At 37.4% G+C, this 55,307-nt stretch overlaps 1 protein-coding gene and 1 pseudogene across 1 annotated transcript; both read left to right on the forward strand.

The window, feature by feature from the left end:
* The first annotated feature begins 883 nt into the window (after positions 1–883).
* Positions 884–46,457, forward strand: LOC149256668 (COBRA-like protein 4; annotated as a pseudogene).
* LOC149256669 (uncharacterized) lies at positions 43,210–44,052 on the forward strand. Its single transcript, XM_089460931.1, has one exon. It carries the CDS (start codon positions 43,210–43,212, stop codon positions 44,050–44,052), a length of 843 nt encoding a protein of 280 aa, XP_089317057.1.
* Positions 46,458–55,307: the final 8,850 nt, after the last annotated feature.

Here is a 55,307-nt window from a genome sequence, read left to right on the forward strand (position 1 = left end):
TTAATTCCTGCGCAGCCTCGAAGTTGGTTAGAATTCATTTCGAGCATGGCTGCTCTGCATACACTCTGGCTCAGTGCCATGGATCCGCGCAACGCAATTAATGTCTCAGGGTATTATGAAGCTAAGCCGCTTCAGTTCTGCTGTATTTTCATTTGGGTATGGATGTTTGATTGGTGCTGGAGACGCCCTGAAGTTTTTAGCGCTTTCATTTCTTCTGGTTTGCTCTTTCTCAATTGTTCTCCCTATTTCTCTGCCCTTCTAATCATGTCGCGCAGACGAGGAATCCCGCGTAGGGGAAGTCACTCAGGAAATAGAGGAAGCCTTTCACGACCTGTGCCTCAGATTGTCGCTCCTATTGCCTTAGCTCTGCCCTCTTCTCCGTCGTTGGATCAGGATAGGTTTCCTCCGAACAATTCTTATCAGACCTCCAGGTTTTCTTTCCAGAGTCAGCTCAATAGGCCTATAGTGACAGTCAATTTTACAATATTTGTCTCAGAAGAGGAGGGCAATCCGTCTAGTTCGATTCCTTCCGTTTCCTCACCTTCTCAGGATGACAGTATTCTGCTCGGGGACCTATCAGGACGAGTATATCATGCGGACCATATGCATGAGCACGCCCCTGCTTCGGAAGCACCTCAGCAGCCGGTTCCATTACAAGAAGACGCTTTAGTTTGCGGGCCATCTCAACAAGATATTGGAGTTCTGCACTTGGTTACTCATCCGGATGGCGAGCCAGTTCTGGACGAAGATGGTCTCGTGACTTGGCTGGCCTCTACTAGCCAGGAAAAGGAGGACATGCCAGCTTTGCCAAGACATGCCGATTGAGCACAGCTCCTTCTTGCCGGGTGGCTCTCTAGCTCATATGTTTTGTTATTTTGTTTTTATGGTTTTGAGTCTGAAGTTAGAGGTAGATAACTGGTTTATTCTCAAGCTTCAGGCAGTCACAACTGCAAATCCAGGCTTCATTTTTTGTCTCACAAATGATTATGCCAGGGGCTTTTTTGTGCTTTTAGTCAATGCAGGCCATGAAGATTGTAGGTCTGGTAAATTTAGTCAGTATGTCAGGAACCAAAGCAAAACCTTTGAAGTCTGCATTGTAAATCTGGATGTAGGGCTGAAATGTAATATCCCTATTTTTTTGGCTGAGGACTGGCTTCGGCCTCCTCTAAGGTCCTGACCTCATTGTACATATTTTTTCACTTTTTTAATAGAATTAGCATTTACGGAGAAAAAAAAAGATCAGGTTTGACTTGGGCAGGTGGCAGGAGAAGATATTGTGGCAAGCCTCTTTAGCGAATGGGGAAGAACCAACTAGCAGGTTTCCATTGGTCCCACATATCGCATATCGTAGAAGTAAGACGTCGGGGCTTAAGGAAAATCGTCCCAAGGTGGCAATGCGATCAAATCGTGATCACCCATCGCAATAGGAAAAGATGAAAGAATCGATCCTCGGAGCAAGCCAAGTTGCAATGTGATACATCAAAATCGCAGAGTCGGGTCATAATTTGCGATATGGAAATCGTACATCATGAAAGATTAAGGAATCATCCCCTGGAGCAAGTCAGGTTGCAATGCGATGAATCGAAATCACAGATTGCAACGGGAGCAGTTTCATAGAGTAACACCTCGCCAATTATGATTTGCGATGGGGCTTCCAGACACGATATTTTATACATTATATTAATAATCCTAGTGGGTCCATAGAGCACCTGATGTATGGGTTTGGCCGCCTAATGTATGGGTTTTGGTTTATTCGCCGATTGCTATTTGCAATGGATCTCGGATGCGATATTTATTATACTGCAGTTTATAATTGTTGATGGATTTGCCTTATTACCTTGTGTTCATTGCTTAATGTAAAAGGCACACCTTTTTCCGCTGATTGAAAATAAATGTTGATTCTCTGCTAATGCTGCTGGGTTCAAGGAAGCACCGATTCTTTGTATTGTCCATAGATTTGAGGTTTAAAAAAAATGGTATGTTTGGACTATTCGATGCTGGTTTTTTCTACGTTTTTAATAGTTGTTTCCACACACTATTTAGGGCCCTAAGAACCTCTATTGGAACTTTGACATTTGTTTGGAATTGCCTGGGTATTAAGGGATTTTTTTGCCAGCTTATATAAAGGACCATCCGTGTGAGAGAAAGGTAGAGAGGATTGGCTGATTAATTTAGAATCTATTGTGCAATAGACCCTAACCTTGGCAGCAAGCTGAGACCTTGCCTTAGCAGCAAGAACATTCTCAGAAGTTGTATAACGCCCAATTATCCAAATTGGGTGTTTGGATAGGTGTTTTTGCATGATTTTTCGTTAGGAGTTTAGTAGTACTGTCTATTTCTAAAGCTAGCTCTCCATTCTTCATCCTTCTTCCAGATTGGAGGTATAAGGACATTTTATATAAAAATCTACTTGTACTTCTTTCTTTCCATGCCATTTAATGAATGAAGGCCTCCCAACTATTGCGCAAGGCCCGAAGACATAGACCAAATTGGACTAACTCCGTAATCAAATAATTTTCTCATGGTTTGAAGCTCTTCTCGTTATTTCTGTATTCTTTATGTTCTTTTAAGTTCCATGGTTAATTAGCTCTGTTATATGTAATTCTGATGCATCTATAACTAAAAGATCTTTGATCAGCAGTTGAGTGGAAACCTTCAGAATTACCAGCACAAAATGAAAGTTATTTTTGATAGGAGACCCTGCACCACAAATGAGCTACTCCTCCCTCAACTCGCACTGCCATCCTGAGTGAATATGCCACTGGATGCATTGAATAGGTCCACTTCGGTCAATACCATCCAACCAATTTCTGTCATTTGAAATGCTTCCTCTTCAACATGTTTTGCAGCATCAAACTCTGCTAGTCAATGAACTTCATAGTTGTACTTTAGAAAGAAAGGGATTTTAAGAGTACCAGCCACAAAGTATCGAAAAGGGACTACACATTTCTGGTGTCACATAGATTGGTAAAAAGTATCGAAAATGGCCTAACCATTTATAGTGTCACAAAGATTGTTACCACAGGGATTTGTCAAAACACTATCCCAACAAAGTTCTATACTCGCTATGAAGCTACTACAATCAATCTATGTTTTTTGGTCTTCTTAAATACAATATGAGGTTACTAGTCTCCTAACTGTGCCCAGGGGAGGACATGAGCTCTACTCTCTATAAAATTTCATCTTTTGTGCCTTGACAGTGATTTGGTTGTCACATTAGCCACCGTCAATGTGCAAGAGTTCACTCAATGAATATGGCATTTGGTATGAATGCAGGTTGGCATTTATCACATGAGAGATACGTGGTTGTGTTTATAATGCTGAATGAAAATACTAAGGAGGAAAAAGATCCACGTTGATTATATTATGAAACAACAAATTATGTTCATTACATTGTCCAACCACTTGTTTCATGTGAGGTTAAATAGTAGTGATGCTCAAAACAAGGGCGACACTAACAACTGCCCAAATTGGTGAATAAATGTAGCATGATGCAACATTTGGTGATAATAATAAAAAATCAGTTTTGTTTCCCTATCTATATGACGATTCAGCAAGTCGTGGATACATAGGCATTAATATCGTCACTCAGGGTGGGGCTAAGGTTGGCGCAGATGTGGGATCCACCAATTAGGGACCTATTTGTATGGCTATGCCACTGTGGTGCAAGATTATGCTCTGTCTCGCCCCAAGCTTTAATGAATAGAAAGAATTTTATGTAGTGATCCCACAAAGATAGTAGTTGATATCTTACTAGATATTGTTGGCATCTAGTGCAATCGAGAAGAGTTTGTCATAATAAAATTGTATGAGCGAAAACGTCTTGAAGAATTTTCTTCTACTACTCGCTTTGGATCTCCGAATGGATATGGGGCTCTCGATCAATTGAATTTCACTTGCTACTCGCTACATACTGGTTCCCCACACCACAAAAACGAGAAACACAAAACTCTTCTCAACGACCATTTCTACCCATCCCGGTGAGGACCTCACCTGCCTGAGCATAGCTTAGGACTAGGAGACTTCGATTTATTCTCAACAATGTGAATAGATTCATTCACCCATCATGCTGGCCTTTCAATATTCATTTACCCATGGAATCATGATTTGGAGGAGCAGGGAGGGTGGGCTTGTTTATCGGAGCCTTGAAGTGCATTTTCAAGGCCTCATTGTGTCATAGCAAGGCACGATGGTCTTCATATACCTGCACCATAGTGATGAGTCTTTGTTCTAATGTAGGATAGTTTTATAAGCATCTCTTTGGACCGGAGCACAAAAAACGAAATCATCGATATATCTAATAAGAATTGCATGCTTTTGCACCTCAATGGTAAATGAATGCTTTGTTTCATGTCTCTTGTATTTACCTAGATCTCTGCATAGTTCCGACTAGAATAAGCTTAGCTAGTTTTCCCTAGTACTCACACTTGATATAATCAACCTTAGCTAGATTATGAACACACCCTAAGCTCCAACAATCGAAGCTATCATCATTTGAACCAGGCTATATATTTTCTTCTTGTGCCCCCTTCCTTGAGGCAAGCTTAGTGATCATGCAATCATTTGAAAACTAGGCTTCTTTCGGCAAGGGAAGCAATCCTTTTAACCCACTCATGGTATCTTCTTGTCCATTCTCTTTTCTTTGGATTCAAGTAGGGACACATGAATCCCAATAGGAAAAGCGATCATTTGAACCACGGTCTCCTCTTCGCCATTATTTCGTTTCAAGGCACGAAATAGCTGCCCCACAAACCCCCTTTTTAATACAAATGTTCGATCATGTTAATGTAGTATATTTTAATTTTCCTAATTGAATTAATGACCAAGGTTTTATTTATTTTAAGAATCTCTCACTAAACTTTTATTTTTTATATATAACGATTATTAATCATTAGCTATTAAAATATGTTAAAAGGTATTTATAATTTTTTATTATTTATTTTTAATTAAATAAAAAAATATTAATAATAAACTGCAAATTTGATTAAAATGATAAATAAGTACAGTAATACTTATTATAAATTAATATTTATCAAATTTTATCAATGATTATATTACTAGTTTATTTACTCAATTTAAATTAATAATATACATATAATAAAAAACATCTTATCTATATTAATAGATATTTTTAATAAAAATTAATTAACTTGTAAATATGTGAAATGACATAATTTCCATATATATATATATATATATATATATATATATATATAATGTAAAATAGGAATCACATTGAAATTTATTAAATTCTAAATATGCATCATTACATCTTATAAATGGTTTAATTATAAAAAATAGTTAATAAATTATTGTTTGATTCAAAATGTGAGTGTATGTTGAATTTAATAATTTTGTAATATATTATATTTGTTTTAAGTATAAATTTCAATATTTGTTATGAAACGTTTAGATGTAAAACTGTGAAATGTTTTAGTTTATAAAATTAGTTTAAGTTATTTTTAAATTATATATATATTCAGATTTTATAATATCAAATTGGTGTATGAATTATGTTTATGTTATGGAATTTTTTATTTTTGTTTTTATTTTTTTAATTAAATTTTGATATTATTGTTTATTACGAAGATTCATTTTAATTTTGGATCTACTAAAAGTCTAGAGGGATCAAATTTCTCAAGATGCAAACATTTATTTTAATGTAAAACCTAAGGAAAAGTTTGCGCCTCGAGAGCTTTGATTACTTTTGACTCCTAATAGATCTAGAATTAAGATGGATCTATGCTATTTTTGAGAAAAGCACTACTAAAATGTTTTAAGTATAAGAATTTTTTTATTTCTTCTCATTTTATATAATATATACACAATTGACATTGAAATATTTCATTGATGATTCATATCCTCCACATTAAAATGTTAATACATGCCTCCTCATATTCCAAAATAGAAAACAATCTCTCTCTCTTTGTATATATATGTTTGTTAATTATTAACATTTTTTAAAGTATGACATACATATACAGTATTATTTTTTATATTAATATTTTGTAAATATTATATGTCAACTACATATTAAACATTGAAAGAATATGACATTAAAAAAATTTCGTCAAAATATTTGTTGTTTTATTTGATTTGTGACCCACACTTACATAAATTTTGTTATTAATATTTTTTAGAAATTATATATCAACTCCATATTTTGAATGGAATAAATAATACATCTCTCCAGACTGAAAATATAAGAAAATTTTCAATTACGTCGTAACGAGTTCCCTCTAAGAAGAACTGCCCTCCATGCCACTATGTCTCATTGTGAGCCATTGATCTCATGTGTGAGATGATAGAATTATCATCAAATGTTAGATTGATACTTTCGAAAAAAATGCAGAGCATTGGCAAGAAAAAGTGTAAACGACACACCTATTAATGGCCTAAGTGATCCAAAATGGATCCTAAAACCCTCTAAGTCTTCATATACTTAAAAGTTATCGCAAGGGAAAAACATTAGCACACTATTGCATGGGAAAAACATGAAGAAATGGCGAAAACAAAGTTAAGCAGAGGCTAAAGCAACATTGCACAAGAGCCATCGGATCGGACCGATCTACGGTCCAGATCTAATCGGCATATCACAATCGGAGGTGGCAAGCGAAGTCCATCGGAGGCGGCCTTACAGAAATCGTGATAGCGATCAGTGCGATTAAATGAGGGCCATTGATCAAGCATGCAGAACAACAGTCCAAATCTACTCGCAATATCGTATCGCTAATACGCACATAGAAGAACTTAACCCACGGCCCGAATGCTAGGCAATATGTGATTGCGATATATTGCATCACAATATCACATCACAACGATACAAAGGAGCGGGGTCGATACAATATGCGACTTGCGATAGCCGGACCCGATGGGTTATATGGATGCAATTTAATATATTTTGAGTTCCAGTAAAAAGGGTTTTTCTATGTATTTTCGCATTTTCGTTAAATAAACGAAATACAAAGAAAATGTGCCCTGAGCGATAAAATGGACCCGAAAGGTTTATACATGCAGCCCTATATTATTTGAGTTCTGTAATGAGCGGGATTTCGAAAGGGCCTTAGGCGGTAAGTGGTATTGGACGGGCTTTGCCCGATCCCATACACGGGCTGACATGTGGCTTGGTGCGAGAGAGAGAAATTGCCTCCTCGGGTGGGTAATCCCCATATGCATAAGCCGCCTAAAATGAATATCAACCTTTGGATGAGAGATCACCGAGATCAACGGTGGGCTTGTGATAGCGACCAAAGGTGGACCCGAAAGGATTATAGGGCAGATTTGATGATTTTTTAAGTCCGATCAAAAGAGTTTTTGTGGGTTTTTCAATGTTTTTAGTGCATTTCTCTGTGTAAACAAAGAAACGTGTTCCTGAGGATTTCAACAGCGCCAATGATCCTTTCCATTTAAAAACAGGTGACCACCATACCTGAAGGCATTTCACAATGATTGTTTAACACCTAGAGGGGATTTGAACGAAAAGAGGCCGGAAGCCAGAGAGCTCGAAAGGGGAGACGAACAAACAAGTGCCAATAGGCTTAAAAGCTAGTCAGTGGTAGAGACAAGGCAATAAATGCTGAGATAGAGAGAAAACAAAAGACAGAGAGCGAGAGGGAGAGTGTGTGTACTCAGAAAGACTTGAGGGATTCAAGTAAAACCCTATTTTTTATTCCTGTTGTGTTGAGACTCTATTTGAGCTCAGACTTGTAAAAACTCTGCTCTTGAAGACATAATAGAGAGGTCACCACTAAAAGGTGGACCAGGAGACATAGCCCAAGAGTTTTGGGTGAACTCGATTATTTGTTGTGTTGATGTGTGTTTGTCTATTATGTTTCTCTAACTGCTCATGTCTATATTATTTTCAATCTTTTCGATCCGTTGCACTAAGTAATATAGGCATTCCTGCACATGAGTCTGTAATACCTTAATATTAATCTAAGATCTCATTTTCAAATCAAGTGGTATCAGAGATTTTGGTTTTGGTTTTGGTTTTTGTTAAGGTTAGACAAGCTTGTGTTGGATTTTGAATGCTAACTAGGTCAAAGCTCAAACTAGGAGAAGGATGATTTTTTGAGACTAATCCAGAGATTGGAAGAGTCTATCCTTGGAGGAGAATGGAAACAAAAACTCCATTGGAATCAGAAGCTCAGTTCATGGAAAGTGTTATGGCCAAGCGAACCATGTTGGAAGAGATGTAGTGTGAATTTAAGAAGGGTCAAGGTGAAAGCACTTCAACACCCAAAAAAGACAAAGGAGTAGAGGAACCTTCTCTAGTTGCCCCTCCAGAGGGCAAAGGGAAAGGGGAAAAGCCTCCTCCCTCATCTCCTCCACCATCACCTTCATCATCCTCATCTCCTAGCCCTGATAAGAAAAAGAAGAAAACTTCTTTGATTAAATTAGATGTAAAATTTGATTTGCCAATTTATGATGGAGAACTAAATGCAAAGAAGCTAGATAACTAGATAAGATAGATTGATGTATATTGCAAGATGCAGAACATTGATTTAGAAAGGAGAAAGATTCAGTTGGCTAGCCTTCAACTTGGAGGAACTCCACTAGTGTGGTGGGAAGGTAAAACACAAGCTAATCTGAAGAGACATGGTAAAATCCTTTGTACCTGGAATGAATTTGTTCATGCCATCAAAAAACAATTCTATCATCTAGCTTATATGCAGTAAGCAATGATGAGCTAGCAAACTCTTCACCAATTAAAGGGTCAAAGTGTACAAAGTTATACCTAGGAATTTCGAAAAAGAGCTTTAACTCTAGGCATATCTCTAAACTCACCTGAAACTTTGTTGAAGTATATAGGTGGTCTGCATAGCCATTTGAAGCACACCATTCTCATGTTTAATCCCACTAGCCTAGATGATGTAGCAGTTCAGGCTACACATCTAGAAGCTAGAGGCAAGAATGTGAACCTAGAGGTTGGGGGATCATCTAAACACTCTGCAAGAAAGAACAAGGAAAAGAGGAAGCTAAAATTGAAGGAGAGGAAGACAAACATTGTATAGAAGGACAAACCTTCATGCACTCATTGCAAGAAGGATGGACACGATGATGCACACTGCTGGTCTTTGCATCTGGAGCTGAGACCTAAGAATTTCGGTGGTAAGAAGAAGAAGATTGGTACTGCTATTCATAAAGACTTGAGGTCAGACTCAGGCGATGAAACAACAGTCACAGCCACAAGTATAAAAGTTAAGAATTCTGAAGCATCCATAAGTAATTATGCACAATCCATTGATAATGAAGATAATGAGACGAAAAGGAATGATATTTTTCATATTAGAGTCATTTCCAAGCACCTAAAGATTGATACTTTATTTGATAGTGGATCACAAGTAAACTTGATTTCTGAAACAATTGTAAAGAAGTTGGGATTACTAACAATACCTCACAAGAAGTCATATCCATTAGGTTGGGTATGTGATAAAGCAAAGCTACAAGTAACAAGACAATGTAAACTTAGGTTTGCTATTGGGTCAACATTTGTAGATGAGGTTGAGTTTGATATAGCTCCCTTGGATATATGTGGTATTGTTTTGGGAAGTCCTTACTTGTATGATAGGAAAGCCATTTTCTATAGAGTTGAAAATAAGTATCAACTCACTAAATATGGAATAGAATATATTGTAAGAGCTCATAAACTCAAAAATAACTATTCTCTCATAAACTCAAGGCGGATGAAAAGAATTGTGAATTCATGCAAGCAATTTTTACTAATGGTTGTAAAGGAAAAGAACCCTGATAAAACAAATCTATTTGAAGGTTGTGATGCTAAACAGAAAGATGATTTAGTTAAATTTGTTTCAGAATATGATATCCTATTTCAAGAACCTAAAGGTCCGCCACCCAAAAGGTAAATAGTACATTATATTCATTTACAGCAAGATGCTCCATTACCTAACATCAGAATGTACAGGTTATCCACTTTAGAGAATGCAAAGATAGAGAAGCAAGTACAGGAGCTGCTCGATAAAGGGTTCATAAGGCCAAGCACATCACCATGTGGATCTCCGATTGTACTGGTGAGAAAGAAATATGGTTTGTGGAGGATGTGCATTGATTATAGAGCATTGAATAAAATAACGATTAAGAATCGTTATCCTCTTCCTCATATTGATGATCTATTAGGTCAGTTGAAAGAAGCAGTTTACTTTTCCAAGTTAGACTTGCATAGTGGCTATCATCAGTTCAGAGTTGCAGAACAAGATGCATGGAAGACTGCTTTCAAGACAAAGCAAGGTTTGTATGAATGGCTAGTTATGCCTTTTGGCTTAACTAATGCTCTTGCCACTTTCATGAGAGTTATGAATGATGTACTCAGACCTTTTATTGATGATTTTGTAATTTTATATTTAGATGACATTCTTGTTTTCAGTAAAACAGGGGAAGACCATTTGAAGCATGTAAAGTATACTTTAGATGTTTTAAGAAAAGAAAATCTCTATGTGAAGTTGTCAAAATGTGAATTTGGCAAAACATCTTTAAATTATTTGGGTCATATTGTAGGGGGTGGTGAATTGAAGATAGATCCCTCTAAGGTTGAAGTCTTTGTTAACTGGCCTAAACCCAAATCTGCTACAGAGGTTAGGAGTTTCCTAGGAGCAGCAAAATATTGGAGAAAGTTTATTGCTAACTTTTCTTTGATTGCAGCTCCATTAAATGCTTTAATAGGATTGAAAATGGTGTTTCAGTGGGAAGGCAAACAACAGAAAGCCTTCAACGCCTTAAAAGAAAAAATCGGTACAGCAACAGTACTAGCATTTCCAGATCTTCAACATGCATTTGAGATTGAAACAGATGCCAGTGACTATGCCATGGGAGCAGTGTTAATGCAACACGGTAAACCCATATGCTATCATTCTGAGACATTTAATTTTGCAGTAGTTAATTATCCCACATATGATAAAGAATTGTATGCATTAGTACGGAGTGTGAAAAAGTGGAAACATTACCTAATGGGCAAAGAAACAATCATACATACAGATCATCAACCACTTCAATATTTGCACTCACAAACTAAATTGCAACAATCAAGACATTATAGGTGGATGGGTTTTCTACAACAATTTCATCCTGTCATTAGATATAAGAAGGGCATACACAATAAGGTTGCAGATATGCTATCAAGACCAATCATAAATGCATCTACTATACTAAAGCATAACTCAGTAATGCATGAAATTTACATATGCCCAAGATGTAGATTTTAAAGATGAATATGCAACTTTAAGTCATGGCAAGCAAGTAGAAGAATTGGATTATTATGTTAAGGACCAACTCTTATATCATTTGGGAAAGTTATGCATTCCACAAAATGAAAGAGTTAACATAATCCGAGAAGCACATACTAAACTCATATCAGGTCATTTTGGTGTAAGTAAAACAGTTGCACAGTTGCAAATGTTCTGTTATTGGCCAAGAATGCATGAAACAGTTTCTAGATATATTAAAGGGTGTACTATGTGTGCTAAAAGCAAGCCCAGTAATAGAAAAATAGGCTTGTACACTCCATTTCCAGTTCCTTCTCATCCTTGGGAAAGCATTTCCATGGACTTTGTTGGGGGATTGCCAAAATCTAGAAAAGGTCATGATTATTTGTATGTTGTTGTGGATAGGTTCAACAAAATGTGTATTTTGATACCTTGTAAGAAGCAGGTTACAGCTGAAAAAACATCAAAGTTGTTCTTTCAGCATGTATGGGTTCATTTTTGGTTACCCACTTCTATTATATCTGATCGAGATTCCCGATTTGTTGGGAAGTTTTGGTCAAGTCTCTAGGAGTTGATGGACACCAAATTGAAGAAGAGCACAACATTTCATCCACAAACAGATGGTCAAACAAAGGTGGTCAATAGGACAGTGATCCAGTTGCTCAGAGGCTATTGCATAAGCATCCCAAGCTTTGGGATGAGCATTTGTGTTATGTGCAACATGCTTACAACCGTGCCAAGCACTCTTCTACTCAGAGATCTCCTTTTGAGACTTGTTTTGGTTTTATACCAAAGTCTCCCTTGGATTTTGTCTTTGGTAAAGACATAACAGTTGATGGACATAGTGATGTGGACAAAGCAACCAAGTTCATTGAACAGATCCAAGAAATTCACCAAGCAGTGCAGGAACAACTGGAAAGAAGCTAGGCCAAGTACAAGGCAAGGCATGAAATGCATTGAATTGAGAATAGTTTCCAAGTTGGTGATCAAGTCTGGTTGTACATCAGCAAAGAAAGAATGCAAGGTGAAGGTAAGAAGTTGAATCCAATAAGGTATGTGCCTTTCAAGATACTTGAGAAAATTGGTGAAAATGCTTTTAGCCTTGATTTTCCAGCTTATATGCATATCTATTCAGTCGTTAATGAAGAAAACTTGAGACTGTATGAACCTTCATTGATTGAAGATCCCGAAGAGCAAATTCAGTTGCCTTCTATTGATGATCTGTTGCCTGAATATCTCAATGAGTTGCAGGAAGACATAGCTCTGGATAGGAAGGTGAGAACTACGCACAGAGGGGATGTTGAGTACCTGAGGATTAGACTCAAAGGTTCAAAACCAAGAGTGCACGATGGATAGAAATTGGGCAAGTGAAGAAGTTGTATCCTCACTTGATCGATGTCTAAAAACCAACTTTTGGTGGTCCAAAAGCTTTTCAGTGGGAAGGCGTGATCCAAAATGGATCCTAAAACCCTCTAAGTCCTCATATACTTAAACACTATCACAAGGGAAAAACATTAGCAAATGGCGGAAAGCACTATCGCAGGGGAAAAACATGAAGAAATGGTGAAAACTGAGTTAAGTGGAGGCTAAAGCAAAATTGCACAGGAGCCATCAGATCAGACCCATCAACAGTCCAGATCTAATCGGCATATCGCAATCGGAGGTGGCAAGCGAAGTCCATCGGAGGCGTCCTTACGGAAATCGCGATAGCGATCAGCACAATTAAACGAGGGCCATTGATCATGTGCACAGATCAACGGTCCAGATCTACTCGCAATATCGCATCTCTAATACGCACATAGAAGGACTTAACCCGTGGCCCGAAGGCTAGGCGATATGCGATTGCGATATATTGCATCGCAATATCGCATCGTAGCGATACAAAGGAGTGGGGCTGATACAATATGTGACTTGCGATAGCCAGACCCGAAGGGTTTTATGGATGCAATTTAATATATTTTGTGTTCTGGTAAAAAGGTTTTACTATGTATCTTGGTTCGTTAAATAAACAAAATACAAAGAACATGCGCCCGGAGCGATAAAACAGACCCAAAAGGTTTATACATGCAACCTTATATTACTTGAGTTCCATAATGAGCGGGATTTTTAGCGTGCCTTAGGCGGTAAGTGGTATTGGATGGGCTCCACCCAATCCCATACACGAGCCGACACGTGGCTTGGCGCCGGAGAGAGAAAACTGCCTTTTCGGGTGGGTAATCCTCGTACGCATAAGCCACCCAAAATGAATATCAACCGTTGGATCAGAGATCACCCAGATCAATGGTGGGCTTGCGATAGCGACCAAAGGCAGATCCGAAAGGATTATAGGGCGGATTCAATGATTTGTGAAGTCCGATAGAAAGCGTTTTGTGGGTTTTTCAGTGTTTTTAGTGTATTTCTCTGTGTAAAGAAAGAAACATGTTCCCGGGGATTTCAACTGCGCCAATGGTCCTTTCCATTTAAAAACAGGTGGCCACCATACCTGAAGGCATTTCACAATGATTGTTTAATGCTTATAGGGGATTTGAATGGACAGAGGTTGGAAGCCAGAGAGCCCGAAATGGGAGATGAACAGACAAGTGCTGATAGGCTTAAAAGCCAATCAGTGGCAGCGAGAGGGCAGGTAGTGCTGAGACAGAGAGAAAACAGAAGACAGAGAGTGAGAGGGAGAGTCTCTGTACTCAAAAAGACTTGAGGGATTCAAGTAAAACCCTGTTGTTTATTCCTGTTGTGTTGAGACTCGATTTGAGCTCACACTTGTAAAAACTCTGCTCTTGAAGACATAATAGAGAGGTCACCACTAAAAGTTGGACCAGGAGACATAGCCCAAGAGTTTTGGGTGAACTCCTTGATTATTTGTTGTGTTGATGTGTGTTTGTCTATTATGTTTCTCTAACTGCTCATTGTCTATATTATTCTCCATCTTTTGTACCCATTGCACTAAGTAATATAGGCATTCCTACACATGAGTCTATAATAGCTTAATATTAATCTAAGATCTCATTTTTAAATCACTAAGGAAGTTAGACAAGACTATTGTAATCTTTTAAATTGGACCGCATTCGTTCGGGCGACCTTTCTTGGCCACATAAACACCCTATGAGAGCTCGACCATTTCCTACAGGGTGGCTACAACATTTCCAAGAACATTGCAGAAGGTCACCAGTACTTTGTTTAGGAAAACACCCGAGAACTAGCTTCCATTTACCCACCTGAATACTCGAAATCGCAACAGAATCTTCAAGCCTTACTACTGACATCGATGAAAATTTTCATAACCACAATCACCTTGAATCCTGCATTTTCATCCTCGTCTCTTTGAGTATTCCCACTCTTCAGCAACTTCAGAAGCAACATCCCATTGTTGGAATCACATATGAAATCCGAGTTCATGGTGGAGTGGTTCAAAGTGTGACCTTAGTGTGCCACACTGCGCCTTTACTGGTATGTCAGCTACAAGAGGCATGATGTGAGAAAAGCATGAGTTTTTGCATTGCTGTGTCTGTGGAACCATGGATTACTACTCGTGGGCCTACCAAGCCCTAGATTGGAGAATATGGTGTAAGCCCACCTGCATACCGATTGACAACTACTTGGACATTGACACCATTGATGATGAAGATTATCCAAAGGAGGAGAAAGAACCAGAAGACGAGATTTAATAGTAATTTGTTACCAATTTTGAAGTCTGTGTCAAGAAATTTCCCATTTTCTACCTTGCTCTTCATGTTCTTCTTATACAGACTAGTCGTGAGTCTAGTGTTTGGAATGAAAATTTTGTTTTGTACAATGTATTATTTCCTACGATTAACTGTAAACACATTTAACACGGTCCAAACATAAACACTACATGTCAAAAATACAAGTCAAGTGAACGTAAGAGGATTGCATATTCAACCTCAATGAACCTATTAATATTGGAGAGTAAGAGAGACAAGGTATGATGTTTACTACAATACTTCGAGTTAAAGAATTGAATGGTTTACAATCTCAAATGTCATTTTCATATAATCAATATGAAAAGATAGAAAAACTAACAAATAATGTAAATATTTTGTAACTCAGACCACTCATGAAAAAAAATCAAAATTACATTATTTCTTAACTTTTGCAAAGAAAACTATATATTAAAAAAAAAATCATCAAAATATTTTGAACGAAATACATTATTTCAAACATTAGCAATGAAACAAACGATTTCAAGAGTAATCGTGATGCAACATGTTGTATGTGTTTCCCATAGGCAGTGCTTGGCTGCAAAAACTACGCCAAGAAACCGACTCAACCAACCTTTAGGTTCAAGCTAGCCCTTGAACCAGAGGGGGCTCCCTCAGTTGTTACGAGGATTTGTTTAACGTTGTTCACTTGTTACTAAACAATAACATTTGAAGCACAATGGCCAGATTTATGGTTTTAATTGGGGGTGGTTGGCGATCAATGATAATCCCTACTCATGATTTAAAGGCTCTCTCATCGGCTTCCTTTTGAAAGTGTCAGCTTCGAGCCTGACAAAACGATTTGATTTGTATAAGAATTTAGCAAAAGAATGTAAGGAGATTCCTAATAATTGAGTAGCTAGACTAATTACTTGACCACTAGGAAGATTAGGATGCGTGTAGAATATTTCTACAGCCCAACAAAATAGATTTAAAGGGAAACAGAATGGCCAGACTCAAACCAATTCTAAGAGGAGCTATTTCAGACAAATAGCCTAATAAGCTAATCTCTTTTAATGTTTGTCAGAGAGCACAAAACAAAAACCAATTAAAGAGGAGTTATAATGAACAAATAGTCCAATAAAAAAATATCTTTCTAAAGATAATGATTTTGTCGACCTTCCTATAAACACTTTTATCATGTGTAGAAATAAGATATGAAAAACTAGAATAACATACTCGAAGCACAAAATTCTGTCAAAACTAGAGCCATAAGGCTTGCATTAGAAAAACTACAACAGAATATTTATTACAAAGTTAAGATTTTTGGCATCAAAAGCCCACATGTATTACTTCAATTGATGAAGTATTATACAGTTTATTACAAAATATTTTGATAAAAATATCAAGGGCTACTACAAATATCTAAAAACTGTATTACAAAAATAGAACACAAATAAAGGTAACTAAAACTATTTGAAGAGTTCTGGTACTATCCTTGAGGATTTATGTTGCTAAGAAGAGAAATTCAAATTTGTTTACAACTCATATTTGATGAGGTGGCCTCCAAGTCACTAACTGTATTTAAGCAAATCCTGCAGAATAGGGTCCAATCATGCCTTTGTATATCTCAATCCGAGATATTTATGTAAAACTTGAAAGAGGTTATTATAGACGAATATGTTATTGAGATAAACCTGCCTCGTTTCCCCAAATTTGGCTCCCACTGTTCACAATACATTATGCGAAAAGATGTCTAAAAATGAATTTACACAATCCGAAAAATAGGTTGTAAAGATGTACTTGTATCTCTAATTATGTAATAGCTGTGTAAAATATGAAGTAGGTTATTTGACTTTAGCATCTTAGAAACATAAAAATTCTTCGGTTTCACAAGAATCATCTTTTATTGGCCACAATATGTTCTGTAAAAATATGACTAAACAAGAAAAATCTGGGAACATGTGCTTCAAAGTTTCTTTAAAATCTCCCAAACCATAAGGGTTGTTACAAAACTGGGAGAAGTTGTTGTTAATAAGGATATTGGAAGAAACAACCGCTTTCAGTTTAGGAAAATACGTTCTCATGGGTTCGGAAGCCATGTTTTAAATCAATGATGTGTATAGGAAAAACATAGTTTCAATGACCATGAGATAGGCAATGGAACAGGAGCGTTGTGGCGCAACGGGCAATTGACATGGTGAAGTTTTATTGGATGAAGGAAAGCAGATGGATGATGTGGTGGATGAAGTGGAATGAACACAACGAATAGGAGAGCAGAGGTGGACGATGATGTAGGACCGACGGTAATGGAATAGATGTAAACCGCATTCGGGAGTAAGTCAAGGAGGTAAATGGATTCGGGATTTTAAGTCCTAAAACAATAAAATGTGGAAAAGGTTGTTTATGATAGTGGTTTGGGAAACTGCCTATTTCGCTCCCCCCCCAGCTGATAATGTTCGTACTGCGAATGAGGGCCAAAAAGGTGTTAGGCCCCTATACTACTAGTGTAACCCCTTATTGTTATTAGTAAAACCCACTTATTATATTGATGTACCCATGTAGTGCCCATATTGTTACTATTGTGCCCCATAGAAGCCCACTATTGTTATTATTGTGCCCTTACATTATTATTGTTATGTCGGCTCTCATTATGTTATGACCCCTTAGATTCCTATATATAGAAAGGAGGTCTTTTCATTTGTATCATCCAAGAATTGTTCATTTATGTGATGTAAAGGAGGTTTCCCCCTCGAAGAGGCTGAATTCTAAGGCGTTGATCTATCTTTTCTTGAGCTGGTTTCATAACATTTGGTATGAGAGCTTTGGATTCTAGGGTTTCGCTGCTCCAAACAGTCATCGTGGCATTTTCGCTATAACTTTTTTTCTGTGACGTTTCAGAAGCTAAAAAAAAACCGAGAAGAAATCGCGCTGAATCATGGATCCTAATTTCAAAGCTTTTCGCGCTATATTTGTGGAGATATGATCTAAGGAAGTTGGTCTTTTTGCAGACTCCTGAATTACATTCCAAATAGGTGACCTGGGAAATCGTCATAACTTTCTCTCTGAGCATCGGATTGAAATTTCGTCAGAAGGTATAGAAAGAGAATAGATTGTAGTTTCTTTTATATTTTTTTCAGATCCAAAGGTCGAAATAGTGACACGTGACACTTCATACAAGTTCACTCTTCTCGAAAGGTCTATAATAAGGTCATCTTGGGAGATTGTGCATAACTCTTTCTTAGAGAATCCAATTTGGATCATACTAGTGGCATTAGAAAGATGACATAGAGGGCTACTAGAGGCTGAAATTTCAGAACTTAAAGATCCGAAAGTACAGAGTTACAGTCGTTTCAGGATCAAGGTCCTAAAATCAAGAAAAAGCAAGATGACTAATTTTGATGGCAAGGATCCGGTAAATTGGATACTTCAGATGGAGCAATATTTTGATCTACATGGTGTACCACTGTTACAAAAGGTATGTATTGCATCTTCATATTTAGAACCAGATCAATTTTTATGGTACGAAGGGCTTTGTTCTCGTAAACAACTTGTTACGTGGTCAATTTTCATGGAGGAAATGATAACACATTATGAGGATACAAAGAGCAACACCTTCTTTAGAGCAACACCACAACAATTGGAAAGAGTAAAAGGGCTTTGTGACATGGAAACCAGGAAGCATACCCCTCACAATTATAAAGATGGAAGTTTTGTTTCTCCTAGCCTTCCACAACATACAAGGGTTACACCACAACAATTGGAAGAAAAAAGAGAAAAAGGCTTTGTTACAATTGTGATAGCAAATGCACTAAAGGTCATAAGTGTGCTGAGAAGAAATTATTTTACATAGAATATGAAGAGGAGGAAGAAAAGGATCAAGAAACATCAAAAGAAGAGGATATACTCTAGGACCCCACCCAGAGAAAGAAGAAATGAATCAGACCATATCTTGTAAAGCATTGGCAAGAATTACCACTCCTCAAACTCTCAAGATAGAAGGACATATCAAGAAGAAAAAGGTGCAAGAAGTGAAAGATCACATCGAGAAAGAAGAAATAAATCCAACCATATCTTGTAATTCATTGGTCGAAATTACCACTCCTCAAACTATCAAGATAGAAGGACATGTCAAGAAGAAAAATGTTAAATAAGTGAAAGATCACATCGAGCATCAAGAAATGAATCCGACCATATCTTGTAAAGGATTGGAAGAAATTGCCACTCCTCAAACTCTAGAGATAGAAGGACATATCAAGAAGAAAAAGGTTCAAGCAGTGAAAGATCACATCGAGCATCAACAACAAGTTCTCCAACTTTTAAAGGATAATGCCACTTCGGTGAAAAATCAAACGAAACAACAGGTAGATCAACATCGTAGTGAAATTTTTTTTGATGTAGGTGATTGGGTATTTTTATTGCTACATCTCAAGCAAGTTATTTATGAGAAGGAAATGTTGGCAATACTACATGCACTTAAAAAATGGCGACCTTACCAAATGGGAAGGCTCTTCAAGGATGAGGACGTGGAAGCATTGTTTTGTACTATTTCTATTATCCAACCAGATTGGATAAACGAAGCAAGGGATGAATGGAAGAAGGACGAAGAAGTATGGCCACTTATTCAAAAGTTGCAAAAGATCCCAATTCAAACAATATTGCTAGAAATTGAAGAGGAAGGAAAAATCATATTGGAACCTGGAGCAGTCACAGAAACAAGAACCGATAGCTACGGAATTGATCAATTTTAGAGTATCTCATCAAGTGGAAGAACTTACCCGCTGAAGATTCCACATGGGAGGACAAGAATTTTATACAGAAGCATCAAGAACTACTCAAGCATTGAGGACAATGCTTTTTGAAGGATAGGGGCATGTTAGGCCCCTATACTACTAGTGTAACCCCTTATTGTTATTAGTACAAACCACTTATTATATTGATGTACCCATGTAGTGCACATATTGTTACTATTGTGCCCCATAGAAGCCAACTATTGTTATTATTGTGCCCTTACATTATTATTGTTATGTCAGCTCTGATTATGTTATGACCCCTTAGACTCCTATATATAGAAAGGAGGTCTTTTCATTTGTATCATCCAAGAATTGTTCATTTATGTAATGTAAAGGAGGTTTCCCCCTCGAAGAGGCTGAATTCTAAGGCGTTGATCTATCTTTTCTATCTTCTCTTGAGCTGGTTTCATAACAAAAGGGCTATGGGTTGTCAGATGATGGAAGGGTGTGTGGGATGAGAGGTGAGGTGATGGGTGTTTAACACATGAGCGAAATGGTGGTGGGGTCATTATTTCGAAGGCGGAGGTGACAGCTGTGGGTCCCGGTAATTAAATGGAACGGGATTTGGTGGGGTAAACAACTAAGGTTTGGCCCACTTAAACATAAAATTAATGTTTTAAATAAATTGTTTTAATAAAAAATATAAACTTATATAAACGTATATATTTTTATTAAAAATAACTTATTTAAAAATTAAAATTATATAAATAAGTCATCCGAAAGCATAAAATTTATATATGCCTCAGTATTTAACTCAGAAGGAATGGCAATTTCACACTGAAAATTTTAAAATTTTCAGTGTGTCAAAATATGTTACAACATCAGCTCCAATGGGTACTACTCCCCCCTATGGGATGTAGAGAACAAGCAGATCAGATGCCTTTAGCGTTGGGCATGGAGTCATACTGTAAACCTGATCATCAACCATCATCTGCCATAATCAACTCTCCTGGATTAACCCTGTCATTTGAATAGCCTGCTAGTGCATACTACAACCTGCAACTGCAAAATGAAACCATATTCCAGCACTAACTCGGATACTCTTTCATACTGAAAACTGAAAAGTATATATTGAAAACTGTTGAAGTGAAACTACTGACAGTGTAAGTGAAAATAAGTGAAAGAGTGCCTAATTCATGGGCTATGGAGTTAATCAATTAATCCCTTGGAAGTCATTGCACTCAACCAAACCAAACTTAATGCTGCAATCTTGAAATATAACTGAAACAATTGTAGATCTACTACATACTGAATCTAAAAGCAGCTAATCAATCCCACACCTATATCTAACTGAACTGAAAAACTTTACACTGTTAGGTGTTATCTGCTTTCCAATGTAACCAAGTGCAAAGTGGTTTATCAACAAACCATGTTGTGAGCACCTGAAAATCTAAAGAACATATACAATATGAACATAAACTCCAATGGAAAACCTATACTCACATGTATCGTTTAGAAGCTACATCCTTTGTAGAAATTTTAGATTTCTGATCAAGGCTGAGAGGGAGATACATATACTGCTCATTGCAAGTGTCAATGAACCTTGCATAGCAGTAAAGGCAGCTGAAATTTCAAAACAAGAGTGGGATCGGTAATCCAGTGGAATTGCCATCCGACAAAGTGGAGTTGTGAGGTGAAAATAATGCAACCAATACAAATGTATTCCTTGTTCACCAGCAAGAAATAGATCTAAACTTTATTGTTCCCAGAGAAATATCTGTGTTACTTCGCTCCCTGGCAACGACGCCAAATGTTGTACATGTTTCCCGTAGGCAATCCTTGGCTGCAAAAACTACACCAGGAAACCAACTCAACTAGCCTTTAGGTTCAAGCTGGCCCTTGAACCATAGGGGGCTCCCTTAGTTGTTACGAGGCTTTATTTAACGTTGTTCACATGTTACTGAACAATAGCCTTTGAAGCACAATGGCCAGATTTATTGTTTTAATTGGGGGTGGTTGGCGATCAATGATAATCCCTACTCACGATTTAAAGGCTCTCTCACAGGGTTCCTTTTGAAAGTATCAGCTTCCAGCTTAACAGAACGATTTGATTTGTATAAGAATTTGGCAGAAGAACGTAAGGAGATTCCTAATAATTGAGTAGCCAAACTGATTACTTGACCACTAGGATGATTTGGATGCGTGTAGAAGATTTCTACAACCCAAAAAAACATATTTAAAGGGAAACGGAATGGCCAAACTGAAACCAATTCTAAGAGGAGCTATTTTAGACAAATATCCTAATAAGCTAATCTATTTTAATGGTTGTCAGAAAGCACAAAACAAAAACTAGTTAAACAGGAGTTATGATGAACATACAGTCCAATAAATGAATCTCTTTCTAAAGATAATGATTTTGCAGACCTTCCTATAAACACTTTTATCATGTGTAGAAATAAGATATGAAAAACTGGAATAACATACTCGAAGCACAAAATTATGTCAAAACTAGAGTTGTAAGGCTTTAATTAGAAAAACTACAACAGAAGCTTTATTACAGAGTTAAGAGTTTTGGCATCAAATTCCCACACTTATTTTTTCAATTGATGAAGTATTTATACAGTTTATTACAAAATATCTTGATAAAAATATCAAGGGCTACTACAAATATCTAAAAACTGTATTACAAAAATAGAACACAAATAAAGGTAACTAAAACTATTTGAAGAGTTCTGGTACTATCCTTGAGGATTTTTGTTGCTAAGAAGAGAAATTCAAATTTGTTTACAACTCATATTTGATGAGGTGGCCTCCAAGTCACTAACTGTCTTTGAGCATTTTTCCTCCTGGAATCCTGCAGAATAGGGTCCAGTAATGCCTTTGTATATCTCAATCCGAGATAGTCCTACAAAAGTTGAGAGGTTATTGTATATGAATATGTTATTGAGATATACCTCGCTCAGTTCCCAAAATGCAGCTACAGTTGTTCACAATACTTTCTGCAAAACAATGTCTAAAAAGGAATTTACACAATCCAAAAAATAGGCTGTGAAGATGTACTTGTATCTATGATTATGTAATAGCTGTGTAAAATATGAGGTAGATTATTTTACCTTAGCATCTTAGGAACATAAACCTCCTTCAGTTTCTCAAGTGTCATCTTTTATTGGCCACAATCTGTTCTGCACAAATATGACTAAACAGGAAAAATCAGGGAACATATGTCTTCAAAGTTTCTTTAAAATCTCCCAACCACAAGAGTTGTTACAAAACTGGGAGAAATTTTTTGTTAATAAGGATATTGGCAGAAAAAACCTCTTTCAGTTTCTGAATATACATTCTCGTGGGTTCGGAAACCATGTTTTAAATCAATGAGGTGTATAGGAGAAACATAGTTTCAATGACCATGAGACAAGCAATGGAACGAGAGCATTGTGGTGCAACGGGCAACTGACATGGTGAAGTTTTATTTGATGAAGGGAAATATATGGATGATGTGGCAGATGAAGTGGAATGAACGTAATAGATAGGAGAGAGGAAGTGGACGATGACATAGGAGTAGCGGTAATGGAATAGATGTAAATCGCGTTCAGGAGTAAGTCCAGGGAGTAAATGGTTTTGGGATTTGAAGTCCCGAAACACTAAAATGTGGAAAAGGTTGTTTATGACCGCGGTTTTGGAAACTACCTATTTTGGGCACCCCCCCCCCCCCCCCTCCACTGATAAAGTTCGGTCGACGAATGAGGGCCGAAAAGGGTCGTGGGCCATCAGATGATGGAAGGGTGTGCGGGATGAGAGGTGAGGTGATGGGTGTTTAACAAATGAGCGGAAATGGTGGTGTGGTCATGATTTCGAAGGCAGAGGTGATAGCTGTGGGTCTCGGTAATTAAATGGAACGGGATTTGGTGGGGTGGGCAACTAAGGCTTGGCTCACTTAAACATAAAATTAATGTTTTAAATAAATTGTTTTAATAAAAAATATAAACTTATATATTTTTATTAAAAATAATTTATTTAAAAATTAAAATTATATAAATAAGTCATCCAAAAGAATAAAATTTATATATGCCTCAGTATTTAACTCAGAAGGAATGGCAATTTCACACTGAAAATTTTAAAATTTTCAGTGTGTCAAAATATGTTACAACACAATAAATTATTAAAAATACACCCTAAAATATATTTCGTAATTCCTAGAGGGACACTATTAAGAATTATTAATTGTCAAAAGTTGTGATACCTAAAATCAAATTAAATATATGTGCAATATCAATCCTCTTGCAAATTATTGACAAGATTGTCTCCCTTCTTCATCACCAACTAATTACTAACAAACAATTACATATACATATAGAAATATAACACAACAATCGTAAAATTCACAAACATTACCATACAATTCCAAACACATAAACACACGAATGATGCAAAGCATCCAAGCATAGACATAAAAACCATTCAAGGCAAGCAACAAAAACAAAATTAAAGGAAATAATGATATCGTCATGTCAAACCAAAAAAACATAATGTAAATTTCGAAGTATGAAGCTTATCTCAAACATATACATAATGATGATAATCTAAAATGTGTCATTGTTTCCCTCAACTAGAACCAACCTAGATCCATCTAACTTCATATCTATCATGCGCCGAGCAAGATCAAATCTCTCGAGGTGCAAACCATTCCTCAAATTCCACACTCCAAAAAGAAGGTTTGCACCTCGAGGGATTTAATCCCTCTCAGCACATGATAGGTTCGGAGATAGATGGATCTAGGCTGGTATAATATAATCCCTCTGTTTTTTTCTTATGAAAAAAATAAATAAATAAAAATTGGGTTCATTTATATTAAAACTTGAGTTTTTCCATCGAATGTATTTTAAAGTTGGAATAAAAGAGAGTTATATATATTTAGTTATTTATTTATTTATTTATTTTGAAATTGTTATTTTATTTTTAAATGTTAAGAGAAAAAGTAGCTTTTCAAATATGTTTATAGGTAATTATGGTTATTTGTTTGACATTTTTTCCTACTATGAATAATAATAATCAAATTACAAATTTGAAAATAATTTAATAATATCCAAATTGTGTCCTTCATAGAATGATGTCTCCAAGAGTTTTTTCCAGCTTTGAATCAATTGAGAGCCTTGAAAAAATCATTAACATTGTGGATTGATTACAACCCTAACTACATGTGTCACTAGATTTCAACAATAAAGGGAAGTTTGCTACAAAGTTAGATAGTTCCATGAAAACATCTTAGAATAACTTTTACTTGAAGTATCTTGTAAAACTATAGAATCTCCTTCCCTTCCTCGCCATGCTTGATAATAGGTTAGGAGTAATGGCACTCAAAAACAACGTCTATTCAAAATTTCCATAAAACAAGTCTAGTGAAAATATCCATGCATAGCATTGTTATCACTCATACTAGCATGGGACCTAAAGGGGGATCCCTAAAGGGGAAAATGCTAGACCAAAGGAAACAAATGAAGACTTAGCCCATTGTCACCTCCGTTAAGACTCCCAAGTATTTACAGACAGTCACCGATGGGAGGAGACTCGATATATATGGAGTCACAAATGAAGAATAAATCAACAGGTGGATATAGAATGACCCAAATAATCCCCTTCCAGAAGAGGTTGAATGATAGAATATGCTTTCTTTCTAAGCAAGGTGCAATGTATTCTAGGAGAAGGATGGGAGGATTCGAGGGTTAGGTTTAAGGAATACGACTTGTGAAGGAGTTTCCCAATCCATACAATCCTTATTGAAATTGGTATCTCGGATGGTTCTTGAAGAATTGTCCTTTCAGAGAAATGAGACCACACAGGACCAAGAAGACCCGGTCTAGGATAGGGAAATAAGTATGGAAACCAATGATGTTCTTACCCTAGACAAGGTGGAAAAGGATCAAAGAAAGAATTTTGACTTGAAGGTGTTGATTTGACCCTTTGAGGTACTAGCCTTGGGGATGCTAAGGAAAATTTTGATCCGAGAGGTAGGGCTTGGATTTTCTGCCAACTCCACCATCGGAATGGATTAAAAATTAGAGGAGATCTTGAGGAAATAATAGCGCAGGAGACCCTAGGAGATCAAACGTTTTGGAGGGCTAGTTTGTCAGGAAATTGATGCCCTAGGTGCTCCAACTTGGCTAGACCTGGAAGAAGGCAAAATATTGTGATTTTTGGTGAAAACCTTTGGTATATAAATGCCTTAGTATTTGGGAGAATGGAGTCTATGATGAATATGAGTAGGATTTCTTAGTTCCTAGTCAAGGAGGCCTCAAGACCACTAGCCTTCTAGGTCAAGGAGAAGCAATTTTGCAACATTTATACTTCGATGCACAAAGGGAATGGATTATCAAGGTCAAATTATTTGATAGAATTACCCCTAGGAATTTTTTTTCATGTTTCATGGCCCATACATTGAGAGAAATCTACAATAGAGACAAAATTCCACAATTTTAATGAGTAAATGCATGTAGTAATTAGGTCTAGAGCAATGAAAATCCCAGTATAATGTATATTAAAAAGTAGAACAAGAATAAAATTAGAAGGATGTACTTACATGTAACAAAATCTTTCCAACCATTCACAATTGACAAGAGAGAAGCTCCAAGAGAAGATACACCAATATCCACACATCAAAATTGATCCATAACACTCTAATTCATCCTCTAGAAAAAGTGTGAAATTCTCAAGAGAGAGAAGAGATTCAAACCAAAGTGATGATGATAAAATGAACTCATCTCATATGTATTCATACACAACTTATGAGTTCGAGTTAGCCTCCTTGGCCTACATAAGCCCCGAAAATAAAATAATGTTCTAATAATTCAACTTTTGGTGACAAGCCCACCAAACTAGCTCATAAATGAAAGAGTAAGCCTCTCAAGAGATCAAATAATAATATATGCATGTCATAGGGCCCTCTAAGAGGCTTAATCAGCTACATGGGTGCTACTATGAAGAATAGGACCCTCAAAAGTTGTGGACAAGGGGTTGGCCCCTTATAAGAACCCGTGGTCCTCCAAATGACATGTGGGGGCACACAAGTGTCCTCATGGGTCTCCAAACAAATCAAACATGCTTGTAGATCACCTGAAAGGGCTAGGATGATGGTGTAGGTGATGCCACATCATCATGCAAGTCCTGGATCATCTTCCAAGTGTATGGTGCAAATCTAGAGCCAGGTCGGCATGATGGGTCAGGTGCATCTTCCTCATCCAATAAGTGAACCATGAACAATATTTGAATGGATGTGGGGATCCATGGAGTGTTATCTACTATTTTGGTGGCCCATGTCTCTCAACGCACACCCTACACGCGCCAATGTAGCCCTATGGAGGATAAGGACCCCATATAGGGAGACAAAACCCAAGATGGTGACCATTTGCAATCTTGCATAAGATCCAACATGCCCCCTAGCTTTCCAGTACAACAAGTCATTAGAGAAATCGATTAAATGAGCTTATAAATCATGGACTATGGGTGGGGATTTCATAATGGCCTACCCTTCCATAATGGGCTTCAGGCTGTACCAATGTCTCCTAAACTCCAAATGGGGTTAACCAAGAATCCTATTAGGTGGTTTCCACTTATAAAAGAGATAATATATTCAAGGTACATCCTTCAAAAGGTGGTGGCATGTGATAGATAGGTGAATGAAGTAGAAGATGAGAAGGGGCAACCCTGGGTCACATGCTCGAGTACAAGGGTAGCTAATAAGAGGGAAGCCCACACTTCGGTTTATAATGTATAGGAGTGAGAAATCGTGGTACATGAGGTGGCTCAACCTTGATTTTTCCACCCTTCTTTATATTCATTTTTCCTTTTTATGATTTTCTTTGATTAACTGCTCGGGGATCAAGGGATAAGAGCATGATGTATAATATATAGTAGTGAATACCCCCTTTAAAAGTAGGGTAGTTCATTTCCGACCAGGGGTTGGGACAATCATGGGTTCCTATATGATGAAGGATGTTCATAGAACTTTTAGGAACCAGGGTGATGGCCATGAGGACCGGGTAGAGCTCATGTATTGGATTTTCATGCCCATGTGCTAAATGTGTTTGTCCCGACCATCCTTTGCATTTTGTGGTGAATTTTCCTATTGAATGTGGCCATATATGTTTTTATCTTTCCTTTGAGCTGTATCAACCTCTGGGCTTCATTCCAAGTCATGACCCAAGGTGTGGGAAAGGGGAAGGGCATGTTAACCCTTTGTGGACCTAATGGAGGGATGTGAACCAAAGTGGGATAAATGATAAATGTGATAATAATGAATGGAAAGAGGTTAATATAAGTGGATAAGGGAGCAGGACCTCACAACCAAAATTGGGTTTCCCATGAAATACCATCTCTAGAGCCAAATTGTCAGTAAAAGAGATCCTACGGGACTAGAATCCAAGGTTAATACCTAAACTGGGTCTAGGGGAAAAGAGCAAAGACCTAACCTATTTTTTTTGCTGAATTTCCCCATTAATCCATGCCTAAAAGTGTCCATGATAAGCAAACTACAATACTCATTTTCCAAATGGCAAGGCATACCTTTAGGTTTGGGAGGCCCACCTTCAAACATATGATCATGGAAGATGGGTGAGGACCACATGGCTGGTTCATCTGGCGGAGAAATGGCACAATGAGCTAGTTGGTGACTGCAAGAGGTTGTTGGCTATCGGTTGAGGGCTATCTTGGAGAAAAAAATTCTCCTAGGGATATTACCCACAAAATGGTGGGTAACAATCATAATTCCATAATGATCCAAGTTCCCCGTGTTGAAACATTGTTCAAGGTTATTTGACAATTTTTTTCACCTCAAAGCCTCATATTTTTTTGAAATACAATGCATCCATGAAAATTTTGTTGTTTATTTTTCACAAAGTTTTGACTTTTGATACATGAAGTGCCATTTATCAAACAAATTCTTTAAATAGTGACTTGTGACTTGGTCACAACATTATTTTTCAATATTTATTGATTTGGTAGTCTACCAACCAAAGGAGTGACTAAAGTGATAATATTCTATAGAGTTGGGATTTCACTATCATAATGAAGAAAAAACACATATGTTAATTTATAATTTAATTATAGGTCGATGTTATTATGGTTTACCATTAACTTGATATCGGGCCAAGGAAATCATCATATTTCTTAACTAATCGTTGATTTTGATTGAAATTAAGTCAACCTAGAACCATCTTAACCCCGGATCTATCAAGCACTCAGAGGGATCAAGGTGCAAACCTTTTCCTCAAGTTTATCAAACCTCTCCAATTTTGTTTTTATTTTTTAATTTTAATTATTGAGTCGACATTAGAAATTAATAATTTTACTTATTAATTTTAATGCATTGAGAGGTCCTCTCTACCGAGTATGGTAGAGATGTTGTAATGTAATGTCCCATTAAACATTTTGACTAGGTCAAATCACAAAAAAAAAACAAAAAAAAAATTAATAATTATATTTATAATTAATAATTAATACTTAAATTAGCATATATCCATCTTAACTATAGATCTATCAAGCATTGAGAGGGATAAAATCTCTTTTCTATTCATTTTTAATTTCAATTATCGAGACATTAATAATTAATTATTATACTATTAATTTTATTATTATATTTTTATTTTAATTATTGAGTTCACGGTATATAATATTACACTACTTTACACAACATGGCATGCCAAGACATTACAATATCTCTTCTATACACTCGAGAAACCTCTCATCACAAAGATTGTTTATCAATAAATTAAAAGAATAAGATATTTATATAACAAACCATACTTGTTTTCAATATATATATATATATATATATATATGAAGGAAAAATTTAAGGACCGAGAATTATCTTGAAGTTTTAAAACATTGACGAATCTCACTTTTTCCTAATATGCAAACTATAAAATGTTTATTGATATATTTGTAAAATTATTCAAATTTATAATGATTATATATATATTATCTATATAATGTTGGTGATTTTTAATGTAAAATAATTTTATATTGTAAAATTTGGGCGAATCATTTTTAGAAAAAATGGAAATTGGTAAATCTTTTTTTTGGAAAAATCATGGAAAGTTAGCCCACCTACCAATATTAGCCCCTAAAATTTTCCATGATATATATATATATATATATATATATATATATATATATATATATATATATAATATATATATATATATATATATATATATATATATATATATAATATATATATATATATATATATAGATAGATATATATATATATAGATATATATATATACACTTTTACTTTTTTTTTGACCCCATGGAAAAATCCACTTATAATATGGGTGGGGAATAGGCATAAAACCAATAACCAAGATGAGTTCCTCATTCTTTGGCAAGGTATCGAAAAGAAAATCAATAGAATTATGACATTTGGTGATTCAATGATAGTGAGTCGATAAGTATGGGAGGCTAAACATTGTCCTAAATCAACCCGATCTCCCATGGAGTTGAGGATGCTTCTCCAACTTCAACAATTTGAGCATGATGATATCTTCCATGTTTTAAGGAATTTAAATTCCACGACATATTCACTAGAAAACAAAGGAACAAGGATGACTCAAGGGACTATAGATTTGAACAATGAACATCAATCAAACGTCTCATTTCCATGATGTTTTCACATAGCAAAGGTAGAATATTAAATCTCATTAATGAATATTTAATAAAGACGAAAGACAAATATTTTATGGAGCAAGAAAATCACTCGGGAATTAATGTATTAAATGTGAGGGTCTCCAATTTTTGGAAAAAATCATTCTAGTACAAGCCTTAGCCGTATCCCAAGACATACTCTTGTCGATTCAGTAGTAACACTTGGCTTGCAAAATCAACCTCTAATGGCTTGGTGTATCTTGAGTTTAGCGTTGGGCTCCATCTAATTAGTAGGCTCAGAAAGGTGCATTTAATTTGACTCATGTTAGGGCGATTTCCCTTATCCTCCATAACAATTGGTTCTCTCTACAAGGAATTTGAAGTTAATTTCTCTAGATATTTTAGTCTCGTACTTAATGGAGACATAGTAGAATTGCAGAGGTCATGATGGTTTACATAGTTTCGGCATTGGGCTCCCTCGAGATTGCATCCGTCGTGTGTGTGTGTGTATATATATATATATATATATATATATATATATATATATATATATATATATATATATCCTCACTCTAAACTTTGCATAGTTTGGCTCTAGTATCGCAGTTGATCTTCAAGAGAGTGGAGGTTAGGTGAGCCTCATCTCTTCGCTCGATATTACAAAATGTGCTCATAATTAATGAATGAAACACAATCACACAAGATAAGATAAAATACTAACATTCACTTGTATTATCATGAGGTTTGATGGTCTTTTAAAGAGATTACAAATACAAGTTTAAGAACTTGCCTCCCTTGTTGTGAGTTGTGAAATAGGGAAAAACTAAATACCTTATTTATATATTGACTTTCTTGATATAAGTTATCTAGGACTAGATGTTTCTTTACTCATTAGATGTTACCATTATGTTACCATTATGAGCCACCCAGACTCGCTACCGAATTCCTCTAGTTTTAGATGGAAAATGCCCTTGCTTGTCGCCTCCGGGTTTAAGTGTGAAACCATGGCAGAAATGATTTTTGAATGTTGCTTGAGTTGATATAATGTGATGTTGTTGATGAAGTAGCAGGTGCCTACATAGCTTTGGGTGGGACGACACGTCTCCAAATGAACCCGAGTCAAATTTGTTGTGTTTACTCTTGATGAAGTAGGAGGTTCCTACATAGCTTGGGGTGGGAGGGCACTTCTCCAAAGGAATCCAAGTGGGATGCTACGATGCTGAAACTATTAAATGTGAAGAAGACGCCTACTAAAGCGGTGTGGGAGGGAACCTCTCCAAAGGGAAGGTGCTCTGAATGTTAAAACTAGTGGATTCTGGGTGGGGTGTGGAACCAAGCCATAGGAGAGATATACTTGAACTATAAATGTGTTGCAAACTTGTAACAAAAGTGGCCATGGTTGTTGTAGATGTTGTGATGAGGTAGAGAAAAAGAGACTAAAGAACAACTAGTGTCTCGAAAATAGGGAAGATGCTAACAAAAAATTTAAAGCAACAAACCTTGAACAAAAAAAAAAACTTTGAACATAAAATGGAGCATGCATGAAAAGAGAGTGCATTAAATAAACAAGCATTAAAAAAAAAATAGATCAGGCCTCAAGTAGCGACTTGCTCTAATACCAATTGATATGCAATTGAGTGGAGGTGAGGCTTAGAAGTGACTTGCTCTAATACCAATTGATATGCAATTGAGTTGAGGTGAGCATTAGAAAGCCTCATGTGTGAGTTGGATCTTACAAACTCTCCTCATAATTAATGAATCAAAAATAATCACACAAGATAAGATAAAAGACTAACATTCACTTGTATTTTCATGAGGTTTGATGGCCTTTTAAAGAGATTACAAATACATGTTTTAGAACTTGCCTCCTTTGTTGTGAGCTCTCAAATAAGAAAAAACTAAATGCATTATTTAGATATTGCCTTTCTTAATATAAGTTACCTAGGACTAGATTTTTCCATACTCATTAGATGTTACCATTATAAGCTAGGGAGATAAGCTACCCAACAATGGTTAACAAAGTTCGTGGCAAATTGGTGTTGACACACAAAAATTCTGTCATAGCAAATGTCAGCTCCTCTTCCCTTGACTATGAATCTATTAAACATCAATGCAATTTTGGATAAGGTCCTCGAGGCAATAGAAATCATGCAACTCTCCCTTATGTAGCAACAAAAAGGTGACAAAAAGGCTCACAATTATATCCAATTGTTAGTCAAAGGACTAAGGTCACATCCCGAGACGGAGAATATGTTTTTGCTGGGCTACAACTAGTTCCAATGGATGCCAAAATATGGAGAAAACCGAGTCACGAAAAGAGGAAAGTTGGTTCAAGCTCCAAACCAACTAAAAGAATTCAGAAGATGCCTCTTGGTGACAAGTTTTTAGATAGTTCTCACTGAAATTCTAGTTTTTAATGTTGTGCAAATTTACTTGGTATTTAGGGATCTATTCCAAGATATACAATAAGCATATAAAAAAAAGGCATAAACATAAGTTACATATACAATAGGCTTTAGAGTGTTGGATTATGGTGGAATGTAAAAGTTGTGACCTATAAACACAATTTTGATTTTTAATAGAAATTATATATATATATATATATATATATATATATATATATATATATATATATATATTTAACAATTAATTTAATTTCTTTTTCTATTTTTTTAAATTACTAATTTTAATAACTAAAATTACACTATAAATTACTAATTTTAAATTACTAATTTTAGGAATCCATGAACTATGCGTCTCGACGTCATTTTAAACTCCCGACTGCGCTCAGACTTCAAACATTACCCTGTCATTTTTTACTTCAAACATTTAAATATAATTTTTATAATATTATCAGAATTATAAAGTTTAATATTCTCAATCCCGGTCGGAACTCATTTTAAAAAACATTGATTCCGTTCTTCTATATTGGCTACCAGAATGATTCCAGTTCGGTTCCCATAAATGAACCAGAGCCTCTCTCGTGGTGTTTATTTATTTTAAAACATAGAAATAGAGAAAAAGGGTCGCTGAATAACAGGTTGGTATTCATGGAGAAACGCTCGGCCTCTAAATTCACATTCACGCTCGGCATCATCTGGTATTCTATGGTTCGTTGACTTTTTTTTCAAAGAAATCACTGAATTTTTTAGGTTAAGCTTCGAACTCTATTCCTTCAAAGGCAGATTTAAAAATAATAGAAACTATTACAAAATGCTGCATATTCACACTTCCAAGCAACATACAGAAAGATGGGGAATTAAGCTGAGTAAATTTTATTGAAGATTTAGAGAATATTTGAATTTAATTTAATTATAGATTTAAAAAATATTAATAAAAGAGATAAAAGTGATTTGCAAGAGGTTTTGTAAGTTTTTTTAACTATCTACTATGGCTAATAGTCAAGACAAGATGAACCACACTGGATGGTTCAAAAAGTAAGAATCTAAATTCTGAAAATACAAGATGAATATAAATCACAAAATCCAAAAGATACAAGTGAGGTAAAATTTTTACCTTCCCGTAATCACAGTTAATGCCTACAAAACCATGTAAATTTACACGGTGAATATGATATCCTATCATCCTGTAGACTAATGATATGGGCGTTTTGCAGATGCTTTTGATCCTCTAGACCCAAATGGAAACATTACCATCAAATGGGACATCATCTCTTGTGAGTAATCCTATGTTAAATTTGTAATTTTAAAACAGCGCGGCAGTTTTGGAAAACCGCCCCGTCTTCCCCGCACCGCCATTTGCAAATGGTTGTTTCCGTATGAAGGGTGCCGCCGCAATCAAGCTCCGCCACGCGTCTCTTGTACGACGCCCAAAACCGCTTTCCCCGGACGGTAAAGGTCGTTTGGTTTGCTGGAGGTTGGCGTGTGAACCACGTAGGATCGGCTCAGCGATTTGATCGCGTGATCTCCGCCATCAATTTCCCGAAGGTGCTGTCCGCCCGCGACACATCAAATTTTGTCGTTTTCTTCATTGAACGCCGTGGAGGAAACGTTGTGGTCTTTAATGTTTGTCGTAGTTTTTTGGTGGCGGCCTTTAATATTGTGATGGGCATACATCCCATACATTTAATATGGTTATGGACACGTTTTGATATAAGTTTTTTTTTATATGTTTTATATTTTTTTATACACGTTGTCATATGTTAAAATATAGTCTACGTGCGAGAGTTTTTTTTAATGTGTAGTTTCTTTTGTATTGTGTGTGGTGGCTACGCACGAAAGTGCGATTATCTTTTGTAAATGCACAGCAGTGCGTTATAGAATTTGGAATGTAATGCTTTGATTTAGCTATTGAAGAACAGAGAGCTGTTTTTGTAATATCCACAGTAGTGGAAAATCTGTGAGAGAAGCAGAATTTTTTTTGTGATTCCCTCTTTGAACAGAGGAAGAAATATGTAACAGAATGTTTGTTTTAATTAATAGAAATGCTTTGTGACTGTGTTGTCTTCTGAGTCAATTTGTTTTAAAAGCTTCCCTGTGTAAAGATCCTGGACAGAGGAAACAGAGCATTGTCTCTGTGGTGGTTAGTTTGTTGGTTTTTGGTATTTTCTCCATTTAAAAATACCCAACAGTGGTATCAGAGCAAGGCTCAGGCTCTTTAAAGAAGTTAAAGAAGCTGAAGGGAGAAGGTTGTTGCTGCAGCAAAACTTCTCAGGCAGACAGAAGACTCAGACAGCGAAGGATTTAGGTATTCCCCAAAAGCATTTCTCTTGTTATTGCTGAAGACAGTCAGTTTTAAAAAAAAAAAAATCACAGTCAAGGATTTAAAACCATAGTTCAACATGCAAGGAATGGCAAGCACAAGCATGGGTATGTTCAACACCCAGCTCCCACACTTTAATGGGAAGAACTATGACTACTGGTCTATAACCATGAGAGCTTTGTTCATTTCTCAAGATATATGGGAACTAGTAGAATGTGGGTTTGAGGAACCAGCAGATGAAACTGAGTTCAATGCATTAACTCAGGGAGAGAAGGATCAGCTGAAGCTCAATAGGAAGAAGGATGCAAAGGCCATTGTCTTGTTGTATCAAGCAGTGGACCAGAGTATATTCCCAAGGATAGCAGCAGCTACAACATCACATGAAGCATGAAAAACTCTCAAGACAGCCTATCAAGGCATGGAGAGAGTGAAGACAGCAAAATTGCAAATGCTGAGAAAGGATTTTGAAAACTTGAACATGAAGGAGTCAGACAACATTGAATCATTCTTCACTCATGTGATTGGTGTAATCACACAAATGAGAACTCATGGAGAAACAATTGAAGATAGAAGAATAGTGGAGAAAATATTGAGGGTCTTACCCTCAAGGTTCGATGCCATAGTCACCACCATTGAAGAGACAAAGGATCTCTCAAACTATTCAGTTGATGAGCTACATGCATCACTGATAACTCATGAGCAGAGGTTGAGTAGGAATGAAAAATCATCCCTTGAGCAAGCCTTTAAGACCCAGATGTCCTTTGGAAGAGGAAAGGGTCAAGGAAGAGGAAACCGAAGAGGAAGAGGCAGAAGCCAGAACAGAGGTGGAAGGAACAGCCCATCAAATGCACAAGGAAGAGGCAGCAATCCAAATCAAAACCAAGGTCAAGGCAGCAGCCAACAAAGAGAACAGTATCATGCTCAAGGACAAAGGTATGATAAATCTAATGTTCAATGCTATTATTGCAAAAAGTATGGACATTATGCTAGTGATTGTAGAAAGAAACAGCATGATATGAACAGCAGACAAAATGCAAATGTTACAAGAGAAAACAACGGTCAAGAAAATGTCCTATTAGCTTGTAACATGGCTGAAACACATAGTGAGGACATATGGTTTTTAGACTCAGGTTGCAGCAACCATATGACAGGGAATATAGCCCTCTTTTCAGCCTTAAATCAGAATTTAAAATCAGAGGTCACACTAGGAACTGATAGTAAAGTGTCTTTTATGGGAAAAGGGGAGGTAAAAATATTTACAAAGCAAGGAGAAAGGAAAACCATAGCAGATGTCTACTATGTCCCCGGAATGAGATGTAACCTATTGAGTGTTGGACAGCTTGTCCAAAAGGGTTACAATGTTTACTTTGTAAATGATGTGTGCACCATCATGGACATACCACCCAGCAAAAGATGCATTGCTGAAGTGAAGATGACAAGGAACAGGATGTTCCCTCTCCGGATCAGGGCAGACATGAAGAACAAAAGGGAAATGGCAGCAGTCACCCAAGAGGCCTTCCAAAGCATGCCAAAGGATGAGAACTGGTTATGGCACTTGAGATTCGGGCATCTAAACTTCGGAGGTCTAAACTTATTGAGCAGAAAAGGAATGGTAAAGGGATTACCATTGATAGAGAAGCCGGACAGCCTTTGTGAAGGTTGTATATTGGGCAAACAACATAGAGAGAGTTTTCCATCAGGGAAAAGATAAGGGCAAAGGCACCCTTAGAGATTATCCACTCAGATTTGTGTGGACCAATGCAAGCTCCATCATTAGCTGGCAGCCTATATTTCTTGACATTCATTGATGATTTTACAAGAAAGACTTGGATATATTTCCTCAAGAACAAAAGTGAAGTCTTTGAGAAATTCCAAAACTTCAAAGCACTTGTGGAGAACCAAAGCGGGCTGCACATAAAAGTATTGAGCACTGATAGAGGAGGTGAGTATATCTCAAATGAATTCCTAAAGTTTTGTAGAGAAAATGGAATACATAAACAGTTCACAACTTGGTACACCCCACAGCAAAATGGAGTTGCTGAAAGGAAGAACAGGACCATCATGGAGATGGCAAGGAGCATGTTGAAGGCAAAGCATTTGCCAAATGAGTATTGGGCTGAAGCTGTACATTGTGCAGTTTATATTTTGAACAGGTGTCCTACAAAAGCAGTCATGAACAAAGTTCCAGAAGAGGCATGGAGTGGGAGAAAGCAAGGAATCACCCACATGAGAGTTTTTGGGTGTGTGGCCTATGCACACATACCAGATCAGCTAAGGAGAAAGTTGGACAGTAAAGGGGAGAAATGTATCTTCATTGGATACAGTGATGAATCCAAAGCCTACAGGCTATACATTCCATCTACCAAGAAGTTCTTTGTCAGCAGGGATGTTCAATTCATTGAAGAGGAAGCTTGGGATGGAAGCATAGAGAAAACAGTGAATGTTAAAAACTGTTTGTCTCATGATGAAGATGAAGAGGAGGTGGCTGAAATTCATCCCCAAACAGCAACGCCAACACAAGGACAGCAAGGGACACCATTGAGGATCAATGAGAGTGCTTCTCCAAGCACACCACAAGGAGGAAATTCAAGTGCATCTTCAAGCACTTGCACACCAAGTGAACGAGGTAAGAAGTTTAGAAATCTAAGTGACATTTATGATGAAGGAATGAATTCCTTGTTTGCATTGTATTGTCATGTTGATGATCCTATTCATTTCGAAGAAGCAATTAAAGATAGGAAATGGATAGAAGCTATGGATGAGGAGATGAATGCCATAGAGAGAAACAAAACATAGGATTTGGTTGAGCTACCAAAAGGCAAAGAAGTCATTGGTGTGAAATGGGTCTACAAGACCAAGAGCAATGCTGAAGGCAAGATTGAAAGGCATAAAGCAAGGCTGGTTGTCAAAGGCTACAAGCAGCAGTATGGAAGAGACTATGAGGAGACTTTCGCCCCGGTTGCAAGAATGGAAACCGTGAGAGCAGTGCTGTCCATAGCAGCTCAAAACAAATGGAAAGTCTACCAAATGGATGTGAAATCAGCATTCCTAAATGGAGTGTTAATGGAAGAGGTTTATGTTGAACAGCCTCTCGGATATGAGAAGAAAGGAGAAGAGCACAAAGTGTGCAAATTGAAGAAGGCTCTTTATGGGCTGAAGCAAGCGCCAAAAGCATTGTACAGCAGGATAGATTCATATCTATTGGAGAATGAATTTGACAAATGTGAAGGAGAACCCACAGTCTACATCAAGGAAAAGGATGGTAAAATTTTAATTGTTGTCTTGTATGTAGATGATGTTATTTTCACTGGAAATGATATTTATCTTATTTAGAATTTTAAATCAGTCATGAAGGATGAATTTGAAATGACTGACATGGGTTTGTTGAGATACTTCTTAGGCATAGAAGTAGAGAAAAATGAAAAAGGAATTTTTATATCTCAAGCAAGATATGTAAATCAAGTTTTGGGCAGATTTAACATGCAAGAATGCAAGGCAGCCATCACTCCCACAGTGATGGGATTAAAGCTCAGCAGAGAGGACAGCAGCAAGGATTTTGATCCTAGTTTGTATAAAAGCATTGTGGGCAGCCTTATGTATTTAACAGCAACTAGGCCTGATTTAATGTATGCTGTTAGTTTAATTTCCAGGTTCATGGAGAGACCGAAGGAGGCACATTGGCAGGTAGCAAAGAGAATTTTGAGGTATGTCAAAGGTACCAAAATGTTTGGAATTCTATATCATGCCTCAGAACATTCAGATTTGGTTGGGTACACAGATAGCGATTGGGCTGGAAGTGTAGATGATCGGAAGAGCACTTCCGGTTATGTTTTTAATATGGGTTCAGGAGCCATCTCATGGGATTCTAAGAAGCAATCCATTGTAGCATTATCTACAGCAGAGGAAGAATATGTGGCAGCGATAGCAGCAGCATGTCAGGTAGTATGGATGAGAAGGATGTTGAGAAGCTTAGGCCAAGAGCAGGCAAAAGCGACAGTGGTCTTTTGTGACAATAGCTCAGCTATTGCCTTGTCAAAGAATTCAGTGTTTCATAAGAGAACGAAACACATTGATACAAGGTTTCACTACATCAGAGAATTAGTGAACAATGGAGAAATCGTCCTAGAACATTGCAGGACTCAAGAACAGGTTGCAGACATCTTGACAAAGCCACTGGTTCAGAAGAGTTTCGAATTTTTGAGAAAATGCTTGGGAATGACCGAACGTGCGGCTGTTAAAATTAAAGGGGAGTGTTAAATTTGTAATTTTAAAACAGCGCGGTAGTTTTGGAAAACCGCCCGGTCTTCCCCGCACCGCCATTTGCAAATGGCTGTTTCCGTATGAAGGGTGCCGCCGCAATCAAGCTCCACCACGCGTCTCTTGTACGACGCCCAAAACCGCTTTCCCTGGACGGTAAAGGTCGTTTGGTTTGCTGGAGGTTGGCATGCGAACCACGTAGGATCGGCTCAGCGATTTGATCGCGTGATCTCCGCCGCCAATTTTCCGAAGGTGTTGTCCGCCCGCGACACATCAAATTTTTTCGTTTTCTTCGTTGACCGTCGTGGAGGAAACGTTGTGGTCTTTAATGTTTGTCGTAGTTTTTTGGTGGCGGCCTTTAATATTGTGATGGGCATACGTCCCATACATTTAATATGGTTATGGGCACGTTTTGATATAAGTTTTTTTTTATATGTTTTGTATTTTTTTATACACGTTGTCATATGTTAAAATATAGTCTACGTGCGACAGTTTTTTTTAATGTGTAGTTTCTTTTGTATTGTGTGTGGTGGCTACGCACGAAAGTGCGATTATCTTTTGTAAATGCAAAGCAGTGCGTTATAGAATTTGGAATGTAATGCTTTGATTTAGCTATTGAAGAACAGAGAGCTGTTTTTGTAATATCCACAGCAGTGGAAGATCTGTGAGAGAAGCAGATTTTTTTTTGTGATTCCCTCTTTGAATAGAGGAAGAAATATGTAACAGAATGTTTGTTTTAATTAATAGAAATGCTTTGTGACTGTGTTGTCTTCTGAGTCAATTTGTTTTAAAAGCTTCCCTGAGTAAAGATCCTGGACAGAGGAAACAGAGCATTGTCTCTGTGGTGGTTAGTTTGTTGGTTTTTGGTATTTTCTCCATTTAAAAATACCCAACATCCTACCTGTATTAAAATGGATATTACATATGCTTTATTGTAATCAAACATATTGATATGGTGGTGTTTATGGGGGATTTTGATGATATGTAGGCAGCGGTAAGTTTGTCGAATAATCAGCAGTACAGACATATACAGAGTCTCGGGTGACAGTTGGGCTGGACATGGGCAGAGAAAGAAATAATATGGTCGATGATTGGTGCAGAGGCCACTGAGAAAGGCAATTGCGCTGGTTATCAGGGCACCGTTCCCTTCTGTTGCATGAAGAGTCCTACTATTGAAGGGCAGCCTTGCAACTGACCGTTGGCAGCGGTGGGACGAGTGCTGCAACTGTTCGCTTGCCCTAGAATTTCACTCTCACTACACCTAGCCCTGGATATACTTGTGGTCCTGCCAAGGTCGTAAACCCAGCAAGTTTATCAGTCAAACTGGGCACCATTTTAAGTAGGCACATTCATCTTTAACATTTTGATGGCTGATTTTAAAAATATTTAAATTTAATCGATATATTTTTTTCTCTAGTAGATTTTGCTAATATTTCAGTTTAACAGATAGAAATGAGATAAATATTTGAAATAGTTTATATGTATCAAATTTCAAAATATTTCTGAAATCTACAATCAAATTAAATTCAATTGATTTATACGGCCAATGCCATTGTTCATGACATACCATTTTCTGTGCATTTGCATTAATATGATTATTGGGTTTAATTTGTTGCAGTGACCTGGAAACTGACCTGCACATATTCACAATTTATAGCTCATCATGCTCCTACCTGTTGTGTAGCCTTGTCATCTTTCTATAGCGACACTGTTGGCCCCTGTTCAGCGTGTTCCTGTGCCTGCCAGAACAGTATCAGTCAGCCGGGCAATTGTATTAAGTATGCCAATTCTACCAAACTTTTACTGAGTGCTTTTCGTTTTCAATTTTATGGGCAGGACATAGAGATCATAGAATTTTTTTGTGTGTTTCAGGGGAGATTCTCCATATCTCAAGACATAGTTGGAAATAATTAATTCCTACTTGTCTATGGTTTTACTTTTATATTTGAGGAGTCTTTTCCTATGTAATAGGAATTTAGTTCTCCTAGTTTAGTGTGTTGTTGAGAGAATCTCTCAACCACACTACTGTACGTCTAAGATAGCATTCCTATGTTGAAACTATTGATTGTATAAATATGTGTGTAAACAATTAATAGAATACATTATTGAGTGACTGTATTTTATCTTGGTATCCGAGCCTGTGAGGGCCTGGACCCTCCTGGGCTTGGCCCCTCCTGGGCTGAGGGAAAATAATTGAGTGTATAATTTCATTACTTGTTTGTCCATCGAAAGTTGTGTGGGTAATGAGCGATCTGCCAGAAAGGTGTTGATCTTGATTCGTACGCTGCTGGTGCGTCTGCCGGTAGAAGGAGCTGTGTTACGAGAGCAGTGAGAAAATTGTTGATTATATAGACGATCTGGACAGAGAAGACAAGGGTTATGTGCCTCCGTTTTCATGGCGGAAGCTGTGGCTGTTTGCGGGGCCTGGATTTCTCATGAGCATTGCGTTTCTTGATCCAGGGATCTCGAGGGGGATTTGCAGGCAGGGGTGGTTGCAGGGTACTCCTTGCTATGGCTTCTGATGTGGGCGACGGGAATGGGTTTGATAATCCAGCTGCTCGCGGTGAGAGTGGGCGTCGCAATGGGATGCCATCTTGTGGAGCTTATCAGCCTCCGTCGTATCTGATATGAGAGATTTGGAAGCCTGCGAAATCGATTCCGGCGCGGGGGGGTGGTTTTATGACCCCAGATTCTGATTTTTTATGTTATACCCAGCGGCGAATTGACTACTGCTTCTGATCCCGAAGCCGATGATACGGTGGTTTTGAAGATTGCCATGATGGGTGACAGCGGGACAGGGAAAACGAGCTTCATGGAGCTTTGCAGGGAGGAGTACCCACTGTGGTGGAGGCTCATTATGGATCTGCAAACAACAATAGTGTCAAGTCAACGGAGAGAGAAGTCTCCTCAGCACGGAATTGACCGGAGAACAAATTTATTTGCCTATGTAAAATCAGGCGTTCTTTTGGTGATGAATCAAGATGCTACGTAGACCTCGCTGGTTGATTTTAGCTTTACAAGCTGCTGTTCGGTTTGTCTTTGTAGCTTTGATGGGTTATCAGCATACATTTGTTAGGAAAGATAATCTGAATAAATGATGTTCCACCCAATTTCATGATCAAATTAAAGATTTAGGCCAAGTGGAGTGCATCTTATTATCATTATGATGATGTATGGAGCCTATGCAGCAACCCGTAGTGTAGCTGTTTCAAGGATATTCTCTTACACGTACTATTGTTGAAGTTGTTCAGATGTGTCACAAAAACGGCGCGAGCGATTTTCTGAAATAGTGGGTAGTCCATATTACATGGCACCAGAAGTCTTGAAGCGGAACTATGGACCAGAGGTTGATGTGTGGAATCCAGGGGTCATTCTGTTATGCCGCTATCTCTGAGGACAATGGTTTTGTGCCCACTATGGAGCCAGAGGTTCTTCTGGATGGAGACTATTCTTGAAGTGGCTGAGAATGTGTGGACGCAGTTTTTTCTTGGGAAGTGCTATGGACGCTGAAATGGGGATGGTCAGCGTGATAATGGGCGAGCCATATCATTCGGTCGGTTCTAGGCTGATACATCTTCGGTTCATGTTTTGTAAACAAAAATGTGTTATTTGGTAGAATATTTGTGTTTGTCAATCGTCAAAAGATTTAAAGACTCAGATTCAAGCCACGGAGGTTTTCCTGGTTACAATGGGTGTTTAGGGCAGTGTCTCAGGTGAGACATTGAAAATGGGCGAGATCTCTAGTGTCTGTGTTTCTGAACCATCTGTTTGAAGCATTGTGCAAGCAAAACTAGTGTGTGTAGAGCAGATTTGTAATTGGCTTCTCGAAGCTCATTGAAAATGCCAAAGACCCGCTAGTTGGAGCTATTCAGCGACTCTTTCCACATAGTTGCAAAGGATTTTGAGCATCTGACTTGTTTTGAGGGTTGAAGCAGAGAAGGAGCGACGCCCTCTAGCCCGTGCGTGCGAGATAGGCGTTGTGAGCATGCGAAGGGTTTGCAGGTTCGAATCTCGGGAAAGAAAAATGTTCCCCAGAAGGGGAGCCGGTGGCTACTCAGATGGATACAATGAGGGATCGTATAAGAGGCAGCGATTGCAGTCGGAATACCCACCGCATTCTCCTTACGGCGGTTACTTGCAGGGACAACGATATGGGAGCACCGGGCGCGGAACGGGCGGCCCCTTCCCGGTGGTGCGCCTCCGCGGGCTCCCGTTTAACTGCGGGGAAATCGACATAAGCGACTTCTTTGTCGGGCTCGACATCGTAGATATTCTGTTTGTGAAGAAACAGGGCCGCTTCTCTGGCGACGCCTTCGTGGTCTTCGGCCTGCCCTTACAGGCCGACCTCGCGCTACGGAAAGACCGGCAGAACATAGGGCACCGCTACGTTGAGGTATTCCGTGCCCAGAAATTGGACTACTACAGGGCTGTTGCTGAAGAAGTCAGTTCCGAGGACCACGGCAACCGTCGTCGAGAACAGAGCAGCGGTGCTTCGCTTAAGGGTAATAATAATGACAACTCTCAGCACCAGGAGGATCTGAATAATGATAAAGATGATGTTGAGCACACAGGTGTATTGAAGCTGAGGGGCCTCCCATTTTCTGCCTCAAAGAAAGACATTATTGATTTCTTCGGCGATTATAATGTTTCTGAGGAGAGTGTTCATATTGTGTATCGCTCTGATGGGAAGGCAACAGGGGATGCCTTTGTTGAGTTTGAAAGCGCAGAGGATTCCAAAGCCGCCATGAGCAAAGACAGGATGAAGATTGGGAGCAGGTATGTGGAGTTGTTTGTCTCTTCGATGCAAGGGTGTTTGGGATTGCAGTGAGCTGAATCCTAACACAGATCCGAGGATGACAGAATGAAACAACTTATGTGTGTCTGCGATTCGGAGAGTGAGATCCGAGCAGATGACAGCAGATCGGTCGAACCGGTGGACTGGTTATGTTGGCAGAGGATTGGTTGTGAAGTGGCAGCCCAGCATGGAGAAGATTGTTGGGTCCAAGAACACTCCAGGATTGGAGGAGATCGGGCCGGTGGTGTGTGCCGAGCAGGCAGCCAATTGCAGATCACTGGTTATGATTCATGATATTTCTGGACTCTAATAGTTGCTGTTATGATTGGGAAATAATCATCTTTGGGTAAAGATAGAGAAATTTGATATTTTGTCAACCTAAAGTTTATTTTTTATATCTTGGAATTATGCATAATATTATTGAGCCTTATTAAGCCTAGCTAACTCAATGTAGGTAAAGTTGTTTTGTTAGAATTCATGACTCTAACAAATGACAAGATAAGCATGGAGTTCCAAGAATTTATTTGACAATGATGCCCAAGATGTGAACAGTGAACAGATGAGATAAAGGAGCAGCAACAACGGTTATGGTGGACAGCAAAGTAGATTTGTTTGAGTTAGTGTGGAATAGACTCCCTAGCATGTTGTAATAATCATTGTATGTACCCAGAAACTCCAAATGTTGAAGTATGGAATGTAAGCCTTGTAAAGGCATTTGAAAGTTCGTGGTGATCTTAAAACCACTTTGTAATGGTTTATGGTCAGCGTGAAACCATCTTTTGTCACTGAAAGTGAGGGTTGGTGGTGAGCCTGAAACCATCTTTTGTCACTAAATGTGAGGGTTGGTGGTGAGCCAGAAACCATCTATATAGTCTTTGTGACTGAAGTGCCTTTGTGGCCAGCTTGCCTTTGTGGCTGAATGGTTGGTGGTGAGCCAGAAACCATCTATATAGTCTTTGTGACTGAAGTGCCTTTGTGGCTGAATCGCCTATGTGGCTTGAGGTGCCTTTGTGGCTAGCATCGTGGATGTCAATATGTTGTTTGACAAGCTCGCCTTCGTGGCTGTGTTGAGCTTTGGTTGAGTTGAGTCAGCGTGCCTTTGTGGCAGTGTGTACACGGGAGCTTTGTGCTCGTAGGAGCAGGTGGACTGCAGAACACCTGGCTCGAACTCAGATGATTTGTTTTCTGAGTAGAAGGGGATTGGCATTTTTCGCGCTAACAACAATGCCAGGAAGGCAAACTGGCGCGTCTGTTAGGCCAATAATCGTGCCAATGGGTGCGGGTTTTTCGTTCAGGATCACGCCAATTCACCTTCAAGGGGATCCGTGGGATCGGAGAAGTTGTGGATCTATCCGAGGGCGGCAGATTGTGTTTTTGGAGGTTTTGTACATGCAATTTTCATAGTGGTGGATTTGACTATCATGACAAGTAGTCATTAAGGGGGGGAGTTGGAAATAATTAATTCCTACTTGTCTATGGTTGTACTTTTCTATTTGAGGAGTCTTTTCCTATGTAATAGGAATTTAGTTTCTCTAGTTTAGTGTGTTGTTGAGAGAATCTCTCAACCACACTACTGTACGTCTAAGATAGCATTCCTATCTTGAGACTATTGATTGTATAAATATGTATGTAAACAATTAATAGAATACATTATTGAGTGACTGTATTTTATCTGACACCGGTATAGACACACCTCAGAACAACAAAACTCTTTTACAGTGCACAACTCACATGTGCCCAATTCAAATACATTGGCACGTCAAGGAGAACTATAAATTGTACTGGAAGGTGAAAGTCACTGTTACAAATTTTAATTACAGAATGAATTACAGTAACTGGAACATTATTATTAGGCATCCAAATTTTGACAATTTGACTGGAGTTTTCAGTTTCAAATACAAGCCACTGATTCCATATGGGTCTCTGTCTCTGAGTAAGTAACCCATTGCCACTACAGCTTTATCCTTTTCTTTCTGCTTCTAAATGACAACTATCAATTTTGCACTGAAATTCCCAAGTCATTTTTTTATGCCTGTGCTGATGCTTTTGCAGATGATACTGCATTATTTTGGGGACTCAAATATATCAACGATTTGCTCATGGAAAATGGACCAACGGGGAGTGTCCAGACTGAAATGCTCCTCCGGAAGAATTCTCAGACATTCACTTTCAAACAGGGATGGGCATTTCCTCGGATGGTGTACTTCAACGGTGATCATTGTATAATGCCACCACCAGATACATATCCTACACTGCCTAACAGTGTCCCTGTCCTGCAGAGGGAAGCGTCGTTAAGTTCAATTTTGGTTGTAGTTGTGGTTGTTACAGTAGCTTTGGCTTCCATATCGGTGCTGGTGTTTGCACCGAACCTAGTTAGAGGTTATAGAGGCCAGTACAGGTCAGATGTTGCTACCAATTTGCATTACACAATTGTATAAAAAAACTAAATAATTACACTAAGTAAATAAGTGTAATATGTAGCTTGGCCGCTTATTACTTGTTTTTATTGTAAAAAATAATTGATAGTAGAAGTTATTGGGAGGAGAAAATCAATTTTTATACTGATATTATGCATAGAATTATTATGGTAAATGAAGTTGTTTCATAAATAAAATGTTAAAATCTGTAGATTAAAAATAAATTAAATTAAAGTAGAAATGAAAGACATAAAAATATGATATGAGAAATATGGTGTGATTTCCATTATTGAACATCTACATTGAAATAAGGGTGGAAGAACATAGATATGGTATCTTTTATATTTCACATTTTATAAGTATTCAATTTCATTGTGAGTGTAAGTTTTTTCACATTACAATTAATTTAGTTTAGGTAGTTGGAAAAAATCCAAGTCTATATTCATAATATAAGATTCAAATCATAAATATATTAGTATTTTTTTAAAATAAAAATGAATAAATCTTTTCTTAAATAAAAACAACAATTTTTTGACAAATATATAATTAAAGAAATGAAGTTAGGTATGATTCTTAGTATATTTTCTCTTTTATATGTTTTTAATGTTTGTAAAAATTGAACTTTAAACTAATATTTTTAATTGATTTAAAAAAAAAAGATTGAATAACTTTTTGGCTAATACATACTTACATTAAAAAATCATTAATTGATTGTTAGTATATATTCTCTTTTATATGTTATTATTCTCTTTTATATGTTATTAGTATTCCTAAAAACTTAACTTTCAACTAATATTTTTAATATTATTTGATTGTCAGTATATATTCTCTTTTATATGTTATTAGTATTCCTAAAAACTTAACTTTCTGCTAATATTTTTAATTCATTATTAAACTTTTCAGCTAATATTTTTAATTCATTAAAAATTTATTACATCTTCAAATTTGTGTTTTAATATTTTTTAAAATTAAATAATTATGAAATATTTCAAATATTTCTTACTTCTTTCAAATTGCATTAATTAAGCCTTAAAAGTTTCCTCTCAAAACAAGTCGAGAACTCCCCCAGTTTCCAATCAACACTCTTTTGCACCTTCACAACCAATGTTAGAAGATTGAAAGTTCTTCCACCTTCGCAATAGTCATTTTTGATCCTATGGAAAACACAACATAATTTCAATTTATATATAACCTAACTTATATAATTTTCTTTTGGATGGCAGAGATTTAAAGAGAAAAGGGGTTACACCTACATTTTAACAGGTAAAACATGAAAAGGTTAGGCTTACATTTTAACAGGTAAAACATGAAAAAGTTGAAAGATTTTAGCTCTACTGATTTGACTAACAATTTGTATCTATAGCATATTTATGAAAAGTTATAAATGTAATGACAATTAATCTTTTGAAATTATCAATTCATTATAGTTAATTTTTTTTTTTAATGAAAAACTAAAAGAAAAAGGTGAAACTGGAAAATATCACCATGGAAAATACAGCCATTAAGAATCTTACTTACCTAAGAAATGTAAGAGATGGCATGCAACATGGCTTTCAATTCTGCCAGCTTCCATGTCTTTCAAATGAAATAGCTTCCATGTCTTTCAAATGAAATAGAGTCCTTCTCAGCAGAATCCGAATCCAATTTCCGTGAGTGTTTAGTGTAACTTTTATCACACAACGCATTCCTTTCTCATCGAGTTACAAATTTTTCGGAGAGATGAATTATTAAACACTATCCCGATTGCCTAGACGCATACCATACTTTTCTGGTGTTCTTTACTTTTTTTTCATATTTTAAAAATAATTTTTCATTTTATCGATAAAATAATTGGTCTAATTTCATCATGTAACTTTGGTTTTGGTATTTTTCCTTTTTAATTTATTTTTTTTAAATTTATTGTATGTTACAAGCTCAATATACACCAGGTTTGAAGCCAGTCATCAAGCCAACGCCAAAACTAGAGTGTCTTCATGTAGATTTTTAAGAGACCATATCATTTTGTGAATCTTTTCTTTATAAGATAATCTTTTTAATATTTTCATTCTTTTATTTTTAAAATTGGATGTATTAATATATTGTACAAATCATATATCATATATATTTTCATGGATTAAAGTGTGTTTTTTCTTATCTTTATATATTTTTAGTCTTTGTCAAAGACACTATCGAGACTATTGTAATAGAATGATGATGTTAAAACATTAATTTACCTATTTACCTGTTTTCTATTACTCTCAATTACTTATAACAAAAGCTTTTAGGCCCATATGGTTTTGGGGTCTTATTCTGCTCTTTCGGAGGTGGAGAGGCCAAAAGCATATATTATGTGTCCTTATTTGAGAAATATGTTTCACTAATGTAAACTAATGCTAGAATTAGTTTAACACTTTAACATATATTAAATGTTATGAAATGTTATAATGCTAAGCTAAAGTACTTTTCGAGGTGGTACACCACGTGGTGCATGTTGCGGTGCGAGCTCCTGCATGTTGTTGTGGTCTCTATTCTTTCCGGTGTTTGTTGAGGGTTGGAAGCTTCACCCTCATTAGTGAGAGTCCTTAAACTCGCCCCCATAAAATTCATCGAATTCATCTGTCCTTGAATAGCAGTCATCATGGGTGTTAGTTGGCTAAACTGTGAATTTCTATCTTGCATGAACTAGTTAACATGAGCTGTCAGATTCTCTTCCTCAACTTGGTGTTCGGCCTTAGTGGCATAGACCGAAATGAGGATGTTGTGTAAATCGTTTCTGTCTCGCTCTCTTCCCCTATAAACCATCACCAACATTTGAGTGAGTTCCAGAGACAGTAGCAGGACTAGCACGATCTAAGGCAACAAAAGCAAAGGTTACAACATAGCTAGGATATTGGTAACATGAAAGCAACTAATGGAAACCAAAAAGAAAAATGATAGAATATTGACTAGAGCAGCTTACCTCTACATATCAGTTATCATCCATGCTTAGTGAGCATAGTCGGGTGATGCATGAAGGAGGAGTTCAACAATGCAATAACAAGTCGCGTCCACCATGCCTCGAAGTTGATGGATCTGAATATGAAGATGATGGTTTTCTCACATCACGCAAAGCATCCTATCATTCGTGAACAATAAAGTTTGATTGCAAGTCGCCATTTCCACCCAAGGTTTACAAATTTCTACAATTATCGACATATTCCAGCACCTAACAACTGTCACAACGGGAGACTAGACAAGATCTAGCAGATTACAACACCTAACAACTTCTCAAGAGCTTCAAAACATGATACCCTCCGAGAGGCTTATCTTAATGCTTCGTTGACGCTACGCTTAAGGTTTTGTTAGCTATAACGAAAAGCTTATATCATATGCTTCTGTGTAATTAGAAATAAAATCTCTCTCATATAATAAGAGCAAGAATTCTAATTAGAAAATTGAATCTAGTGTTATTACGTATATAATTCATGACCGATAGTTACTTCTTTCAAAGAATGAAAGGGCACATTTAATTGTCAATCAAATATCGTCCAATTCCCATCGAATGATAATGAATGATCGACACTTACATATATAAGGAATGACCCAAAGTATGATCTCCATTTCCGTGAAGCCTCAACAAACCAATGAACCAACGTTTAAACACATAGAATACAGATTCAACAAGTCAATCAACGCAGATATCCGTACATTCAATCGCAGGTATTCACACTCAAATGAATTCACCATTTAACGCAAACACAAAGACTTTGTATCGGTTATATTGTGGTTATAGGAGAATACCTAAATAGAAATTGGGATATATGTTCAACTTTCTATGCTAGTTATGATGCAGAATAAGCCAAATGATCTTATCAAGAGATTCAACCAAGTTATTGAAATGCAACAAACTACTGACTAGTTGATCCAGGTGGATCTTTAGAAAATACTAATGGCATGGTAAGAAGGCTCAAAACTCAAACTCGCAAAATTTGGATAAACTTAGCATCAGATCGAAATGCTCATCATCCTAATTCCTACGGTGTGAACGACACTCAAATCTAAATTCATATGAAGAAGTTAGAGCAAGTCAAAGATGAGGTTTGACTTGAGCAGGCGGCAGGAGAAGGCGACGTGGCAAGACTCTTCAGCAAATGGGGAAGCGCCAAGTGGTAGGTTGCCATTGGACCCGCATATTGCATATCACAAAAGTCAAAGGTCGTGGCTTAAGGAAAATAGGCCCGAAGGTGACGTTGCAATCAAATCGCAATCGCCCATCGCAAAAGGAGAAGGTGAAAGAATCGGCCCCCGGAGCAAGACGAGTTGCGATGCGATATATCTCAATCGTAGAGTCAGGTTGCAATTTTTGATGTCACAATCGTGATCACAAAATGTTAAGGAATTAGCCCCCGGAACAATTGAGGTTGCGATCCGATGATTCGCAATCGCAGATCGTAGCGGGAGCAGTGTCATAGAGTACCACCCCGCTGATTACAATTTTCTATGGGGCTTCTGGACATGATATTTTATACATTATGTTAATAATCGTGGTGGGTCCACAGAGCATCTGATATATGGGTTTTGGTTTATCCGTTGATTGCGATTTGCGATGGATCTCGGATACGATATTTGTTATATTGCAGTTTATAATTTTCAATGAGTACGCCTTTACTGCCTTATGTTCATTGCTTAATGTAACATGCACACCTCTATCTGATGATTGAAAAAAAGGCTGATTCTTTGTTAAAGTCACAGGGTTCAGGGAAGCACCGATTATTTTTATTGTCCACAGATTTGAAGTTTAAAACGAGCGGACTATTTGGATTGTTCGATGGAGTATTTTTCTATATTTGTAAGGGTTGTTGCGACATACTATTCATTGCCTTGAGAACCTCTGTTGGAAACTTCCGCTTGCTAAACTTTGATGTTTGTTTGGAACTGCCCGAGTATTGAGGGATTTTTCTACCAGCTTATATAAAGGACCATTCTTGTCAGAGAGAGGAAGAGAGGATTGGTCGATGAATTCAAAATCTATTGTGTAGCAGATTGTGACCCTGGCAAAAAGCTGGGACCTCGCCTGAGCAGCAAGGAGGTTTCGAGAAGTTGTAGAAGGTATGATTATCCAAATTGGGTGTTTGAATAGGGATTTTTGCATGATTTTTCGCTAGGAGTTCACTCGTACTATTTGTTTTTGAAGTTGGTATCTCCATTCTTCGTCCATCTTCGATATTGGAGGTATAAGGGTGTTTTATGTAAAAATATGCTTTTACTTCTCTCTTGTCATGGCATTTAATGAATGAAGGCCTCACCACTATTGAGTAGGGCCCGAAGACGTAGACCAAATTGGACAAACTCCGTAATCAAATAATTGTGTCATGGTTTCATGTTCTTATGGTTATTTCCATATTATTTATGTGCTTTTAAGTTCCATGGTTAATTAGCTATGTTATATGAAATTCTAATGCATCTGTAAGTAAAAAGTCTTCGATCAAGTTTGGTGTCACAACAGTTCTTTTTTTATGCGAATTGCATGAGTATATGCTAACCCGGAACAAACTGCGAAAAGGAGAAGGAACGCTTAAGTCCTTTGAACCAAAAGCAGGACATACACAACGAAGAAGAAACATGGAAAATGAAGAGGCTCATTGGGAAGAAGAACATAATTTCCGCAAGGTATTCTACAATATGGCTGAGAAAGTGGACAAACTGTTTTCAGAGTATGAGAAGGCCCTCCAACACGAGAAGAAGAGAAGCATATGATCGCGGATCGGTAGATCAAGTTGATGGTGGAGAAGATCCCCCTCCCTCTCCTTCTTCAAGTGATGGTTCTCATCACTCCAATCATGACTCCAGACATACATCTAGGATACCTTTCCTTAAACTATATGTAAAGTATGACTTGCCTATGTATGCTGGAGAGTGTAATGCAGAAAAGCTCAACAATTGGATTAGGCAAATTGAGGTCTACTACCGGATCCAACAGATCAAAGAAGATGAGGCAAAGATCCAGTTGATAGCGATTCGACTAAGTGGCACCATTCTCGTTTGGTCGGATAGTAGATTGCAAGCCAGCAAAAAAATGGGTAACCTTTTTTCCTCATGGTCAAATTTTGTTTCTGCATTGAAGAATCTGTTTTACCATCTGGGATATATAAAAAAAGCATTAATGGAGTGGAAAAACCTAAGGCAAAGCAAGGGTCAAAATGTGCAAAACTTCACCCAAGAATTTAGGAAACAAGCATTGAATTTGAGCATTCTAGTAGATTCACCAGAGATTGTAACTAAGTATATCGGTTCCTTCACACTGGCCTCATCGATAGTGGCAGGATCAAACAATAATAATGAATGTCGTGAGAATCTTGAGAGAAGGGGGGTGCATGAAAAAAATGACCACCCAAAAAGAGCTGCAACAACCAAGAGAAGAGGAGCAAAGCCATCTTATACACATTGTGAGAAAGAGGGACACAACAAAGAGAATTGCTGGAAACTGCACCCTGAGCTGAGGCCTAGGAGGAATGAAAGGAGGGAGAGGGAGAAGAAAACTACTACCCTGCAACAGGATCACTAGTTTGAATCAGAGGAAAATAGGAAGGTCACAACTGCAAGATTTACTCGAGGTAGACCAATCGACCTATGGTCAGATTCCAGTGACGAAAGGAAGATTTCAACTCTTGGGATCAGAGTGGATGCACCATCGATCTGGGTTCCGACTGGAGCGATGAAACAAAGGTCTCAATAGATATTTTACCAAAGGTGAAAAGGACACCTAATGCGGCATGGCTCCAGGAACTTGATGAGGTCAACCAAATCATTCAAGTAGAAAATACTAAGCTAAGGAGACTCCTACAAGAAGTCAAAAGGGGGAAACAAAGGTTGCTACGCCAGTTATAGGCCAAGGACAAACCCTTGGAAAAGCTGTAGCATAACCATCTTGATGTAAAAAGTGACTCTTGAGCTTCATGTACCTTTCGTGATGATGATTTCGCTGTTTTTGAAAAACATACTACAGGTATAGGATCCAAATTATTGAATAAAATGGGATATCACGGGAAAGGCCTTAACATTAATGGCCACGGCATCATAAACCTCATCAAAATGGAGAAATTTCCTCATCATGCACGACTCGGATATGTCAAGAAGGAAGTTGGGGAATGCTCCAAAACATCCAGCGACCTACCGACGACAAATGATGAGGGCACCTCACTACATTCGAGTGAGAGTGAGGGATCCATAAACCGTTATCAGAGCCACATTAGGGGAAAGTGCTCCAAGATAATTCAGAAAGTTTGGAGGAGAAAGAACCGTGGAATTCACTACAATAAGGTGGTATGAAAGCCACACACAATATGTTCCGTGCTGAGAAGGTATCAATAAAAAATCCAACGGGTGAAAATGATCAACAAACGAATACACCACATTTATGGTGGTCTTCTTTATTAAGTAAAATATGGTTTTCTTAGATATAGTATCTTGTTATGGCCACGATTTGTAAATCATGAGTGGCAAGTAAATATAAAAGTGATGATGTGTTTCCCATCACTTGAAAAGACAACGATGATGTTTGCGACCTTTTCTTATGAATAGTTGAGCTATTGGTTTTTATTATGTAATCCTTGAACAAAGAGTATGTGTTATAAATATTGGCAAGTGAGGGTTTGTCTAAGTAATGTATGGTTTGTATATGATTGTAAAGGATGTACCAACTTTCTGTGCAGGTGGTTGAAAGTGTGGTTTGGCAAGGACACAGACAGTGTCATGGATACATTTGTGTGGGCTTCAAAAGGAATGCATCCAAGTAAAACTCGATAGATGAAGAAAAAGGTGATGGAGCAATTTCCTCACATTATAATTGATTGAGAAGGATTTTGGTGGTCCAAAATCTCTTAGTGGGGAGGATTGATCTAGGTGGATTTTCATAAAGTACCAGTGGCATGGTAAGAAGGCTCAAAACTCAAAGTGGCAGAATATGGATAAACTTAGGATTGAATTGAAGTGCTCGTAATCCTGATTCCTGCGGTGTGAATGACACTCAAATCCGAGTTCATTTGAAGAAGTTAGAGCAAGTCAAAGATCAGGTTTGACTTGGGCAGGTGGCAGGAGAAGATATTGTGGCAAGCCTCTTTAGCGAATGGGGAAGAACCAACTGGCAGGTTTCCATTGGTCCCACATATCGCATATCATAGAAGTAAGATGTCGGGGCTTAAGGAAAATCGTCCCAAGGTGGCGATGCGATCAAATTGTGATCACCCATTGCAATAGGAAAAGGTGAAAGAATCAGTGCCTGGAGCAAGCCAAGTTGCAATGTGATACATCACAATCACAGAGTCAGGTCGCAATTTGCGATATGGAAATCGTACATCATGAAAGATTAAGGAATCATCCCCTGGAGAAAGTCACGTTGCAATGCGATGAATCGAAATCACAGATTGCAACGGGAGCAGTTTCATAGAGTAACACCTCGCTTATTACGATTTGCGATGGGGCTTCCAGACATGATATTTTATACATTATATTAATAATCCTAGTGGGTCCATAGAGCACCTGATGTATGGGTTTGGGCGCCTAATGTATGGGTTTTGGTTTATTCGCCGATTGCAATTTGCAATGGATCTCGGATGCGATATTTATTATACTGTAGTTTATAATTGTTGATGGATCTGCCTTATTACCTTCTGTTCATTGCTTAATGTAAAAGGCACACCTTTGTCCGCTGATTGAAAAAAAATGTTGATTCTCTGCTAATGCTGTTGGGTTCAAGGAAGCACCGATTCTTTGTATTGTCCTTAGATTTGAGGTTTAAAACAAATGGTATGTTTGGACTATTCGATGGTGGTTTTTTCTACGTTTATAATAGTTGTTTCCACACACTATTTAGGTCCCTAAGAACCTCTATTGGAAATGCCCGCTTGCTAAACT

This window comes from Pinus tabuliformis, chromosome 7 (assembly GCF_031772625.1).
Source record: "Pinus tabuliformis cultivar Carrire ecotype Pingquan chromosome 7, CPIR1, whole genome shotgun sequence".
NCBI lineage: Eukaryota > Viridiplantae > Streptophyta > Pinopsida > Pinales > Pinaceae > Pinus > Pinus tabuliformis.

Excerpts from the sequence above, each read along its gene's own strand:
- LOC149256669 (XM_089460931.1), top strand. The coding sequence starts at position 43,210 with ATGCGAAGGGTTTGCAGGTTCGAATCTCGGGAAAGAAAAATGTTCCCC.